The 60,948-nt window shown below is 43.6% G+C and overlaps 1 long non-coding RNA gene and 2 pseudogenes across 1 annotated transcript; 2 read left to right on the top strand and 1 right to left on the bottom strand.

The window, feature by feature from the left end:
* Positions 1-660: 660 nt before the first annotated feature.
* LOC134728880 (uncharacterized) lies at positions 661-32,898 on the top strand. The gene is made up of 3 exons (XR_010109739.1): positions 661-2,671; positions 16,813-16,942; positions 32,520-32,898. It is a non-coding gene; the product is annotated as an uncharacterized LOC134728880 (long non-coding RNA).
* Positions 17,381-26,258, bottom strand: LOC100984197 (nuclear ubiquitous casein and cyclin-dependent kinase substrate 1-like; annotated as a pseudogene).
* Positions 32,899-37,290: 4,392 nt separating the features above from the next.
* LOC100977117 (small ribosomal subunit protein uS13-like) lies at positions 37,291-38,271 on the top strand (annotated as a pseudogene).
* The last annotated feature ends 22,677 nt before the right edge of the window (positions 38,272-60,948 follow it).

Raw genomic sequence — 60,948 nt, 5'->3', positions numbered from 1 at the left:
GACCCGCCCCCCACCCCATCTCTCCAAAAACATTTTTAAAAAATTGACCAGGCATGCTAGTACATGCCTGTAGTTTCAGCTCCTTGGGAGACTGAGGCAGGCAGATTGCTTGAGCCTGGGAGTTCGAGGCTTCAGTGAGTTATGATGGCACCAGTGCACCCAGCCTGGGCAACAGAATGAGACTCCATCTCCAAAAATAATAAATAAATAAATAAATAAATAAATAAGTATTCTTTTTTATAGTGCAATGATCTGTGATTTTATAAATCTGTGGGTGCAATTGTATCTCTTTATGATTCCTAATATAGTTTATTTGTGCTCTTTTGTTTCTTTATCAGTCTTATTAAAGATTGGGTAATCAAACTGGATTTTTTTCTTAAAACTAACTTTCATTTGTATTTATTTACTCTATTTTATGACTTTGGTTTCTATTTCAGCCTTTTCTTCCCTTATTTTTACTGATGCCTCCTTCTGTTATGGGTCAAATTGTGCCCCCTGCCCAAAGATAGGTTTAAGTTTCAATCTCCAGTACTTCAGAATGTGACTTTATTTGGCAACAGGGTCATTGCAGATGCAATTAGCTAAGTTCAGATGAGGTCATAGTGGAGTAGGGTGGGCCTCTAATCCAACAAGACTGGTGTCCTTAAAAGAAGAGGGAAATATGGACACAGACACAGACACAGAGGAAGATGATGTGAAGACACACAGGGAAAACATCATGTAAAAACAGGCTTGGAGTGGTGCACCTACAAGGCGAGGAACATCTGAAGCTGCCAGAAGTTGTGAGAGAGGCATGGAGTAATTCCTTTCCTAGAACCTTCAGAGGGAGCATGGCCCTGCCTATACTGATAACGATGGTTCAACTTACAATTTTTCAACTATACAATGCTTTAAAAGCAATTCAGTAGAAACTATACTTCAAGTAACCATGCAACCATTCAATTTTTCACTTTCGGTACAGTATTCAATAAATTACACAAGATATTGAAAAATAGGCTTTGTATTACATGGTTTTGTCCAATGGTAGGCTAATGTATGTGTTCTGAGCACATTTAATTTAGGCTAGGCTAAGCTGTGATGTTTGGTAAGTTAGGTGTATTCAATGCATTTTTTTTTTTTTTTGAGGTGGCGTTTCACTCCTGTCTCCCAGGCTGGAGTGCAATGGCACAATCTCGGCTCACTGCAACCTCCGCCTCCTGGGTTCACGCGATTCTCATGCCTCAGCCTCCTGAGTAGCTGGGACCACAGGCATGTGCCACCACACCCAGCTGATTTTTGTATTTTTAGTAGAGACGGAGTTTCAACATGTTGACCAGGCTGGTCTCTGGTCTTGAACTCCTGACCTCTGGTGATCTGCCCACTTCGTCCTCCCAAAGTGTTGGGATTACAGGTGTTAGCCACCACGCCTGGACTGATTTGGGGTTTTAAAAAATTCATTCTCACTTGGGAGGCCAAGGCGGGTGAATCACTTGAGGTCAGGAGTTTGAGACCAGCCTGACCAACATAGTGAAACCCTGTCTGTACTGAAAATACAAAAATTAGCCAGGTGTGGTGGCGTGTGCCTGTAATCTCAGCTACTTGGGAGGCTGCGGCAGAAGAATCGCTTGATCCTGATGGACTGGAGGTTGCAGTGAGCCTAGATCATGCCATTGCACTCCAACCTGTGTGACAGAGTGAGACTCTGTCTGGAAAAAAAAAATCATTCTGATAATCTCTTTTTGAAAGTCAATGTTTAACACGTTTATGGTTGCTGAGGCTAATGATAATGTTTCAACTTATTTTTAATTTTCTTATTTTTTCATCTTATGTTTATCATTCTTTGCTTACTTTTTCCTTTTTCCTTCCTTCTCTTGTGTTGAAAACATTTTCTATAGTCCTTTTTTCTTCTGCTGTTACTTTAGGAGCCAGACATGGTAACTTATTTATTTTAGTAGTTGTCCTCATAGTGTTAACTTGCATACTTAACGATTCCATATTCTAAGAACATCTAAATTATTAAATATTCCTCTTCTTTTTCCTTTCTAGAGTAGGAGAAGCCTGCCTTGCCTCTGGCTTCAAGTAGTGATAATTCAATTAATATTCAATCAATATTCAATTAATATTTCAATTAATATTTTTGGGGGGACATAGTCTCACTCTGTTGCCAGGCTTGAGGGCAGTGGCGTGATCTTGAGTTTAAACAATTCTCCTGCCTCAGCCTCTTGAGTAGCTGAGATTACAGGCGTGCACCACCACGCCCAACTAATTTTTGTATTTTCAGTAGAGACGGTGTTTTGCCATGTTGGCAAGGCTGGTCTTGAACTCCTGGCCTCAAGTGATCCGCCTGCCTTGGCCTCCCAAAGTGCTGAGATTACAGGCATGAGCCACTGTGCCCAGCCACAGTTAATTTTTTATCTACTTTTTTTTTTTTTTTTATAAAATAGTAAACATTTTTCAAAAATAAAAAAGATGTGGAAAATATCATTTCTTAGCCCCTGGATTCTGGAATTTTCTAATGATTATTTTTACCAAGTAAATAAGCCCAGGAGTAAATGAAATGTGGTTTACTGCTTGTGCTTCCTGGAATTTCTTGCAGCCAACACAGAATCACAGCATCTCAGAGTTGGAAGGAATTCTTCATATGACCACATTGATTTTTTTTTTCCTGTTGGTCGGCATCAGATTTGTGAAGGTTAGTGACTAAAAGGCTAAGACTTTAGAGAGTCCAGTGGCAAAGGTAGAAGTCCACTTCAAAGGAAGTTCAGACACCCAGCTGGTTCCTCTGAGGATAATTTATTTTCATGAAAACTTTCTGATGAGACCAGAGAGCAGAGAAGGCCATTTCCCTTTTCAGCTTATTACAAATGGAGTCATATTGTCAGTGGCATGCTGTTACATGTTTACAACCAGCTCTCCAAAAACAAAACAAAACAAACAAACAAACAAACAAACAAAAAAAAACCATAGAAGTGGTTGCTAACTTCCATAGTGGAAATACTCCCACCATGGCTACCAATGTGTCATCACTAAACACAGAATTGGGAAAAGATGCCCACATAGATTCTCTGCACTGATGGGAGTCAGTTTCAGCACACTACTACAACAATACCAAATACAGTAGATACATTCCCAACCTCAACTTAACCTCTCAGAAGCATTAGACATAGTTGCTTGCACCGTTATTGAAACACTCTCCCCTTGGTCTTTTTGTCACCATGCTGTCCTCTCCTTTCTCCTATGTCCAGGCTAATCCAAGTCTCATAGCTAACCCTATCTCCTCTCCTCTGCCTCTATGTATTAGAGACCACTTGGCACTCCTTATGGACCCTGTTTCTTTCTTCTCTCTACACTTTCCCCCAAGTAATCTTATTCAGTCCTGTAGCTTTACTTTTATTTCATTTTATGTTATTTTATTTTTTGAGACAGAGTCTCGCTCTGTCACCCAGGCTGGAGTGCAGTGGTGTGATCTTGGCTCACTGCAAACTCCACCTCCTGGGTTCAAGCGATTCTCCTGCCTCAGTCTCCCGAGTAGCTGGGATTACAGGCACGAGCCACCATGCCCAGCTAATTTTTGTATTTTTAGTAGAGATGGAGTTTTTCCGTGTTGGCTAGGCTGGTCTTGAACTTCTGACCGCAAGTAATCCACCCATCTCCGCCTCCCAAAGTGTTGGGATTACAGGGGTGAGTCACTGTGCCCGGCCCAGTTCTGTGGGTTTAAATATCACCAAATGCTGATAACACCCACATTTTAATCTCCAGTCCAGGCCTTTTTTTCTGACCTCCAGGCTTGTGTAGCCAACTGCCTACTCACATATCTCAGAGGCAACTCAAATTTAACTTGTCCAAACCTGAACTCTTGATCTTCCTCCTCCCATCTTCCTTATCTAAATATATGTTACTACCATCTGTTCATTTGCTAAAGCCACAAACCTAGGAGTCATCTTTTCAAATGCCCTCTCCTTTGCTTATAACCGCCAGCCCATTACCAAATACTACTGATTCCACTTTCAAAATATTTCTCAAGTCTTTTCCTATTTCTCCATCTCCAAGTCCTTATTCCCTCTCAAATGGACTACTGCAACTCAATTGCTACGCACCATCCCACCCTCTTTTCCTGCCCCTCCCTCTTATGCTCACTATGGTGGCCAGAGAGATCTTTGAAACATAGTTCAAGCCTTGATAAGGATCCTTATATGGTTAGTGACTAAAAGGATCAGACTTCCAAGAGTCCTGTGGCAACGGTAAAATCCTACTTCAAAGGAAGTTCAGATACCCACCTGGTTCCTCTGAAGAGAATTTATTTTCGTGAAAAATGTTCTGAAAACTTTCTGGTGGGACCAGAGAGTGGAGAAGCCCATTTCCCTCCTCTCATATAAGGAGAAGTCCTTATATGGACTGCAAGCATCTGCATGATCAGATTTAAGTTTAAATCTCCATCCTCATCTCCTACCACGCTCCTCACTTACTACACTCTAGCCACATTAAGTTGTTTTCGGTTCTTAACCATGAAAACACCATCTTATCTTGGATCTTTCACATATGCAGTTCATTTTCCTGAAATGCTGCATGTGCCCCACCCTATAACCTTCCATCTAAACCTCGCCTTTCTGACACTCACTCATTCTGATGCTCTCGGCTCATCATTTTTTCAAAGAGGCCTTTCTTGGTCTCCCAATCAAAATCCAGTCCTCTCTTGTAGTCTCTCATGGTTTTCCATTTATTTTCCTCATAGCGCTTAATATGGCTTATAATTCTAAGTACTGATTCTGCTTGTTTAATGTCTATCTTCCTCCCTTAGACTACAGGCTCCATGGCTGCAAGGATCATGTCTGTTATATTCATTGTATACCCAAGGCCTATCTTACAATAAGTGCTCAATAAACATTTGCTGAATGAAGTAATACATAAACAAATGAATGAAACTTCAGATTTTCACATAAGTCCTTTTAGGTTATACATTTGGGACATGTATAAAGGGGAGGTTGGAGTGGCTGTTGGCATTGAAGCTTTAGAATGCTGTGATAGAAAAAAAATTATAGTTCCTTTAATGAGAGGACTGTTATAGCACTATAAAGTGGAATGATTTGTTCTGAAAAGGAATCCTAGAAAACAAACCAAAGAAAACATGAACTTTTCCGAGGACTAGAATTCAAAACAAATGATCAAGTAATAATATAATCACCAAGTAGATTCATTTTATGAAAAGAAGTGCTGAAGGAGAACTCTAGCATAGAAGTCAGACAATATGCTCTGGAGTTAGAGTTGATTCTGTCACCTAAATAGCTGTGTGAACTTGAACAAATTCCTTAGTCTCTCATTTCCTTCCTCTCTAAATCAGGGACATTAATATCACTGACTTCTTAAGGTTTTTGTGAGATAATGCATCAAAAACACATTTTACCCCTGAGGTCTCTCTACCTTTAGTTAATTTCTCTGAGCTCCAGTATTTTCATTTATAAAACAATGGATTTGTGCTTGACTTCTCTTAAGAGCCTCCAGTGCAAAGACCCTTTTTATTCTATGTAGTTGGATGCTCTCAAAGCCATCCCTACTCTCAGTTAACTAGATGAAGGGCACTGCACTGTAAGGGTCCCCTGTGGTACACCTGGGCAGGAACAGGGTGTATTGGGCACTGTTTTGTAAGGAGACTGCTTGTCTGGTGTGCCCTTACCCAGTACAATGAGTTTTAGAATCAACTTTTAAATATGTTTTAAAAATATTTATGGACTTTTTTTCTTTTCAAGAATAGTACATACTAGTAAGTATACTCCATTAGGGCAGGAGCTATACCATCTCCCTTTTCTCTTTCATTTAGTTAATTTTCTTAAATAGACTTTATTTTTTAGAGCAGTTTAGGTTCATAGCAAAAATAAGTGGAGGCCAGGCACGGTGGCTCATGCCTGTAATCCCAGCACTTTAGGAGGCTGGGGCAGGTGGATTGCTGGACCCTAGGAATTTGAGACTAGCCTAGGCAACATAGCAAGATCTTGTCTCTACTAAACATCAAAAAAATTAGCTGGGCATGGTGGCACTTTCCTGTAATCCCAGCTACTTGGGAGGCTGAGGTTGGAGGATCGCTTGAGCCCAGGAGGTCGAGGCTGCAATGAGCTGTGATTGAGCCACTGCACTTCAGCCTGAGTGACAGAGTGAGATCCTATCTCAAAAAAAAAAAAATACTGGAATAGATACAGAGTTCCCATATATCTTCTATCCCTGCACATGCATAGTCTTTCCTACTATCAACATCTTCCACCAGATTGGTACATTTCTTACAATTGATGAATCTACATTGACACATCACTATGACACAAAATCCAGAGTTTACATTAGGGTTCACTCTTGGTATCTTACGTTCTATGGGTTTGAAAAAAATGTATGATGACATCCACCATTATAGTGTCATACAGAGCAGTTTCACTGCCCTAAAAATCCTCCGCGTTCTGTGTCTTATCCCTCCCTCCCCGACAATGATTAATGATTTTTTACTGTCCCCATAGTTTTGCCTTTTCCAAAATGTCATGTCATTGGAATTATACAGCCTATAGCCATTCAGATTGGCTTCTTTCACTTAGTAACATGCACTTAACTTTCCTCCATGTCTTTTCCTGGTTTGTTAGCTCATTTCCTTCTAGTACTGAGTAATACCCCATTGTCCAGATGTACCAGTATATTTATCCATTCACCTACCAAATGACATTTGGTTGCCTCTGAATTTTGGCAACTATGAATAAATCAACACCTGTGTGCAGGTTTTGTGTGGACATAATTTTTTTAACTCACTTGGGTAAATACCAAGGAGTGTGAGTGCTGGACTGTACGTGAAGAATATGTTGTGTTTTGTAAGAAACTGCCAAACTGTCTTCCAAAGTGGCTGAAACATTTTGCATTCCCACCAGCAAAGAGTGAGCCTTTCTGTTGCTCCACATCCTCATCAACATTTGGTGTTGTCAGTGTTCTGGGTTTTGGCCATTCTAATAGGTGTGTAGTGGTGCCTCTTTGTTTAAATTTGCATTTCCCTGATGAGGTATAATGTTGAGCATCTTTTCATATGCTTATTTGCCATCTGTGTATCTTCTATGGTGAGGTGCCTGTTAAGATCTTTGGTTCATGGCTGGGCGTGGTGGCTGACGCCTGTAATCCCAGCACTTTGGGAGGCTGGGGCAGGCGGATCACAAAGTCAGGAGATCCAGACCATCCTGGCTAACACCGTGAAACCCTGTCTCTACTAAAAATACAAAAAAAAAAAAAAAAAAAAAAAAATTAGCCGGACGTGGCGGCGGGCTCCTGTAGTCCCAGCTATTTGGGAGGCTGAGGCAGGAGGATGGTGTGAACCTGGGAGGCGGAGCTTGCAGTGAGCCAAGATTGCGCCACTGCACTACAGCCTGGGTGACAGAGCGAGACTCTGTCTCAAAAAAAAAAAAAGATCTTTGGTTCTTTTTTTCTTTTTTTTGAGACGGAGTTTTGCTCTTGTTGCCCAGGATGGAATGCAATTGCATGATCTTGGCTCACTTCAACCTCCACCTCCCGGGTTCAAGTGATTCTCCTGCCTCAGCCTGCTGAGTAGCTGGGATTATAGGCATGTGCCACCATGCCCAGGTAATTTTTTTTTTTTTTTTTTTTTTAGTAGAGGCAGGGTTTCACCATGCTGGTAAGGCTGGTCTCAAACTCTTGACCTCCGGTGATCCACCTGCCTTGGCCTCCCAAACTGCTGGGATTACAGGCGTGAGCCACCACACCCAGGGCTTTGGCTCATTTTTTGATGGGGTTTAGCGTTTTCTTATTTTAAAAACATCAATTGTTTAATTTAATCGTTTTTGCTATATTCAGAGTTTTGCACCCATCGACCCCCTACAATCAATTTCATCATTTTTTTATCTCCAAAAGGAAACCCATACTCATCAGAAGAAACTCATCATTCTCCCCTCTCCCAGCCCCAGGCAACCATTAATCTACAGTTGACCCTGGAGCAACATGGGGCTTGAGGGCACTGACCCCCTGTGAAGCCACAAATCTATGTATAACTTTGGACTGCCCCTAAATTTAACTACTAATAGCCTACTGTTGACTGGAAGCCTTACTGATAACAAACAATCGATTAACATATACATATTATATACTATATTCTTACAGTAATTAGAGAAAATAAAATTTTATTAAGAAAATCATAAGGAAGATAAAATATATTTACTATTCATTAAGTGGAAGTGAATCAAAATAAAGGGATCATCATGGCAAGTGGGAGGCAGAACTAGATTGCAGCTCTGACTTGGATGGACAGAGCAGCATGCAGAGGCTAGCGTTGTGAATTTTAGCTCCAGAACAACTGCAGGAATAAACCAGGAATCCCAAGAGGACCCACAGACCCTCTGAAGGAAGTGGATTGCTCCTGCAGGACCCAGGAGACACCCCAAATATTGTGTGTCCAAAGTGTGAAAGTGGGAAAGGGAGATCTTCTGCCCCTGAGGCACATACCCCCACTGGGGAAACTGAAGGTCTTGTTTGCGGGAGAAGTTTCTGACCTCACCTGAAGCTGAGTCAATTTAGAGAGTCACGCAAAATACAGAGGTAGAGGAAGCAGCAGGAAAGGCCCTGGGAGCTTGCTGGGTCCCCAAGCAGCCCATTCCTGCCTGGCACCACAGGGATCTTTGGGAGGGTGGCCAGAGGCGGGGGGAAAACACCGCAGGGAGAAGAAAGTCTTCAGTTGAACTTTGTAACAATTTGAAGCAGGTGAGAAGCCTCCTGGCCAGAACTTTGGGTGGGGATGGGGGGCGTGAATCCAGCGTGCAGACTCCACAGGTAGGGGAAGAACTAAAGCCTTTTTCTTTCACAGCCAGGAGGCGGGTAGCCTGGGGCAAGTTCTCAGCCCTGCTTGCCCACTGCCTAGAAACAGACTTGGTGCTGTTAGCAGGGACACAGTAGGAGTGAGACCAGCCCTTCAGATTGTGTGGGAGCTGGGTGAGGCCTGTGACTGCCAGCTTTCCCTCACTTCCCTATCAACCTGCATGATTCAGAAGAGGCAGCCATAATCCTCCCAGGCACACAACTCCAGTGACCTGGGAACCTCACCCCCATCTCCCACAGCAGTCACAGCAAGACCCGCCCAAGGAGAGTCTGAACTCAGACACGCCTAGCCCCTTCCCCCACCTGATGGTCCTTCTCTACCCACCCTGGTAGCTGAAAACAAAGGGCATATACACTTGGGAGTTCTAGGGCCCTACCCACAACCAGTTCCTCTCCATACTACCACAGCTGACGCTCTCTGGAAAGCACCACCTCCTGGCAGGAGGCCAACCAGCACAATAATAGCGCATTAAACCACCAAAGCTAAGAACTGTCACAGAGTCCATTTCACTCCCTGGCACCCTCCACCTCCACAAGAACAGGCGCTGGTATCCGCAGCTGAGAGACCCATAGATGGCTCACATTACAGGACTCTGTGCAGACAAACTCCAGTACCAGCCCAAAGCCTGGTAGACTTGCTGGGTGGCTAGACCCAGAAGAGAGATAACAATCACTGCAGCTCCGCTCTCAGGAAGTCACATCCATAGGAAAAGGGGGAGAGTACTACATCAAGGGAACACCTCATGGGACAAAAGAATCTGAACGGGCCGGGCGCGGTGGCTCACGCCTGTAATCCCAGCACTTTGGGAGGCCGAGGTGGGCGGATCACAAGGTCAGGAGATCAAGACCATCTTGCCTAACATGGTGAAACCTCGTCTCTACTAAAAAATACAAAAAATTAGCTGGGCGTGGTGGCGGGCACCTGTAGTCCCAGCTACTCGGGAGGCTGAGGCAGGAGAATGGAGTGAACCCGGGAGGCAGAGCTTGCAGTGAGCAGAGATCGCACCACTGTACTCCAGCCTGGGAGACAGGGCGAGACTCCATCTCAAAAAAAAAAAAAAGAATCTGAATGACACCCTTCAGCCCTAGCCCTTCCCTCTGACAGAGCCTACCCAAATGAGAAGGAACCAGAAAACCAACTCCGGTAATATGACAAGATATTACCTAAATGCCCCACTTAAATGATACAGAACTGCAGAATGGATAAGAACTCACCAAACATCTGCTGCCTTCAAGAGACTCACCTAACACATAAAGACTCACATAAAGTAAAGAGGTGGAAAAAGGCATTTCATGCAAATGGACACCAAAAGTGAGCAGGGGTAGCTATTCTTATATAAGACAAAACAAACTTTAAAGCCACAGCAGTTAAAAAAGACAAAGAGGGACATTATACAACGGTAAAAGGCCTTGTCCAACAGGAAAATATCACAATCCTAAAAATATATGCACCTAACACTGGAGCTCCCAAATTTATAAAACAGTTACTACTAGACATAAGAAATGAGATAGACAGCAACACAATAATAGTGGGGGACTTCAATACTCCACTGACAGCACTAGACAGGTCATCAAGACAGAAAGTCAACAATGGATTTAAACTATACCTTGGAACAAATGGACTTCACAGATATATAGGAACATCTCATCCAACAACCACAGAACACACATTCTATTCAACAGCACATGGAACTTTCTCCAAGATACACCATATGATAGGCCACAAAATGAGCCTCAATAAATTTAAGAAAATTGAAATTATATCAAGCATTCTCTCAGACCACAGTGGAATAAAACTGGAAACCAATTTCAAAATGAACCTTCAAAACCATGCAAATATATGGAAATTAAATAAGCTGCTCCTGAATAAGCACTGGGTCAAAAACGAAATCAAGAGGGAAATTTTAAAAAGTCTTTGAACTGAACGACAAAAATGACACAACCTATCAAAACCCCTGGGATACAGCAAAGGTGGTGCTAAGAGGAAACTTCATAGCCCTAAACACTTATATCAAAAAGACTGAAAGAGCACAAACTGACATTCTAAGGTCATACCTCAAGGAACTAGAGAAACAAGAACAAAGCAAACCCAAACCCAGCAGAAGAAAGGAAATAACCAAGATCAGAGCAGAACCTAATGAAATTGAAACAAACAAAATGCAAACAAACAAACAAAAAAATGAAACAAAAAGCTGGTTCTTTGAAAAGATAAATAACATTGATAGACCATAGCAAGATTAACCAAGAAAAGAAGACAGAAAATCCAAATAAGCTCAATAAGAAATGAAATGGGAGATATTACAGCTGACACCACTTAAATACAAAAGATCATTCAAGGCTACTATGAACACCTTTATGCACATAAACTAGAAAACTTAGAAGAGGCTGGACGCGGTGGCTCACATCTGTAATCCCAGCACTTTGGGAGGCTGAGGTGGGTGGATCACGAGGTCAGGAGTTCAAGACCAGCCTGGCTAATATGGTGAAACCCCATCTCTACTAAAAATACAAAAGTTAGCCAGGTGTAGTGGTGCATGCCTGTAGTCCCAGCTATGCAGGGGGCTGAGGCAGGAGAATCGCTTGAACCCAGGAGGTGGAAGTTGCAGTGAGCTGAGGTTGTGCCACTGCACTCCAGTCTGGGTGACAGAATGAGACTCCATCTCGAAAAAAAGAAAGAAAGAAAGAAAGAAAATAAAAAGAATAAGAAATCCTAGAAGAGGTGGATGAATTTCTGGAAAAATACAACCCTCCTAGCTTAAATCAGGAAGAATTAGATACCCTGAACAGACCAATAACAAGCAGCAAGACTGAAATGGTAATTTAAAAATTACCAACAAAAAAAAGCCCAGGACCAGATGGATTTTCAATAGAATTCTACCAGACATTCAAAGAGGAATTGGTACCAATCCTTTTGACACTATTCCACAAGATAGGGAAAGAAGGAACCCTCCCTAATTCATTCTATGCAGCCAGCGTCACCCTAATTCCAAAACCAAGAAAGGACACAACCAAAAAAGAAAACTACAGACCGATACCCCTGATGAACATAGATGCTAGAATCCTTAACAAAATACTAGCTAATTGAATCCAGCAACATATCAAAAAGGTAATCCACCATGACCAAGTGGGTTTTATACCAGGGATGCAGGGCAGGGGTGGTTTAACATATGCAAGTCAATAAATGTGATATACCACATAAACAGAATTAAAAACAAAAATCACATGATCATCTCAATAGGTAGAGAAGAAGCATTCGACAAAATCCAAGCATCCCTTTATGATTAAAACTCTCAGCAAAATTGACGTACAAGGGACATACCTAAATTTAATAAAAGCTATCTATGACAAACCCACAGCCAACATAATACTGAATGGGGAAAAGTTGAAAGCATTCCTTCTGGGAACTGGAACAAGACAAGGATGCCCACTCTCACCACTCCTCTTCAACGTAGTACTGGAAGTCCTAGCCAGAGCAATCAGACAAGAAAGAAATAAAGGGCATCCAAATCAGTAAAGAGAGGAAGTCAAACTGTCACTGTTTGCTGATGCTATGATCACTTACCTCGGAAACCCTAAAGACTCCTTCAGAAAGCTCCTAGAACTGATAAAAGAATTCAACAAAGTTTCTGGATTGAAGATTAATGTACACAAATCAGTAGCTCTTCTATACACCAACAGTGACCAAACAGAGAATCAAATCAAGAACTCAACACCCTTTATAATAGCTGTGAAAAAATTAAAATACTTAGGAATATACCTAATCAAGGATGCAAAAGACCTCTGCAAGGAAAACTACAAAACACTGCTGAAAGAAATCATAGATGTCACAAACAAATACAAACACATCCCATGCTCATGGATGGGTATAATCAATATTGTGAAAATGACCATATTGCCAAAAGCAGTCTACAAATTCAACACAATCCCTATCAAAATACCACCATCATTCTTCATAGAATTAGAAAAAACAACTCTAAAATTCATATGGAACCAAAAAAGAACCTGCATAGCCAAAGCAAGACTAAACAAAAAGAACAAATCTAGAGGCATCATACTACCTGATTTCAAACTATACTGTAAGGCCATAATCACCAAAACAGCATGCTACTGGTATAAAAATAGGCACACAGATCAATGGAACAGAATAGAGAATCCAGAAATAAACCCAAATACCTACAGCCAACTGATCTTTGACAAAGCAAACAAAAACATAAAGTGAGGAGGCCAGGCGTGGTGGCTCACGCCTGTAATCCCAGAACTTTGGGAGGCCAAGGTGGGTGGATCATGAGGTCAGGAGATTGAGACCATCCTGGCTAACACGGTGAAACCCTCTCTCTACTAAATATACAAAAAATTATCCGGGAGTCGTGGCGGGCGCCTGTAGTCCCAGCTACTCAGGGGGCTGAGGCAGGAGAATGGCGCGAACCCAGGAGGTGGAGCTTGCAGTGAGCTGAGATCGTGCCACTGCACTCCAGCCTGGGTGACAGAGCGAGACTCCATCTCAAAACAAACAAAAACAACAACAACAACAACAAAAAGCCACCACCACCAACAACAACAAAAAACATAAAGGACACCCTTTTCAACAAATGGTGCTGGGATAATTGGCTAGCCACATGTAGGAGAATGAAACTGGATCCTCATCTCTCAGCTTATACAAAAATCAACTCAAGATGGATTAAGGACTTAAATCTAATACCTGAAACTATAAAAATTCTAGAAGATAACATTGGAAAAACCCTTCTAGATATTGGTTTAGGCAAGGACTTGATGACCAAGAACCCAAAAGCAAATGCAATAAAAACAAAGATAAATAGCTGAGACCTAATTAAACTAAAGAGGTTTTGTATGGCAAAAGGAACAGCCAGCAGAGTAAACAGACAACCCACAGAGTGGGGGAAAATCTTCACAATCTGTACATCTGACAAAGGACTAATATCCAGAATCTACAATGAACTCAATGAAATCAGCAAGAGAAAAATAATCCCATGAAAAAGTGGGCTAAGGACATGAATAGATAATTCTCAAAAGAAGATATATAAATGGCCAACAAACATATGAAAAAATGCTCAACATCACTAATGATCAGGGAAATGCAAATTAAAACCACAATGCAATACCACCTTACTCCTGCAAGAATGGCCATAATCAAAAAAATAAAAAAACAGTAGATGTTGGTGTGGATGCGGTGATCAGACAACACTTCTACTCTGCTGGTGGGAATGAAAACTAGTACAGCCACTATGGAAAACAGTGTGGAGATTCCTTAAAGAACTAAAAGTAGAACTACCATTTGATCCAGCAGTCCCACTACTGGATATCTACCCAGAGGAAAAGGATTCATTATATGAAAAAGATACTTGTACATGCATGTTTATAGCAGCACAATTCGCAATTGCAAAATCATGGAACCAACCCAAATGCCCATCAATTGAGTGGATAAAGAAACTGTGATATATATATATATATATATATATATATATATATATATTGGAATACTACTCAGCCATTAAAAGGAATGAATTAACAGCATTCACAGTGACCTGGATGATCTTGGAGACTATTAGTCTAAGTGAAGTAACTCAGAAATGGAAAACCAAACACCGTATGTTTTCACTGATATGTGGGAACTAAGATATGAGGATGCAAAGGCATAAGAATAATACAATAGACTTTGGGGACTTGTGGGGAAGGGTGGGATGGGGAAGAGGGATAAAAGACTACAAATAGGGTGCAGTGTATACTGCTTGGGTGATGGGTGCACCAAAATCTCACAAATCACCAGCAAAGAACTTGCTCATGTAACCAAACACCACCTGTACCCCAATAACCTATGGAAAAAAATAAACAAAATGCAAGTGAATAATCATAAAGGTATTCATCCTCATTGTCTTCTCATTGAGAAGGCTGAGGAGGAAAAGAAGGAGGAGGGGTTGAGTTTTATTGTCCCGGGGTGGTAGAGACAGAAGAAAATCCACATATAGGTGGACTCATGTAGTTCAAATCTATGTTGTTCAAGAGTCAACTGTTCTTTCTGTCTCTATGAATCTGTCTATTCTGGGCATTTCATATAAATAGAATAATGCCATTATGTTGTCTTTTGTGACTGGCTTCTTTCACTTAGCATAATGTTTTCAAGGTTCATACATATTGTAACATGAATCAGAACTTTTTTATTGCTGAACAGTATTCCATTGTATAGAATCAGCCTGTTGTGGGGCTTCTTAGTGTCCATAATCACGTGAGCCAATCTTCCTAATAAATCCCCTCTCATCTACCTATCTATCTACCCTATTTTCATTCATTCATTCATTCATTCATTCATTCATCTAACAGCTTTTTAACTAGACTTTCCTCTTATTTGCTAATCTTCACTCACCTTCAACCTCACTTTAAGAAGAACCTCGTTACCAGTTCCTAAGACTTTGGGAGTTCTTCAGTGTAAGTTGGACTCTTCACAGCTTCCCAACCACTGCTATACAATTTGACACCCTCAGGTCTTCTAATTCAGTTGTCACTGGTCTGAGTGCTTTCCACCATCCAAAATTTTGTTTTTGCTTTCTCCTCTCCTCTTTGTCCCTGTGGTTTATGTCTTTTTTGTGTTTCAAAATCTGTTTAATTACTCTTTAGAATAACTTGAGAATAAGAGTTAATGCATGCATTTTACCTGCATCTTTAACTAAAATTTCTAGTATCAATCTCTAATAATAAGAGATGGCTTTAACCTGATTTTATAAAATCAATACAAATAGTGTAAAATTACTGTGCCAACATCATAGAAAACCATAAACAGTTAACTTAGACAGATACATGCATACATGAAGCTATAAATGATACACAATGTGGCTCTGGTTTTCATTTTAGACAAGCATGATGGACAGAAATCTCTCTTGGTCCTTCTTGATCCTTCCATTGCCATTGGTTCATTGTCATCTACTGATCTTTTTCTGTCACACACATTGCCTATATCCCACACCTTCCTCTATCAGTAAGTCCTCTTTCTGGTATTAAGAATTTTATATAGGCATACTTCAGAGATATTTCAGGTTCGGTTCCGGACCACTGCAATGAGGCTAATATTGCAATAAAGTGATTCATATGAACGTTTTTGCTCCCCAGTGCATATAAAAGTTATGTTTATACTATACTGTAGTCTATTAAGTGTGCAATAGCATTATGTCTAAAAATTGTACATACTTTAAAAACACTTTATTGCTAAAAAATGTTAATGATAGGCTGGGTGCGGTGGCTCACGCCTGTAATCCCAGCACTTTGGGAGGCCAAGGCAGGCAGATCATGAGGTCAGGAGATCAAGACCATCCCGTCTAACACTAAAATACAAAAAATTAGCCGGGTGTGGTGGCACTCACCTATAGTCCCAGCTACTTGGAGGCCAAGGGAGGGGAATCGCTTGAACCTGGGAGGCGGAGGTTGCAGTGAGCTGAGATTGTGCCACTGCACTCCAGCCTGGGCGACAGAGTGAGACTCTCTCTCAAAAAGAAAAATTGCTAATGATAATCAAGTCTTCAACAAGTTATAATCTTGCTGGTGAAGGGTCTTGACATTGATGGCTGCTGATTGATCAGGGTGGTTGTTGCTGGGGGTTAGCATGTATATTCGTTGGAGTTCTTCAAAGAGATAGAACCAATAGGGTAGATAGATAGGTAGATGAGAGGGGATTTATTAGGAAGATTGACTCAGTGATTATGGACGCTAAGAAGCCCCACAACAGGCTGACTGCAAGCTGGAGACTCTGAGATGCTGGTAGCATGGCTCAGTCCAAGTCTAAAGACCTCAGAACCAGGGAAGCGGGTGGTGTCACTCTCAGTGTGAAGTCAGAGGCCTGAGAACAGGGGAAGCCATTGGTTTTAGTCCTGGAGTCCAAAGACTGGAGAGCCTGAAGTCGTTGTCCAAGGATAGGAGAGGAAGAGTGTATTCCAGCTCCAACAGACAGCACAACATAACTGCCTTTTTCTGTTTTGTTTTCTCCAGGCCCCTGGAAGATTGGATGGTGCCTGCCTATACGGAGGGCGGATCTTCCCCTCCTCGTCCACTCAGACTCACATGCAAGTCTCCTCTAGAAACACCCTTGCAGACACACCCCAAAATAACACTTTTAGAGGTTAGTATGTTTCCTTAAACTAGTCAAGTTGACACTTGAAATTAACCATCATCACAGGGTGGCTGTGACCATTTCTTTTTTTTTAACCAGTTCAGAATTCATCTTTATCTTCTACTTGCCTCATCAGTGTAAGTTTAAAGTCATGTTTTTTTAGACATTTATACTTGTGTACATAGACAAATAAACTCATATTGGATGACAACTGATTTTTTTAAAGTCCAGGTAGAGAAAGAAGCAATCATTTTGAACTAAAATCTGTCTACATTTTTTTAGTTACTATTCAACTTGCTATTGTTTAGCAAGAAGCAAAGTTTCCATAGTGTTCATCTCAAATCTTACTGCTTTACAACTGCGGTACACCTTCCATTAAAAATAAAAAGATGAAGCCATCAATCCAGTGATTAATTTGACATAGCTTTCATTGGGAAAGGGCAGCTGGGGGTGGGTGGGGGCATTGGCAAAGAGACCAATAGACAAAAAGGTAACTTAAACAATTAAACATACAATGGTTTTATTTTTAAAAGAGAGAGAAGTGTTACTTTCAACAATTGGAAAAAAGCACTGAAAGCCCATGGGTCAAGCCGTAGACAAAACCATGTTCTATCTTAAGTAGGTTCTTTTTTTCCTCCCTCTCTTTTCTTCTTTTCTTTTTCTTTTTTTTCCTTCTCTTCTCTCCTCCTCTCCTCCTTTCCTCCTCTTCTCTCCTTTTCTTAAAAGCTCTCCCCAAACCATCAACGCTTTTAAGCCTCCCCAGATGCCTTCATCACCAGATTTCTTGGGTGAGGGCTTGTAGATGTTTTCTTTTCTGGCGGGCTTTCTGGTACCTCATCTTCCTTGGGAGAAGTAATCTTTTCCTTCGATGGCTTTGAAGCTGTGGGGCGACCCACATTCCCTTTGCCTTTCACTGGACTTGGCGTCACTGTAGCCTTTAGCCTGGGTTTGGACATTTTCTTTTCTTTTCTCTCAGGTTTGGACTTCTTAACCATCTTTTTGTTTTTCTTTTTTGAATTGCCATAGTCACTACTGTCATCATCTTCCGTCAGGAAATCTTCATTGCTGCTGGAATTCTCCTGGAAGGGTGCCTCATCCTCTTCTTGTTCTTCCTCATGCCCACATCTCCCATGAGCTCTGTTTGGAAGCTGCTTTAGATGCTGCCTGCTGTGCTGGCGTACATTTTTATGAACTTCATTTTCATCTTCATTATCCTCTGCTCAGTGAAAATCATCCTTCTTTGTCTTCAGATCTTTTTCTTCTGAGTCCTCACTATCTTCCTGTGAATTCTTTCCAGATTGCCTTATTTTTAGCTTCTAGGGGAGATGATGAAATTTTCTTAGTGATAGGGCCCGAATCTCTTCCATAATCTTCATTTGCATCACCAGATTCCTGAAACTGTGAGTAATCAACAAACCTTCCTAGTTCTGAAGAGTCGCGACATGTTCTCTGTCGAAACAAGACAGAGTCGAGAAGCCAAAGACCAGGACACCCTCAACCCCGTGCACTTGGCGGCCACCCACCCCTCCTAACTTCAGCCGAACCCTGAGCTGCCGGCTTCTCAAACTCTGCTGCTTTTTGGTTTAGAGGAGCCCCCCGCTCCCCCTTCTCGTCAAAATGCAATCATTTCTTAAAGTAAGACAATGAAGTTTGCTGCATCGATTGACTCTTCTTTTCATGAAAGATTTCTCTGTAGCATGCAAAGCTATTTGATGGCATTTTACTCACAGTAGAACTTCTTTCAAAATTGAAGTCAATCTCTCAAACCCTGCTGCTGCTTTAACAACTAAGTTTATGTAATATTTTAAATCTTTGTTGTCATTTCAATAATATTCACAGTGTCCTCATCAGGAGTAGTTTCCACCTCAAGAAACCACTTTCTTTGCTCATCCATAAGAGGCAACTCCTCATCCATTAAACTTTTATCATGAGATTGCAGCAATTCAGTCACATCTTCAGGCTCCACTGCTAATTCTAGTTCTCTTACACTTTCTACCACATCTGCAGTGACTTCCTCCACTGAAGTCTTAAAGTTCTCAAAGTCATCTATGAGGGTTGGAATCAACTTCTTCCAAACTCCTGTTAACATGGATATGTTCTCCCATGAATCATGAATGTTCTCAATGGCATCTGGAATGGTGAATCCTTTCCAGAAGGTTTTCAACTGACTATGCCCAGATCTATGAGAGAAATCACTATCTATGGCCACTATAGCCTTACAAAATCTATTTATCGGCTGGGTGCAATGGCTCATGCCTGTAATCCCAGCACTGTGGGAGGCCGAGGTGGGTGGATCACCTGAGGTCAGGAGTTCGAGACCAGCCTGGCCAGCAAGGTGAAACCCTGTCTCTACTAAAAATACAAAAATTAGTCAGGCGTGGTGGTGGGTGCCTGTAATCCCAGCTACTCGGGAGACTGAGGCAGGAGGATTGCTTGAACCTGGGAGGCGGAGGTTGCAGTGAGCCAAGATCATGCCATTGTACTCCAGCCTGGGCAACAAGAGCGAAACTCCATCTCAAAAAAAAAAAAAAGTATTTTTTAAACAATAAGACTTGAAAGCCAAAATTACACCTTGATGCATGAGCTGCAGGATGGATGTTGTGTTTGCATTAAAACATTAATCTCCTGTATAGCTCCATCAGAGTTCTTGGATGACCAGGTGCATTATCAATGAGCAGGTAAATTTTGAAAGGAATCTTTTTTTTCTGAGCAGTAGTTCTCAATAGTGGGCTTAAACTGTTCAGTAAACCATGCTGTGAAGAGATGTTCTATCATCCTGGCTCTGCTGTTCCATTTGTAGAGCACAGGCAGAGTAGATTTCACATAATTCTTCAGGGCCCTGGAACTTGCAGAATGGCAAATGAGCATTGGCTTCAACTTAAAGTCACTGGCTGCATTAGCCCCTAGCAAAAAATTCAGACTGTCCTTTGAAGCTTTGAAGCCAGGCGTTGACTTCTCTCTAGCTACGAAAGTTCTAGATGGCATTATCTTCCAATAGAAAAGGTTTCATCTATGTAGAAAATCTGTTGTTCATTAATTATCTCAGCTAGATCTTCTGTGTCACTTGCTGCAGCTTCTCCATCAGTACTTGCTGCTTCACCTGGCATTTTCATGTTATTAAGACAGTTTTTTCCTTAAACCTGATGAACCAACATCTGCTAGCTTCAGACACTTTTCTGTAGCTTCCTCACCTCTCTCAGCCTTCAGAGAACTGAGGTGCATTAGAGCCTTGCTCTGGATTGGGTTTTGGCCTAAGGAAATGTTATGGCTGGTTTGATCTACCCAGACCACTAAAACTTTCTCTGTTTCAGCAACAAGACTGTTTCATTTTCTTATTCATGTGTCCCATGGAGAGGTGCTTTTAATTTCCTTCAAGAACTTTTCCTTTGCATTCACAGCTTTCCTAGCTGTTGGGAACAAGAGGACTAGCTTTCGGCCTATCTCAGCTTTCAACGTGCCTTCCTTACTAAGCATAATCATTGCTAGCTTTTTATTTAAAGTGGGAGATGTGCCTGTAATCCCAGCACTTTGGGAAGCTGAGGCAGGCAGATTGCTTGAGCCCAGGAGTTCGAGACCAGCCTGGGCAACATGGCAAAACCCTGTCTCTACCAAAAAATATAAATATTAGCCAGGCATGGTGGTGCTTGCCCGTAATCCCAGCTACTCAGGAGGCTGAGGCAGGAGAATCACTTGAACCGGGAGGCGGAAGTTGCAAGGAGCCAAGATGGCGCCACTGCACTCCAGCCTGGGCAACAGAGTGAGGCTCCGTCTCAAAAGAAATTAAATAAATAAATAAAGTGAGAGATGTGCAACTCTTTTACTTGAACACTTAAGAGGCCACTGTAGGGTTATTAATTGACCTAATTTTAATACTGTTGTATCTCAGGGAATAGGGAGGACCCTGAGGAGAGGGAGAGAAATGGGGGAACAGCCAGTCAGTGGGAAGAGCCGGTTGGTGGAGCAATCAGAGCACACACATTTATTGATCAAGTTCACCTTCTTATGTGGGTGCTGCCCATGACTCCCCAAAACAATTACAACAGTAACATTGAAGATCACTGATCACAGATCAGTATAACAGAAATAATAATGATGAAAAAGTTTGAAATATTGTGAGAATTACAGAAACGTGACACAGAGACCATGAAATGAGCACATGCTGTCAGAAAAATGTCAAAGATAGGCTGGGGCATGGTGGCTCATACCTGTCACCCCAGCACTTTGGGAGGCCAAGGTAAGAGAATCACTTGAGCCCAGGAGTTCAAGACAGTCTGGGCAACATAGTGACAGCCTCATCTCTTAAAAAAAAAAAAAAGTGAAACCAGGTATGCCTTTAATCGCAGAGCATTCCCAATCGCTCAGCCCACCACTGCTCCTTTAAGAAGGCTCTTTGTGATGTTCTGTGGTTCTAGCCCTGCACATTCCCAGTTTCCTCTTGCATGATTCTACCTTCCACTGAAACAGAGCAAGATCTGCTTAAGATCCTATAAAAATGACTTTGGCATGTGCCCTTTGCCTGGGAACAGCTTTTTCAGTTGCTGCTGCTGCTGTGTAATATGTTAGGTTACATGGACTACCGTTTTTTGTTAAAGAGAATGACTTCCAAGTTCAGTAGGTGCTTCTTGAAAATATAGTTCCCCGTGATGCAATAATAATTGATTCTGTTATTTCCTAATTCTTGTTCTTATGTCTGTGACATATGACATGTAACTGAGACACAGTTCCTATATTTAATATTTGTTGTTTGTTCCACAATCTTTTCATAGTTGGGATTAGGTTGAACATTACCCTGTTCTATCTGAATTATATGTAATATGCTATAAATTTGAATAATCCACGGTAAGATGATTTTAAGCTTAACTCTGCCCCAGCAGGTGATAATTATTTTATTAGAGCATTCTGCATCTAGTCACTCCGCATAGTGTTGACTCTTGGTTTGAAGTCACACCTCATGCCTGTGGTTCAGCATGCATCTTTGGGCCTCAATGTCTTAGAAAAACTTAGCTTAGTGGACTGGATTTACAGACCTGGGGAGGACATGGAAATTTCAAGTTTCTCATCCAGAGTCTTCTTCCAACTTGCTGTGTGGCCTTCTACGCGTCATTTCATTCTCGCTCGATCATTTCTTCATTTCAGCATGGAAACAGAGCCCATTAGCTTCTCAAGGGCATTGTAAGAAAGGGGAGAGCAGTGGTCAAAAAGGAAACAAACTGAAAAATATCAAGATCCCTTCAATAGTTCTGACCTCTAGTGAAAAAAGGAACAAGGCGGTACCGGAAAACCCAGCATGTATATAGCCAAAACCAAAGACTTGTTGTTGTAAAGAAAAGGGAACAATGTCTGATTTTAACATTCACATATTCCAAACCACAGTCTTCCAGGTCTCACTCCCGCAGCCAAGGCTGATGGTAGCAGCCAGGTCTAGAGGAAAGTTTCCAGAAAGCAGATTTTGGCAAAGGTTGCCTTTAAACCTGCAGAGAATACAATTCCAGTTTTTGGGGGTTTTTTTCTTAAGCACATTTTCATTCCTTTTTGCCACAGAATTTCATGGACTATGTTTATCTTTCCTTTTCAGGTCATGGTATATAGACTTTTCACAGTCAGACGTGAGGAGTAGACATATTTCTTGAGTGTTTTTTTCTTTCTTTCCTTACAAAATTCTTTCAACTTGGAGGTGGAGCCAAATTCTAAGATTATATTTTCAGAGAATCATTTTTCTTATGTGATCATTAAATTACTTCAGAGAAAGAATGAGATATTAAAGTCCACTCTCTGACTGCTTTGAGAAGAGGCTCACATGTGCCAGGTGAAAGGAATAATTATTGATTTTAATTCTATTCCCTGGACAAATGGCCCCTGTGGCCCAGAGTCCTGGCACCCGGAGATGGCAGTGAGCCCTGGGTTTGTTTAGGATAGTTTTGTAAACAACAACAACAACAAAAAAAGCCACTGCAAGTGCACTGGTTTTAGAGGAATGCCCAAGAAAATTGCCCTCCGTCTCACAACATGTCATTACAGAAAAACAGAAGTCCCTGCATTCCAATCTGATTTTTATTTAACTCTGCAAGCCTGTAAATTTTGCCATGAGGTAAGGGGTCGATTCAGAGCTCCAGAATCCTTTTGGTGCCACAGACACTATTTCAAAATGGATATGCTTTTGGGTTTCTTAGTGTTATTCTGCTAGGGTCATGGAATAAATGGGGCTCTGTCTGAGGAGAACTCCCAGTCCTGGTAAACAAGAACCAGGATGCCTGGTGGTCAAAGTAGCTGCCTTGCGTTTTAAAGGTTAGGAGTTCAAATCTTGTGGGTTTGAGCTTGGGTTAAAGTATCCACGTATCTAGGTTGAAGAAGCAATAACGTTGCACAACGGAATCTGGCTTACCCATATCTAATTTCTGGCTACAATTAATTAAATACATACTTCCTATGGAATTCTTTACCTTGTAGATCGTGGACAAAGGGTCCACATTCCAGAGGGCACAGGAAAGCTTTACTTTCCAAGCTTCCTGGGCTGTACAGTGTATATAGATTTGAATTCTACCACATAGGCATGCGGTTCATATTTGTCACATTCCTTAAATTCTGATAGACCTATAGCCCTAGGCCTCCTTTCTCCTCTTAATTTTCTTTTCTCCTGATTTCCCAGGGAGATAATAATTTACAGGTTTTCTTTTTAATTTTTTAATTTCTATTTTTAAAAACAGAGTCTTGCTCTGTCATCCAGGCTGGAGTGCAGGGGCGCCATCTTGGTTCACTGCAACCTCCACCTCCCTGGTTCAAGCTATTCTCCTGCCGCAGCCTCCCAAGTAGCTGGGATTACAGGCATGTCCACCTAATTTTTGTATTTTTAGTAGAGACAGGGTTTCACCATGTTGGCCAGGCTGGTCTTCAACTCCTGGCCTCAAGTGATATGCCCACCTTGGCCTCCCAAAGTACTGGGATTATAGACATGAGCCACCGTGCTCAGCCTAATTTACAGTTTTAAAGACATATTTTTTTGCACAGATGACCCATTGGAAATAGGCCCCATTGATAGAAAATATAACCTGTATTAGGGCCTGCAATTGTAGTGGTCTAATCTTTGTAATGCTTTGTTTTTCTATAGCATTTCAATGTTTATGAAACATATATATGTTCTCTTTTTACCCTTAGTGTCTTCGAAGAAGGTAAATATTGTTCCCATTTTGTGGATAAGAAAAATGAGAACCAGAGCGATTAAGGGCTTGTTCAAAAGTACTCAACCAGTTAATGTCAGAGCTGGTACTTGAACTCAGGCCTCTACAACTCTAAATGTTTTCAATGATAGTAGAATTGCCTCTAATGGCAAAACATTGTAGAATCATATTGATGTTTCAGATTATATTGCCAGTCGTACTTCGTTGAGCTATGCTTGGTAATGCCACTGCCATCTTGGAAAGAAAATAGATGCTGAAGTTCCCCATAGATGCTGAACACTCAGAAAGTGCCAATAGTTGCATCGATTTGATTGTATCTGCTACCTCATTCCCTCTGAAACACCTGCAAATAAAGGAAAATAACTAACCCATTGTGCCCCCATCTAAGAATGCCTGAAATCAGAAATATCCCAGCATTGTGACCTGAAGTTGCCTCAGCAGGAAGTTCTGTTTTTTAAATTAGGACTCTAGCCATTTTTTTTTCTAGTAGCTCTTATTGCCAGTGGGGCTTTGAGCAAACAGTTCCCAGGAAAGCTGTCTATACCTACATGATATGAAGACAATAATGATACCTGCTTCCTGTCTACCTGGCAAGTGTGTTGGGAAAAGCAATAAGATAATGTCTGTCATGTGCTTTGAATGCCTAGAAAGAAAGATAGGGTTTATGAGCAAGGGTGTAATTATATTGAGTCAGCCATGATATCATTGTCTATATTATACATATGTGGTTGTTGCCTAAGACACTGCTGAGTATAATTTGGCTCTCATATTTGATGTTTTAAGGACATGATGATGTTACAATAAGTTAGCAGAAGAGCCTAAGTTGGGAAAGGAAGGTGTCCTTTCCTTTCAAAAATTCCTGTATGACTGAAATTTATTTTAGGCTATCTTCTCCAGCTGGTCCTGCAATTAGGACGGCCTCCAGTGTTCACAAAGCACTCCTTCCATTTCTTCATCAGTCAAGTGATTCCTCCTCTAGCTGGTCCAGGATTTACGGCAGGAGGGTGACCTGGAGAAGAGAGAAAATGTGTCCAACTCTACTGAGGGACCACTACAATTTAAAAGCCCAAATAGAGGATTTCTATGACCATGCTTCTAGCAAACCCATGCCTACCTGTCAGGCCAGTTCCCATAGAGCAATGTCCTGTCCCACACCTAACAGGGCCAGAGCAGATGACTTGCCCCCAACCACCATTTGAATTTGTTTAAAAGAATAATTCTAGGCCGGGAGCGGTGGCTCATGCCTCTAACTCCAGCACTTTGGGAGGCCGAGGCAGGTGGATCACCTGACGTCAGGAGTTCGAGACCAGCCTGGCCAACATGGTGAAACCCTGTCTCTACTAAAAATTCAAAAATTAGCTGGGCATGGTGGTGGGCACCTGTAATCCCAGCTACTCGGGAGGCTGAGGCAGGAGAATTGCTTGAACCTGGGAGGGGGAGGTTGCAGTGAGCCAAGATCACGCCACTGCACTCCAGCTTGGATGACACAGCGAGACTCCATCTCAAAACAAAAACAAAAATAAAAACCAAAACCAAACAAACAAACAAAAAGTAATTCTAAAACCACAACTCATAACCATTCAAGCACCTTTTGGAATGCCAGGCACTGCCTAGGGCACTAGAGATACAGATGTTAAAACATTATTCCTGGGCCAGGCGCTGTGGCTCTTTCCTGTAATCCCAGCACTTTGGGAGGCCAAGGCAAGAGGATCTCTTGAGTCCAGGAGTTCAAGACCAGCCTGGGCAACATAGGGAGACCCTGTCTCTATAAAAAATTAAAAAATTAGCCAGGCATGGTGGTGTGCGCCTGTCGTCCCAGCTACTTCGGTAGTAGGGCTGAGGTGGGAGGATTGCTTGAGCCCGGGAGGTCAAGGCTGGAGTAAGCCATGTTCATGCCACTGCACTCCAGCCTGGGTGACAGAACGAGACCCCATCTCAGAAAACAAACAAACAAACAACCCAACAACAATAAAAACTTATTCCTTAGGGAAATGGCTGTCCAAGGAGGAGACACTTGGAAAGGACTAGCACCCAGTAAAGTGCCTGAGACACAGTAGGACCAGAAGCACACTCACCGAATGAATGGCCAATAATGTATTACAAGGTGATGAGGACCATAATAACAAAAGCACAAGGTGCCATGGGAGCATGTTAGCGGCCACCTAAGAGTGGTAAGAGGAGGAAGGAGAGTGCATGGAAGACCATGTGTAACGGCTTCACAAAGGAAAGAGTGGGCAAGCCCTTGATTTGTGATGACAACAGCACAGAGTGTCAGGCTTTTTATTCTATTCTAGTTCACTTAAAAAACAAACAAACAAACAAACAACATGCAAGTCTCAGCCCACTAAAGGTTTCAAGACACAGTGTGAAAGTTCTATATTATTAGAAAGGATTTTCTCTTCTTCACACCTGTCAGCCTAGGAGCCAAGGTCTAGACAACAGAATTAAAATGTTTGCTCAGGAGTTCCTAAATTTCTGCCACTGAGCACAATCATTTCCACTCCATCTTAACATTATTTATTTCAGTCATGAGCAAACATCGGTATTAGTTTCCTATGGCTGCTGTAAAACATTGCCATAAATGTGGAAACCTAAAACAAATATATTCTTTCATGGTTCTGGGGGCCAGAAGCCTGAAGTCAGTGTCACGGAGCTGAAATCAAGGTGCCGGCAGGGCTGAGCCCCTCCCAAGGCTCTAGGGGAGAATTCGCTCTTTTTCTTTTCTCCCAGCTTCTGGTGGCTGCTCCTTTCTTCGGCTTGTGGCCACATCACTCCAGTCTCTGAGTCCCTGGCCATGTTGCCTTCTACTCTTCTGTCTGTGTTGAATCTTCCTCTTCCTCCCTCTTATTTAGGGCTCACTGGCAATCCCTCTGTCGAAAGATCTATAATTTAATCACACCTGCAACATTCTTTTTTTGCCATATAACTTTCACAGGTTCCAGTGATTAGGAGGTAAACATCTTCAGGAGTTGAGGGCGCTATTCAGTCTACCACAACATCTCTGTCTGAATCACCGAGTCTCCAGTACAAACCTGTTGAATATCTCAGTTGAGTTTCTCTTTGCTTTCATTCAAGAAGGCAGAATAACTCCTCTCCTCTTTCTTTACGGGAGAAGAACATGGGCGAGAGGATGGGAGGTAACTTTTGCTGAGCCCCTACATTTGCATGCACTCTTCATAGCAAGATTGTGCGTAGCTATTATCACCATTTTCCAGATGACAAAGTCGAGGCTCAGTGGGGCTGAGTGACTCGCCCAGGTTCTCCCAGGGAGAAGAGTCAGAATTTGACTATGGATCTGTCTGATTTCAAAGCCCATGTCCTTTCTGTTATATCAACATTCCTCAAATTTCAGGAATGCACCAGCACCTCATAAAGGAAAAAAAAATATCTACAAGCTCCAGTTTGAGAAAAAAACTAATTTAAGGAACTAAGTTTTATCCTATAAAAACATAAATTTTACTTATTTATTTCTTTATCTTTTATGAGACAGGGTTTTGCTCTGTTACCCAGACTGGAGTGCAGGGGCACCATCATAGCTCACTGCAGCCTTGAACTCCTGGGCTCAAGCAATCCTCCAGCCTCAGCCTCCTGAGTAGCTGGGACTGCAGGGAGCACACCACCATGCCCAGCTAATTTTTTAAAACAAATTCTTGCAGAGACAGGGTCTCACTGTGTTGCCCAGGCTGGTGTCAAACTCCTGGGATCAAGGAATCCTCCCACCTCAGCCTCCCAAAGTGCTGGGACTTGTAGGCATGAGCCACCACACTTGGCCTGAAACATACATTTTAAAATGCTCAAATTGTCTCCAAATCCCAGTGACGGACACACCTGTGTGAGAAATGCTGCAAGACGCTGAAGTCCCCCTCATTTCTGAGGACTCTGTTTTCAAGGATCTTTTTTTTTTTTTTTTTTTGGAGACAGGATCTCGCTTTGTCACCCAGGCTGGAGCACAGTGGCATGGTCATGGCTCTGTGTAGCCTCAAACTTCTTGTCTTAAGCAATCCTCTCTCCTCAGCCTCCCAAAGCACTGGGATTACCGGCATCAGCCACCGTGCCCGGCCTCAAGGCTCTTAAAACTAAGACCCAGGATGGCCACATTTCAACCATGTTGCGCCACTGCTTAGGAAATGCTTCGGTGAAACAAAGCATTTGCCACTAATAAGACTTTAACACCAGCAATCTGTTAATATTACAGATGTAAGTTAAATATTTCCACCACAGAGATGCTTCATCACCTTCAGTCAGATTAATGTAATGGCCGTGGCATTTTCTGACCTTAATCTGAATGAAAGTTTACCTGGATGTCCCACGCAAGCCTTGTAGGTGAAAAATGTTATCCTTGTTCTGGCATATTCTAACCACCTGGAATAACATTGAAGCCTAATGCTTATTGAGCAGTTACTTGGTTACAGTTATTATGTGCTAAGCACTTTACATGAATTAATGTATTTAATATTCATGAAAACTTTATGAGGCAGGTCATATCCTTATTGCCCTTTACAAGTGATAAACAGAGGCACAGAAAGGTTAGGTAATTTCTCCAGAGTCCTACTGCTAGTAAGAGGTGTAGAGCTAGGATTAAAGACAGTCATCTGGTTACAGACACCATCTTTTTTTTTTTTTTTTTTTTTTTTTTTAAAGACAGGGTCTTACTTTGTTGCCTAGGCTAGATTCGAACTCCCAGGCCCAAACAATCCTCCCACCTCAGCCTCCCAAGTAGCTTGGACTGTAGGCGTGCAGCACTGTGCCCAGCCAGACACCATGTTTTAATATAACTGACAACAAAGATGTTTATTCTGTGTCCAGACTCATCTCTTGGGCCCAGGCCTGAGACCTCAAGTGTTGCACAGAGCTCCAGCCCTGTCTGCCTCCAACCTCCCTGGCCTATAGCAGTTTTGCTATATCAGGCTCTTCCGTGAGGGCTTATGCTTCCCTTTCACTGTCTATTCACCCTGGGACACAGCAAAAGGTGAAATGCACTATCCCTATATTGGATACTAGAAATTCCAATCTACTTCCTACCTCCTGTTCCAATCTACCACCGTAGAGGCGGTGAAAAGAAAAATGGAATATCCCCCCCACCATGTCTCTCTGTCTTCACTCTATTCGCTTAGTCTACCTTTTTGTTACCTTTTTCCTTCAAAGATTTCCCTGGAAAAATGCTGGGGTTACAGGAGAGACACCATGTGGTTTGTCTCAAATTTCCTAGGAATGGATAGGCTTCCAATTTCAAGAGATCCTTTGAGTCCTTAATCATTTCTTCCTTCATCATGACTCAGATATTCTTGCACACTGATCACTAACTTTGTCTATGTCAGTGAAATTTGGTTCTAGTTGAGATTCAGTTCCAGGTGACTGAGTACTTGCACATAGCTGCACTCTCTAAGGTATAGTACATTCTCATGTTCCTAAAGATTTGCTCTTCTCTTTCTAGCATGTGTTCCCAGGAAGAATACGATCCACTGTGTAAGAATGCATTCTACAATGCATTCTACCAAAGACTTGTGCTTGGTTTGTTGTCTTGGTTGCATTTCTGGGAGGCGTATTCCTGATCCTCGTCCAACTGAAGAATCTAAGTACCCAAGCTTGGAAACCCTTTCTCTAAGAATATACAGTAGTCCCCCACTTATCTGAAAGGGATACATTCCAAGACTGCCAGTGGATGCCCGAAGCCACAGATAGAACCAAGCCTCACATATACTATGTTTTTTTGATCTGATAATCAAGATGGCTAAATGATTTTGTGCAGATAAAAAGGTAGGATTCGCATCCTGGGCAGGAATGGAGTAGGACAGCCTGAGATTTCATCATGCTACTCAGAATAGCACAAAATTTAAAACTTATGAATTGTTCATTTCTAGAGTTTTCCATTTAATCTTTTTGGGTTTTTCATTTGTTTGTTTGTTGAGACAGGGTCTTGCTCTGTTGCCCAGGCTGGAGTGCAGTGGCGTGATCATGGATCACTACAGCCTTGAACTCCCAGGCTCAAGTGTTTCTCTCGCCTCAGCCTCCTGAGTAGCTGAGACTACAGGCATGCACCACCACAACTGGCTATTTTTAATTTTTATTTGTAGAGACAGGGTCTCACTATATTGCCTAGGCTGGTCTTGAACTCCTGAGCTTAAGCAATGCTCCTGCCTCTGCCTCTCAAAGTGCTGGGATTATAGGTGTGAGGCACCATGCCCTGCCATTTAATATTTTTGGACTGCAGTTGACCAGAGGTAACTGTAACTGTGGAAAGTGAAACCGTCAATAAGGGGGGACTATGGTATAGACAGTCCTCAAAAGGCCCCAGTCAATGATGAAAGCTGTGCAGATGTCCTGACAACCAAGAAGCAACTCACTGTAGAATATTATAATAATATAAAGATTACATAAGGTTAGCTTTGTGGGGTTCTCAAATTATACCTCACTTACTCTGAGGTGAGCAGATCCATATTAGTTCTACTGTTCTTTTTTGTTTAAGAAGCAGTCTTACTCTGTTGCCCAGGCTGGAATGCAGGGGCATGATCTCAGTTCACTGCAACCTCCACTGTGAAACCTCTGGGTTCAAGTAATTCTTCTGTTTCAGCCTCCCAAGTAGCTGGGATTACAGGCATCCACCACCATGCCTGGCTATTTTTTTTGTATTTTTTAGTAGAGATGGGGTTTCACCATATTGGCCAGGCTGGTCTTGAACTCCTGACCTCAAGTTATCCACCCGCCTTGGCCTCCCAAAGTGCTAGGATTACAGGCATGAGCCACTGCGCCTGGCCTCTCATTTCTTAATCATTGATTTCCAGTTCTACCTGAAAGACTCCAAACTCTGAAGTAGTTAACCCGACAGGTTTTCTCCTACGTAGTCCAGATTAGGGTCTGTGTCTGGCGTCTAAGAATCCCACAGCACCAACAGCCACCCTGACTCTCTCCTTGGATTTCATCTTTTAGTCTCTGGACTCAGCCCCAACATTTGGACATTTGCAAGCAGAAAGATATGTTCCCGAATAAGGAAGTCAATAAAAAAATCCATGTTTACATTTTTCACTCCTTTCTCATTCCCTGCACTTATAGGGCCCTTCTCTAAGATAATATCAATCTATTTAATCTGCTTCCCTAAACTGTAAAGTTCTTCAGAGAAAAAACAATCCATCAAGTGCTCTGTTTCCCCTTCACTTCCCCTGGTCAGGGTCCATCAGACAATCCGTGTGGCTGACAGAGTGAGTGAGAAACCCCAGCCCTTCCGGCCAGGTAGGCATACTTCCTCTGCCCCCAGGTTCCTTAAAAAATGGTCATTCTTATTTTGTTATTTAGTGCGGTTTTTATCCAGAGAGGTCAGTTGTTCTGAGGGGCAGACTTTCAACCAACTGATCAAGAAATCTGGCAGAACCTTTCCCATCTCAGGATTCCCGGTAGAAAGAAAACCATGCTGCATGTGGCTCTGGGAGAGGAGACCACTTCTGAGCATGGTTGGCTGCTTTATCCCCTGCCCCTCCGAGATCCTGGCAGCCGCTTTACAGAGTCCCTAAATGTTATGCTTATTGGTCATTCTGGCTACCCAGACTTTAAACATCCTTTCCCTTTGGAAAGAAGCATCCAAAAGAAGGGAGGCAAGACTCCACTTCCTACTTCAGAAGCCAAAGAGGGCAGAGAGTTTCTTTCTTTGGCGCAGCAGCTAGGGAACCAGCATATTACCCTGGGTTCAGCTGATCAGTGGCCCCAGTAGGACAGGAAGCCTGTGGGGAGGCAGAACGTTTTGGCGGTGGCTGTGCTGGAGTTGAATGTCCAGCAGCGCAGCAATGAGTGTTCAGGGGTGCCAGAGCCCAGCAGCATGATGACAAGTGCCCAGCATTGACAACACCAGTGGCAGCATGCAAAGTAGACTATCTTTGTGCCTTGCCACCTTGTTTTTTTTTTTAAACAGTCTCGCTTTGTCACCCAAGCTGGAGTGCAGTGGTGTGATCATGGCTCACTACAGCCTCGACCTGGGGCTTAAACGATCCTCCTGCCTCAGCCACCTAAGTAGCTGGGACTACAGGCACGCACCATCATGCCTGGCCAATTTTTAATTTTTTTTTTTTAATTGATGAGGACTCTCTATGTTGCCAGGCTGGTCTTCAATTCCTGAGCTCCTGCCTTGGCCTCCCACAGTGCTAGGTCATCAGGCCTCCCTAGATTTTTATCCAATTTCATCATCTGGTTCTCTAGCCTTGCACTGATTCTTTGAACCATATGATACATTTCCAATAAATCCACTTTCCAACTGAGATTTCCATTGGTGGCAACCAAGAATTCTGTCTGATAGACCATCTGTTTCTTCTTGAACACACAATCCAGGAACAACTGAGTTTGGTGGACTTGATGAGGCCATTTCCTGCACTCTTACCGATCCTCCCACTATGTGCTAATTGCTTTACTTTCTCTTAAAACTGAAGAAGCTGTGTGTGCTCCAGAAACAGCCATGCAGGACCTCAGTAGATGTGTGCCATAGAACCACAAGCAAGCTCAGATAAATGACTAGGAAGCAGGAAGATGCATCTGATGGCTTCTCTGCATGAAGACCAAATAACAGGAACCTTGTACGTGGACTCTTTTTAAAAATTAAAATTTATTTTGTTTCTTGCATCTAATATAGAAATAATTCATATTCATTGTGGAAGATCTGTGGGAAAAAAAATAGAAAGAAAAAAAGACTCACCTGTCATCTACCAAACACCAATAGACACAATTGAAATGATGATGTGTTTCTAATGTTTTTTTCTATAAAGATCTTTTCATAGCTATGTTCATCCTGAAAATTCTGAAAAGAGCAGCAACATTTCCAGTACATTATTGATATGCACACACATACAGTATATACACATTGTATTAGACTGTTCTGGCATTGCTATAAAGAAATACCTGAGATTGAGTAATTTATAAAGAAAAGAAGGTTTAAGTAGCCACAATTCTGCAGGCTGTAAAGGAAGCATGATGTTGGCATCTGCTCGACTTCTGGAGAGGCTTCAGGAAACTAACAATCATGGCAGAAGGTGAAGAGGAAGCAGGCACTTCACATGGCCAGAGCAGGAGCAAGAGAGAGAGGGGGGAGGTGCTACACACCTTTAAATGACGAGATCTCATAAAGAAGTCACTCACTATTGCAAGGACAGTACCAAGGGGATGGTACTAAATCATTCATGAGAAATCTGCCCCCATGATTTAAACACTTCCCACCAGGTCCACCTCCCATATGGGGAATTACAACTGAACATGAGATTTGGGTGGGGACACAGATCCAAACCATATCAGATATAAAGTATGTATATATGAAAATGTAATGGGAATGTTTATCATGTTATATATATTCCTCCACTTTATATATAATATAAATATTGAGATATAAACATTATGAATATAAATTATATATGTAAATATAAATTATAATTATAGGCTGGGCATGGTTGCTCACGCCTGTAATCCCAGCATTTTGGGAGGCTGAGGCAGGCAGATCACTTGAGGTCAGGAGTTTGAGACCAGCCTGGGCAGCATGGTGAAACCCCATCTTTACCAAAAACACAAAAAATTAGCTGGGTGTGGTGGCAAGAAACTGTAGTCCCAGCTACTCAGGAGGCTGAGGCAGAAGGATTGCCTGAACCCCAGAGGTGGAGGTTACAGTGAACAGAGGTCCTGCCAGTGCACACCAGCCTGGGTGACGGAGTGAGACTCCATCTCAAAAATAAATAAATAAATAAATAAATAAATAAACAAATAAAATTATAATTATACATATTATATTTATATTATATAATATAATACATAATATAATTATATGTAATGTAATATAGAATTATATTATATATTATAATTATGTTAATGTTATAATATAAATATAAATTATAAACATTTATATAATATCATATATAATATTTATATTATCACTATAAATATATTTATATTTATGTTATATAATATATACTATAATATAAGGATTCATATAATATATAACATATATTATAAATATTCATATTATATACTATAACATAAATACGTATATTTATCCCCAGTACTAAATATAAGACAGTGAACTCTATTTTTCAGCAGGAAGCATTTCTCAAAGTGTCACATAGAACACTTATTCCTCCATTTGTTAATATCTGCTATACACATAATATAAAAAGATATTTTCTTGATCAGATAAGTTTGGGAAATGCTGAGCTAAAGTCAAACATGTTTCTTTATTGCATGAATTTTCAGAGCTTTTAACACAGCAGAGTGCAAACATGCATTTCCCAACCCCTGTGTGACCACAGGACTCCCTTTTAAAGCACATTTCTCAGGATTAGTGTTTTAAGGAGCACGGACCCAGAAAGCTTAGAACTTCCTATCATGTTCCTTCTTCTTCCACCTACTTCATTATTGAAGAAACAGCTCAGAGTTGGTGGGAGGAAAAGAAGAATGTATTTCAGACACACAAAAGCAAAATTTGGAAAAGAAATAACAGAATGGGACCTTGGAAGTGATTTTCCTTTGTGGATGTGTTTATCTGTAAGGACATGTTTGAGGGTATGAGGTTCACAGACAAATGCCACGATTCGCACCCGAGAGAACTGAGGATAGAGCCATGCTGAATTCTAAGGGGGCAATCTTGTCTTGAGAAATATTGCTTCATAAGTGGGTCTACCCCTGCTTAAGTAAAATATCCAATTAATTTACTAGAACGCTGCATTGTCTGACTACAAGCAATTAATTTAATGTTACTCAATATCATTTCATTATTTGCCTTCCAAAAAAGTTCTATATAACACATTTTCTAAATGATGCAAACAAGGATAAATGAGAAAATAAGGTAACACAAGAGGCATCGTTGAAGATGATGAGCATGTTCTTACTGGAACAAAGCTTGGGTTGACACAGGAAATCTCCATAAGAAATCCCGTTTTTGCCCCATGACTTTCCCAACTGACCTAAAGTCTGGTCAATTCCAAGTGGAGTCTGCGCAGAATCTGAATTCATCCACAGATTAAGAATGAAAACATGCCTCTTCCATTAAACCAACAAGTGTGAATGCCAAACTGCAATTTGACATATGCAGAAATTGAGGGAAACTGGAAGTAAAAAAAGAAACCTGAAATGGGTGATGTCTCCTAATAAACACCTTATTCACCGCCAGCTCTGCAAACTTGCTTTGTGCCAAAACCCATCCACGAGACTCCACAATACTCCTGACCCTGGTAGCTGTCATTTTTGGGATACGCTAAGCGTCTAGGAAAGTCTGGGAAATACCAGAGTTCAGAAGCACCTTCTTTCTGTGAAGGAGCCTAAAGGATATTCCAAGGCAACTTTCTAATTTTTTGGTTGAAATTTTCTTCATGCTTCTGTTTGGTGAGCTGCTCAGCTGACTCCCATGCCTGAGCTTCACAGTGCCAGCTCCCGCTGACCCTTGAGAGGGAAATGGAACCTGAGATTGTCAAAGCTGGAGGGGACCTGAATGATCATCCCCTCTAGCCCAACCTCCTCTGTTTACAGATCTGAAGGCAGGGAGCCTGAAACCCACCCAGCATCCTGGGAGTAAATGTGCTTTCCTCCCTTCTTCTATTTCTGTGCGATTTTCCCATGGCATCCGGCCAGAGCATCTACACCAGTAATGTCTAGAGGATTTATGAGGCCAAGCGATCCTTTGGGTTTCTACGCAGACCTAAACAGGAAACCCACACAAGGAAATGCCCTTTCTGTTTGCAGGCCAAATTCCCAGGATGCCTTCGCCAGAGTGCCCTGGCTGGAACAAAACAAAGGCCTGGCACAATAAATGCCCTTAGCTCCAAAGGCAGAGGTGCCCTCCCCACCTCTCCCCACCTCTCCCCATCCCCTCCCTAGTCCAGGAGGCCGTCTATTAGTTTAATGAGAACGAAACTTCCTTCTCTCAGAACTCAGCTTCACTTAATCCAACTGGTTGAGATGCTGGAGGGGGTCCCCCTGGATCTCCAGGTGGATTTCAGGGTATTACTTCTCCTTACCTGTGCAAAGTCAACCTGGGCAAGTCCTCCAGGTTAATTAACCAGACACCCTACTCACACCCCTCTTATTCTTTCTCCATGTTTAGCCCCTAGAAGATGCCTTAGAGATGAAAAAAAAAACACACGCATTTCCTAATGAAGAGGCAGCCAGATGCAGCCTCTGAGCCCTGACTGCACAGTGTGACAGTCACTCAACCCAACACAGCTCTCTTGCCTTTGCTGCAACCTCAACACCCTGCGTCCTGCCAAATCTCCTCTTCCCATTTCATCAGTCCATCTACGCTGGTGTCCAGCCATTCCAGCCCACCATGGCATTTAAAAATCTTTCCAGCTCTCTGTGGAAGATCTGAGACTTAAGAAAGAGACTGTTGCTCAGGGCTGGACAGGAAGGAAGTATGCATTCCTGGCTCCCAGAACAGAACAGCAATGTGGGTGACCCTTCGTCCCCTCCCCAAGGCGTCCCCTTGGGCCGACACAAAAATAGATTCTGTCCTCCTTGGTTCGTCTCCACCTCCCTCGGGAAAGAAGACACAGGCTTCTAGTGAGTCAACAGTATTATCGGGACTTGACTGTCTTTCAGGAATGACCAGATGTTGGGAAGAGGATAATGTGTCATTTCCTTTAACAAATAGTCCGGGCATCTGTGCATTTCCTTTTGAGCCAGCTCTTCAGGAGACTGTGCCGCAGTGACAGGGAAGGATGAATCACCCTGGCTTCTACTCTCACGGGTACTAGGGGGCTCCTCGAACCCTTTGGATTCCAGCCCTCCATTAAGAAAATATTTCTGTCCTTTGTATGCATGAGTGACACCACGAGAAGACAGCATAGGGAGTGGTTACAAGCAAAGAATTTAGAGACAAAATAAGTGCTCTAAGGGAAAAAGACAAGTAGCCAAGGAACGCTGGGAGAGGGCTTGGAGGAAGCAAATTGTTCATCCATTCCCCCAAATCAGTGGTTCTCAGTAGAAAACCAACATGAGTAACATTTGCTTGGGAACTTGTCTACCACCCCAGCTCTACTGAAACTCCAGGGGTGAAGCCCAGCAATCTCCTTTGACAAGCCTTCCAGGAGATTCTGATGTGAGCTCAAGATTGAGAACTACTGATCCAGATAGATCTTAGCTGGTCCTAGGGCTTCCCAGAAAGCATTTTAAAAAAAGCAGAGATTCTCCTCCACAGGAGGCCTACATGCTGCCGCCTCTGTGGCCACCATGTCTCTAGTGATCCCTGAAGAGTTCCAGCATATTTTGCGAGTACTCAACACCAGCATCAGTGGGCGGTGGAAGAAAAGCCTTTGCCATCACTGCCATTTAGGCTGTGGGTCGAAGATATGCTCATGCGGTGTTGAGGAAAGCAGACTTTGACCACACCAAGAGGGCAGGAGAACTCACTGAGGATGAGGCGGAACGTGTGATCACCATTATGCGGGATCCATGCCAGTACAAGATCCCGGACTGGTTCTTGAACAGACAGAAGGATGTAAAGTTTGGAAAATACAGCCAGATCCCAGCCAATGGACAACAAGTTCTGTGACGACCTGGAGCGATTGAAGAAGTTTCAGGCCCATAGAGGGCTGCGCCACCTCTGGGGCCTTCATATCTGAGGCCAGCACAGCAAGACCACTGGCTGCCATGGCTGTACTATGGGTGTGTCCAAGAAGGAATAAGTCTGTAGGCCTTGTCTGTTAATAAATAGTTTATATACAAAAAAAAAAAAAAAATGCAGAGATAGTGTGGGATGATTACCTGAGAAAATGCTTTAGCTCCCTTGCAGGGGTGGAAGGAAGGGACAGGACTTGTAAATGAGGCTATTCTGGCAAGAGGAATATCCTACAAATAGAAATGAACTGACAGCAAATAAAACAATCCAAGATGCATCTTATCTCTCTGCTCATACTGCATTAATTTGCAGCACTTCTAGAATATGGCTCAATGACGTAAGAGTATATTCACAGCATATTTTTCAGTTTAAATAAAATGCTCAATGTGGGCCCAATTATGTAAAACGTACGTGCATATCAGTCCATATTTAGAAAAAATATTAGAAGATTATATATCAAAATGTGATCATCTCTGGGTGGTGGAATACGAATAACCTTTACTTCATCCTTTATGATGTTTTGTTTTTTCCCCAATGTTTCCATAATAAATAGGTATTTTTTAATAACAAAACAACTGTAATAAAGTGACAAGCTTGTTGGGTCAAAATAGTCATTTAAAAAAATCTATATAGCCCTCTCCAGAGGCTACCTCTCCAAGAATTTATGTCACACTGATAATTAGCACCACCTGTTACACTTGTGCTAAAATGGGCACAAAGAACGTTGGATTCAGAACTTATAAAGAGATTGTTAAACTCATCAGCTCCAGTTGAAACCAGCACAGCAGGGAGAGCTGCAGAAAAATGTCAGTCAGAGCCCACCCTGGGGCTCCGGGGCCCCGCTGGGGCTGGCCCAGGGCCCTCGTGTGCTTCCAGCATGTGAATCTGGGTTGCTGAGTGTCCTCAGCAGCCTGCAGGGATCCACTGTCCTTCTGTACAGCTTTGTTCGGGAGCCCCAGCACCCTCTCAGTTTTTACACCCTGATTTCCTACCAGGGAGAGGCCCTGGGCAAAAACAAAACAAAATGAAAACACTGAAAGGGCTCTCAAAGCCTAGAAAGGAAGAAAGGACAATGGAACGTGATGTAAGGGTCGCTAAACAGCCAGTGACTCAGCGCTTCTGCACCATCAACACCAGCTGCAGCCTGCAGTGGTGGCCGTGGCAGCTCACAGAACACACACACACACACACACACACACACACACACACACACACAGTACAAACATTACACTGCCTGGAGAATGACAAAAATTCAGACTCTTAGACTGTGCTATAGCCAAGAAGACACAGAATCAAAGACTTCTGGAGCTTCAAGGAGCCTGGAAGAATATATAAGTATGTTAGATCTTAATCCAGTTTTCCATTAATATCTTTTATCAAGATCCCTAAGGAGGGCTGGGCATGGTGGCTCATGCCTGTAATCCCAGCACTTTGGGAGCCCAAGGTGGGAGGATCATTTGATGCCAGGAGTTTGAGATCAGCCTGGACAACATAGTGAGACCCCATCTCTACAAAAAACTAAAAATTAAAAATTAAAAAAAAAAATCCCTGAGGAGCTGGACTTGTCACTGGGGTCAGATTCTCCAAACTGGACCCACTGTCTGCCTGCAAGCATGGATATAACTCATTCTAATTTCTTGTGAAACATCACACGATGAAATTTGGTTAGTGTGGTAGATTCTAGCGTGGGCTTCTGGAGGAGACTTTAGGGGAAAATTCTCACCCTTCATGAGTCATGTGAGGGGCTGGCAGAAGATTCTGCACAAATCACAAATAGGAGTGGGGGTCGGGCATGGTGGCTCACACCTATAATCCCAACACTTTGGGAGGCTGAGATGAGCAGATCACTTGAGTCCAGGAGTTCAAGACCAGCCTGGACAACATGGCAAAACCCTGTCTCTACAAAAAATACAAAAACTAGCTGAGTGTGGTGGTGCAGGCCTATAGTTCCAGCTACTCAAGAGGCTGAGGCAGGAGGATCACCTAAACCTGGGGTGGTCAAGGCTGCAGTGAGCAGTAACTGTGCCACTGAATTCCAGCCTGAGCAACAGGAGTGAGACCCTGTCTCAAAACGAAACCAAACAACAACAATGACAACAAAAACCAAGTAGGAGTAGGAATCTGTCCCACAAAGTTTTGACATGGGCAATAACTCTGTCTGCAAATGTATCACCTTATTAAAAGATATATTTTTAAATTCAGCCTTTACCTCAATCCAAGTCTGTTGAAGCAACTCCTCCCACAGAATGAGCTGGGCTCACCCACTCTTCCCAGATTGCTGTGCTCCCACTGGGCCCACAGCAAGGAACCCTGCAGATTAGGTTGGTCTTAGGAGGCCTGACGCTCACCATTAACCACCAAATCCATTTGTTGGACCAGCACTGCTCATGGGACGTGATCAAAAAGCAACTTTTGTTACCCACTGCTCCTTCAAAATTTATTCCATGAGGAAAGCTCTTTCCTGCCATTAGATAAAAATTATGAGGACTCCAGAATTTTTCTGCTCGCTCTAAGGTATAAGATCATTCTATGGGCATTTTAAATCACAAAATACAGTCTCATTCGAGCAATTGTCTGAGTCTGGCATGGTGGAGCACACCTATAATCTCAGCGATTTGGGAGGCTGAGGAGAGAGGATCACTAGAGACCAGGAGTTCAAGACTAGCCTGGGTAACAAAGTGAGACCCCTTTTCTAAAAAAAAAGTTTAAAAACAGCAGGGCATGGTGGTGCATGCCTGTAGTCCCAGCTGAGGCGGGAGGATTGCTTGAGCCCAGGAGTTCAAGGTTGCAGTGAGCTATGATCATGCCAGTGCACTCCAGCCTGGGTAACAGAGCGAGAAAAAGGAAAGGGAAGTGAAGGGGAGGGGAGAGGACGGGAGGGGAGTGGGGAAAGAGAGAGAGGAGAGAGGGGGAAAGAGAGAGAGGAGAGAGGAGAGACAGAGAGAGAGAGAGAGAGACAGAGAGAGAGAAAAAGAAAGGCTTTAGCTGCCATCTTGCATCACCACGTGTGTGCACCTAGTCTCAGCTGGTCCACCCAAGAGCCCCTGAGCACCAAGCCTAGTCCCCCGCGTGGCCCCTTATCCACTCTGACAAGATGAAAGAAACAATCATGAACCAGGAAAAACTCCAAAGAACAATGATCCACTTTAACAACCCTGAAGTTCAGGTATCTCTGGCAGTGAACACTTTCACCATTACAGGCCATGGTGAGACAAAGCAGCTGACAGAGATGCTACGCAGCGTCTTAAACCAGCTTGCTGCAGTCAGTCTGACTAGTTTAAGGAGACTGGCTGAAGCTCTGCCCAAACAATCGTGGATGGAAAAGCACCACTTGCTAGTGGAGAGGATGATGACGATGATGAAGTTCCAGGTATCGTGGAGAATTTTGATGAGGCTTCCAAGAATGAGGCAAACTGAATTGAATCAACTTCTGAAGATAAAACTTGAAGAAGTTACCGGGAGCTGCCATTTTATATTATGACTGCTTTTCAAGAATTTTTTGTTTATGAATCTGATAAAATCTAGATCTCTAATGTTTTTAAGCCCAAGCCCCTTGGACACTGCAGCTCTTTTCAGTTTGTGCTTATACACAGTTCATTCTTTACAGTTAATTAGGCCGAAGAAGCCTGGGAATAAAGTTTGAAACAAAGGTTAATAAAGTTCTTTGCCTAGAGGAAAAAAAACAAGAAAGGAAGGAAGGCTAGATTAGGGGCTAGGTGTGGTAGCTTATGCCTGCAATCTCAGCACTTTGGGAGGCTGAGGTGGGAGGATCACTTGAGCCCAGGAGCTTGAGACCAGCCTGGGCAACATGGCAAAACCCCATCTCTACTAAAAATACAAAATATTAACTGGGCATGGTGGTGAGCACCTGTAGTCCCAGCTACTCGGGACGCTGAGGTGGGAGAATCACTTAAGCCCAGGAGGTCGAGGCTGCAAATGACCCATGATTGCACCACTGCATGCCAATGGAGGTGACAGAGCAAGAACCTGTCAAAAAAAAAAAAAAAAAAAAGGAAAAGAAAAGAAATTCAATGTCTGGGCCAAGAATCCAGAATATTAACACTTTAATATTCATTTAAAGAAGAGGCTTTCCAGCACTTCACATGCCCATCCTGTAGGAAAGAGCAGAGCTCAGGAGACACAGTTCTTACCAGGCTCTCCCTGTTACAATTGTCCCGTCCATCTCAGCTCCCCAGGCTTGGATTGAATTTAGAATGTCTCCCAGCCTGCTCTCTCTGCCATGAGGCTTCCATCTGTTGGTCCCAGCTCTCTGTGGAAGTGTAATTCTTTCCTAAATGCAGCTCTGTTTTCTCCTTCACCTACCTCCTCTGCCAAGGCTGCTTTCACAGGAGTTCCCCAAATGCAGATCCCAGAGTATTTACACATCGAAATAAGCAAATGCTACAAGTTAGAGTTTTCTCCTCTCCCTTCCCCAGCCAACTCTGGTTACTAACATTTACCAGCATAGCACTGCATGCAGTTATAAATGTAGTAAATCATACTGCTATATATTTCTATATCCAGATCCTTCATATGGCATGGCTGGAAGATAAGGTTCCCAGTCAGAGCCACGATAGAAAGAGGGTGGATGGGTGGAGGCTTCGTTTCACCTAGGAATTTCCCCACGGGTAGTCAGCAAAAGTATGCTGAAGGAAAAGACAACAGACTTCCCAGGGCCTGGAGGAAGCACCTGTTTTCTAGGAAAAGTAATTTTCTTTTTTCTTTTTCTTTTTTAAAATTTTTTTTAGTAGAGATGGGGTTTCACCATTTTGGCCAGGCTGGTCTCAAACTCCTGACCTCAGGTGATCTGCCCGCTTCAGCCTCCTGAACTGCTGGGATTATAGGTATGAGCCACTGCAACTGGCCTCAGGAAAAGTAATTTTCTTTCTTTATTTTTTTTTTGAGACGGAGTTTGCTCTTGTTGCCCAGGCTGGAGTGCAGTGGCACAGTCTTGGCTCACTGCAACCTCTGCATCCCAGGTTCAAACAATTCTCCTGCCTCATCCTCCCAAGTAGCTGGGATTACAGGTGCCCGCCACCACGCCCAGCTAATTTTTCTATTTTTAGTAGAGATGGGGTTTCACTATATTGGCCAGGCTGGTCGCGAACTCCTGACCTCAGGAGATCCACCCACCTTGGCCTCCCAAAGTGCTGGGATTATAGGCGTGAGCCACCGTGACCGGCCAGTAAAAGTAATTTTCTAACAGGTGAAGGAGATGAGTGGGTCTGTGTTCCTCAGAATGGGGACACAGGCTGGGTGGCTAGAGAGTGGCCCACTGAGGCAGGGCTGCCCCCAATAGGCAGTCTAGGTCCTTGCTCATCTGGCTGGCAACTCTCCCTGCAGTAGTGGGGATGTACCCAGACTAGGAGGATTGGTGAGAGCCCCAGACTCGGGATGTGGAGGGCTGGTTTCTGACTGTGACAGTTATGATGGTCCCCGGAGAGGGTAGGGGAAGAGGGAGAAGGCTGTGAGTTAACAGTGAAACACCCTGTAGCAATGGCCCAATGAATGAGGGATTGGCAGTGCCAAGTTCCTAAAGGAGCATTAACTGTGCTGGGGGCACGGATGCAGACTCCCACAGAGGTGGAATGAACTGCCCTGGCAAGTCTAGGACCCGTGGAGCCCCACTGAGACTCCATCACCTTAATTCCAAAAACAGGAAAATGTTTGTAAATCAAATCCGCTCTGTTTTCTCTATTTCTCCAAATTTGTTTTCTTCTTGGACTCATTATCTTTATGGAAACTAGGTCGAATTGGATTCTTTTCTATTTCTATCAGCCATGTATAGCCCCATTAGCTTTCTAATACTGTTAGAGAGTCTTTCAATTATGTTAAAAATGGAGCCAAATTTGCCATTCTTAAAAACGTTTAAGCTTCCATGCAAGTTCCCTGGACCTGGTTTTCTTTTGTCCCCTTGGGACACAGAATTCCTGTTAATGATACCTTATGACACTGCAGAAGACAGGAAGACATTGATGTCAAAGGGCAGCTGACCCTTGAAACCAACAGACTGGAGAAGAGCCATTTTTCCCTTTCCCAGGTCACAAATGATGTGGGAGAGAAGTTGCCAAACACTGCCCTTGCGTGTTTTTTAAACATCAATTTAGGAAAGTATAGACACAAGGAAGAGAAAATTCAATACTAATTCAAAGAAATGTATTTAATTTGAATGTTGGATAAACAATAGCTATGTCATGAGGTAATAATAAATTATATATTTCGACATCCAAATTTCGAAAACTTAGCCAGGTGTGAGGATGTGTGCCCATTGTCCCAGCTACTCCAAGGCTGAGGTGGGAGGATCGCTTGAGCCCAGGAGTTTGAGGCTGCAGTAAGCTGTGATCACACCACTGCACTCCAGCCTGAGTGACAGAGCAAGACTCTGTTGAAAGAAGGAAACAGAGAGCGAGAGAAGGAGGAGAAAGAAAAGAAAGAAAAGAAAGGAAGAAAGAAAGAGAAGAAAGAAAAGAAAGAAAAGAAAGAAAGGAAAGAAAGAAAGAAAGAAAGAGAGAGAAAGAGGAGGGGGGGGAGGGGGGAGGGGAGAAAAAGAGAAGCCAAAAGCTGTGCTAAGGAGTCTCAGAACAACACCCCCAACCCATCCAAGCATTCTTAGGCTTAAATGATAATTATCCCAGATCTGGAGGTAACAGGGCAACCTGAAACCAATGCTCCTGTTTATAACATTCACCCCCAATCTGACTTGCCACAGTCTTAGGACTAAGGTCCTAGACCCAAATCTACGGTGTTGGGGTTGACAAAGACCATCTGATGGTTCTATTAAACCAACTTAGACCTTTCTGATCTTATTTAAAATGGGGGACGAGACCGTGCCTCTACCCCTAAATCGTTATGTCTATTACTGTGCTACCATCTAATGGCGAAGTGTGTTAAAACACAAATGAAACCTAGTCCAAGGAACCCTGACTACCGTTAATTTTTTTTTTCCTATGGCCAATAGTTATATCTCTCTATCTCTCCAGATAAGGCACCAAATTTTCTCCATCATTCATAAAAAATGCCCCCAGATTAAGATTTCTGGTAGGGAAAAAGTAATAAAGTATAATTTACGCAGAAAAAAATTATGTAACATTAGGGAGGACAGAGGGATTTTTCTAAAACACTCTCAAAGTGTACAACATAAGACAAAACATTATTTTAAGATAGATATTGTTTAACTTTCTCATATATGAGAAGTTACTAATGGCAGAAATATTAACGCAGTATAGTTTGTGCAGAATGTATTACCGTCTTACAGAGAGGATAAAAATGAAGCCATCACCCTCTACAGAGACTATTCACCACCCTAAAAATAAAGTCTCATAGCAAAAATAAAGTTTGACTGTTACGTGATAAAAAAGATAGCAGATTACCAACATTTTTCCCTCTGCTCCTGCTGGCTAAGATTTCAGATTCCTATTACAACTTATTTGGGAATTTTCCTCCCAGGGCTAAATGTTAGAAGTGGGGATCATTTTGGGAAATGTAGTAGGCAATGAAAACAAAGAATTCTCCTCCCCACCCCTAAGCTCTTCCTTTTCTCTAAAAGGCCACAGAACATATATATCGGGGATTTTCTACTTCCTGAGCAGTTGCATTAATGTCACCAATAACTCAAACTTTAAATCACATCAGGAGACAGCCAGGTCCCCAAGAACTCCTGGGACACAGCCAGCTGCTCCACAGTGCATCGAGGCCTGCTGCAGAGCCCCCAGAGAGTGGTCCTGTATGGGCTGGGAGGGTGACATGGACAGGTGACAACCAGACACTCAATCAGTTGGTAGGGCACAGCTGCCATGGGAACAGAGAGTGAGATGGGTAGGCAGAATTAGGACACCCCAAAACATGGCTTCGAACACCAGTTGTGCTGTGAAATTTTGAGACACGTATTAGTACACTTAAAAAAAATCTAGAGATGCAAATTTCAAGTTGATTTCCAACCAGGGCGTGGACAGGGTCACTATAAGAGCAGAGAATATAGCTTCTGGGTTGGGATACACACTGATGTGCCCCTTCCCAAACAGTGCCTCTCTTTCCCACAACTATTGGAGCACGGAGTAATGGAAATCGTGTACTGCTAAGTTATAAGCATATGTAAAAACACAAAACTGGGCCGGGCACAGTGGCTGGTGCCTGTAATTTCAGCACTTTGGGAGGCTGAGGTGGGAGGATTGCTTGAGCCCAAGGGTTTGAGACCAGTCGCTACTGAGGCAGCTGAGGCAGGAGGATCCCTTGAGCCCAGGAATTCTAGGCTGCAGTGAGTTATGATCAAGCCACTGCACTCCAGCCTGGGTGACAGACAGCAAACTTGTCTTCGAAAAACAAACTAACAAAAAAAAAGCAACTCACAGAACTGTACAAAACACCACATCTGTTCCCCTCTTGACCTTTATTTTCACCCCAGCCCACAGGTAAGATACAACCACCAGTCCTGTCTCCTAAATCAGTGGTTCTTAAACTGTTGTTCCCAATCAGCAGCATCAGCGTCCCCTGGGAGCTTGTTAGAAATGCAAAGCCTGAGCCAGGTGCGGTGGCTCACACCTGTAATCCCAGCACTTTAGGAGGCCGAGGTGCATGCATCACCTAAGGTCAGGAGTTTGAGACCAGCCTGACCAACATGGTGAAACCCTGTCTCTACTAAAAATACAAAAATTAGCTGGGCGTGGTGGCACAGCTTGTAATCCCAGCTACTTGGGAGCTGAGGGAGGAGAATTGCTTGAACCTGGAAGGCAGGGGTTGCAGTGAGCCGAAATCGTGCCACTACACTCCAGCCTGGGCAACAAGAGTGAAACTCCATCTCAAAAAAAAAAAAAAAAAAAGAAAAGAAAAAAGAAATGGAAAGCCTCAGGCCTCATCCCATTATTACTGAATCAGAAACTCTGGGGGTGGGTTCCACAAATTTGCATTTTAACAAGTTCTCTGGGTGATTCTGATACACACACGAGCTTGAGAACTGTTCCAAATGCAGATGCTGAAAGCGCATACAAGGATGCAGTTTGTTGGCTAAAAGATGTCAAACAAGGGTGTAACCAAGTCTAGCTAAAATGTGAAGCTCTGGAATCAACACCTTCCTCCTGTACCTTCAACTCCCTCAAATGTCATATGATGTGGCGTTTTGGTCCAGACCACCCCAGCAGCTTTAGTGGGGTCAGCCCACCTCAAGAGCCTGGTTATTTTCTCTGGGAACTGAAGCAAAGTTGTTGGAACAAAGCTAGTAATCCGAGGTAGAGTTAAATAGAGAAGTCCTTGGGGACCCTATATCTCCCTATTTTGTTTTCTAATCTTTAGGATCAGTGGTTCATTTCCTAATCCAGCAAGAATGGTTGGCAAGTCTGGGCTGTTAGGTGGGAGAAACACCGCCCTGGAACACTGAGATCTTGTTGTACACAAAGGAAACAGCGTGGTCCTGCTAACAGCTTGGGAACGGAGATAGCAACAGAACCACCAACAGAACCCCGTGAAAAGAGGACAAAAAGCCATTTATTGTATGGTTGTTCTTTTCTGATAAATATAAAAGTTACAGAAAAGTCTAAATAATACTGTAACTAAAACCTATATTCCCACCACCTTGATTAATAACTGTTAACACTGTGTCAAATTAAACAGCAGTTTTGCAAAGCTGTGAAAAACTGCATCTGGCAGTGAGCTGGGAAACAAAGAGGAAAACAGCTAGAATAGGGAGAAATGAGCTAAGTATTTCTGAAATAATTTTTTAACAAAGAATGTCCCCGTTCTTTTATCAGAAAACATTTCAAATATGAAGTTTCCACAGAGCCACTAATAATAGTTTGTAAATTTGCGTAGCTGGAGGCTGGAGAGTTGAAATTTACAAGTAATGAAGAGCAGAAAAATAGCTGTAGAGGAAGCCAGCTCGTTTCCTTGGGGAAAACAGAATATGCTTTAGGACAACCCCCTACCCTCTGAAGAGAGCAGGAAAGAAATCAGGCTGGTTCAACAGAAATCCGGCTGCAGATCAAGAAAGTGTGAGGCTTTCCCATCGCTGTTTATGGAGTTGAGGCCAAACGCTGGAAGACCCACAAGAAAGAACTGTTACCCAGGGCATTCCCTCGCTGGCTGACCTTGGACTATCTGCTTGGTGTTACCCATCAAAGCAGAGGGGCAGTAAGAACATGCACTGAAGTAAGAATCATGAGCTATTAGTGCTTCTACCCAGGGTGGGGAAAACATGGAAGTGTGGAGGCTGGAGGGCTGCTTTCCAGAGGACAAGGTCACAGGGAGCTGAGCTGGCCAAGGAGCAGGCAGGAAGGGCTGTCATCTTTGCTCTGATTCAACCAGTTTTACAGTCACCATGGCAGCCCCTGTGGCAACATCCAGAACTTCTGAAATGATAACTCCTGCAGCTCTGAGGGTGTGTCTTCTGTTCTTTGACAAGTGCATTCCATTGCTGAAGGGGAACAAAATTTAAAATATTTATCCTGGCTGGGCGCGGTGGCTCATGCCTGTAATCCCAGCACTTTGGGAGGCCGAGGCAGGCGGATCACGAGGTCAGGAGATCGAGACCATCCTGGCTAACACAGTGAAACCCCATCTCTACTAAAAATACAAAAAATTAGCCGGGCGTGGTGGTGGGCGCCTGTTGTCCCAGCTACTCGGGAGGCTGAGGCAGGAGAATGGCGTGAATCTGGGAGGCGGAGCTTGCAGTGAGCCAAGATTGTGCCACTGCACTCCGGCCTGGGCAAAACAGCGAGACTCCGCCTCAAAAAAGAAAAGGAAAAAAAAAAAAAAAAATATATATATATATATATATATATATATATATATATATATATATATATATATTTATCCTTCCCTCTTAACCCTGCTGGAAAACCTCTTCCTTGCTTAGACAAACCCATTTCCCCTGCAGGCAGGACAAACATGGAAAGGGACAGAGAAGTTTTTTTTGTTTGCTGTTTTTTGCTGTATAAGAGGGCTAGAGGAGAGGAAGTCTAGACTAGACATCCCCTGGGTATCTCTTGTTTGTGTACATATTGGTAAATTTAATATATTCATTGGAGAATTTAATAAAGTGAAGCATAGAGTTCAGCTGGGCAGCCTCAGCTAAACTTCCCACATTCCCAAGCTCCAGGTGCAAAGCTGTGTTGTCTATCAACCAGCACCTGCCCTTTCAAAGAAATGCTATGTGTCATCACAGTCACAGGCTTTATGAGACCAAGGGCACCAAGCCCCCAACTGATGTGCTTCCTCCCAGATCCTTTGGAACCCAATTGATGCAATGAGAGTCTGTTTGCCATAGCCAGAGGAAACTGTGGAGGATGGCTGCAGAAACATTCAGGCCCATTAAAAACCAATAACAAGAAATTGATTTTTCACCTGGTTTCCTATGTAAAAAAAAAAAACAAAAAAAAATTGCAGGAAAAAGAGAATGTAAAATACTTGTATGTGTGGCTGTGTATGCATTGCTCTTACCTCTATTAGAAATTCATTCTTTCAGCATAAACATTTTTGACACTTACTATGTACAAAACTCTGTGCTAGATTCTGTTAACAAACATGAGTAAGGTGTAGTTCCTGGCTTCCAAGAGCTCATGATGTGGAGGAGAAAATCACACATATAAACTAAAAAATCGTATTATAAGTTCTATAATTAAGGCTCATTCATCTGGTCAACAAAGATTTATTGTACACAATGTGCCAGCCTCAAGTATGAACAAATAATTTTGAAAGCACAGAGGCCAAATATAACTACCATTCTCCTTTCAACCATGAAAGGTGTGATAAAAGAACTCCCATGAATATGCTCTTTAAGGAGGGGGTCCCTATCTTTTTGTACACCGGTCGTACCTGGTGTGTGCCTGGCAAACGTTCAATAAATACTGCTCGTTAAATAATGGATTTTTTGTCCTGTTATTCATTAAGCATTTTCAACCCCATCTTTCTTTGCCATCTACTCCCTAATTTCATAAGCACTTACGGAACATCTACACATATGCTGGGAGCAAGGGCTATAGAAACAAGAAGCTGTTCAGTGAGGGAAACAGGAGCGAAACTAAACTGAGCCTCAAAGAATGTGTAAGAATAAAACAAATTGTGGCCAGGTGCAGTGGCTCATGCCTGTAATCTCAGTACTCTGGGAGGCCAAGGCGGGAGGATTGCTTAAGCCCAAGAGTTCAAGGCTAGCCCGGACAACATAGGAAGACCCCGTCTCTACAAAAAAATTTTAAAAATAAAATAAAACAAGTTGTGTGTTTCTGAGGGATGACATTTCATGGAGGGAGGATGGTTTAAGAAAGACATAGAAGAGAGGTGCAGTGTGGGCATGTGGGGATCTCCAAACAGTTCAATGTCTTGAGCTTTGCATTTTCAAAAACTTGATCTTGTCAGATCTAACCTTGAGCTAACCAAACTTTTGAGGGAAAGTGTATCAACTAGAATGCCGATTCCTCAAGTCATTACTCTGTCGGTGGGCTAGGTGTTCATATGGGCATTGGAATCTGTGTATGTCCAAAAGGATGCTTGAGTGAGCATGACCTTGGGGCAAGTTGCAAAGCTAGTGATCTTGTCATCAACGTAGGATAGCCGGCTGCATCTGTCTTTATCACCATCTTCCCTCTCCCTCTCCCTCAGTCATAAACAAGCTTTCAGGATGCTGCATTCTTTTCCTACTTCCTCAGCTCACACACTCCTCACCCCATTGCAATCTGGATTCTACCCCACCTCTCCCCTGAAGCTGCCCCCACCTAGGTCATAAACGCTCTCTCTGTCGCTAAATACAGGATTCCCCTTAGTCCTTCTTTCTTGATGTGTCTGTAGCTTCTGACCCTACGATGAGCTCTCTTTCATCCATTTTGACGCTACCACTCCTTCCTGTTTTCCCTCTGATGTTACAGGCCCTCTTGCATCTTCCTTTTACTCTGCCAACCCTACAACTAGTAGTTTCCTCTACTGTTCTCTCTCTCGGTGAGATCATGACTTTAGTTGTCACCTATATAGTCTAAAGATTCCCAAATTACGACCGGTGGCTCTAATGGCTTTTTCAAGAAATTGAGGTAAAATACACACAACATGAAGTTTACCACCTGCTCTGGTTTGAATATTTGTGCCCTCCAAAATTCATGTCAGAATTTATTCCCCAGTATGGCAGTATTGAGAAGCGGGGCCTTTAAGAGGTGATTAGTCTCAGTTATCACTCCAGCTAGGTGGCAATGCCTTGTGATGCCAGGGCAAGGCTATTCAGGAGGCTATACGTGCTCTGAATCAGCATCCAATATATGGTGCTGTTTCTCCGAGGGCCAAGATTCAAGGGTCCAGGAATCAAGGGGTGGAAATAGAAACAGCACCACTTGCCCTTACCCCTAGTGACCCACTAGCAAAATTTTTGTTTCCTGTTCCTGCAATTTTATGCTCTGCTGGCCTAGAGGTCTTAGTTCTGGAGGGAGGAATGCTTCCATTAAGAAACACAACAATGATTCAATTGAACTGGAAGCTAAGACTACCACCCAGCCTCTTTGGGCTCTTTATGCTTCTGAGTCAATAGGCCAAGAAGGGAGTTACTGTGTTGGTTGGGGTGACTGATCCAGACTTCCAAAGGGGAAATTGGACCTCCATTCCACAATGGAGGTAAGGAAGAGTATGTCTGGAATATAGGAGGCCTCTTAGGGCATCTCTTAGTATTACCACACCCTGTGATTAAGGTCAACGGAAAACTACAACAGTGCAATCCAGGCAGGACTATGAATGACCCAGATCCTTCAGGTATGAAGGTTTGTGTCACTCCACCAGGTAACAAACCTCGACCAGCTGAAGTGCTTGCTGAAGGCAAATGGAATACAGAATGGGTAGTAGAAGAAGGTAGTGATCAATACCAGCTGTGACCACATGACCAGTTATGGAAATGAGGACTGTAACTGACATGAGTATATCCTCCTCATTTTGTTATATGTTTGTGTATATGTACACATGTTTTAAGCAAATATCTTCATTTTCTTTCTTCTCTTACTCCCTTATTATGTAACATAAGATGTATTCACTTTATATCGGTATTTAAGTTAATTTTACGTCATAGTGTTTACCTGGAGAACAGTAAACATCACTCAAGAGCTTCATCTCCTCTTCTGGGGAAGGCATTAGTATGAGATAAATATGTCATGTTAGAATTAGGATCTTGTTATTCTTTTTATTTGGGGATTAAGTATGGTTTAAGGAGATGCAATGCATATGGGTGCCACATTGACAAGGAGTGAATTTGTGATGGTAGTTTTATGTGTCAATTAGATGTGCAGATAGGTGATAAAACATTTCTGGATGTGTCTGCGAGGGTGTTTCTGGAAGAGATTAGCTCATCAGTAGACTGAGTAAAGAAGGTCTGTGCTCATCCATGTAGGTGGGCATCATCCCTTGAGGTCCTAAATAGAACAGAAGGGTGGAAGGAGGGCAAATTTGCTCTCTCTATTTGAGCTGTGATATCCATATTCTCCTACCCTCGGACATTGGCACTCCTGGTTTTCAGGCCTTTGGACTCAGATTGAACTACACCACCAGTTTCCTGGTTCTCCAGCTTGCAAACAGCAGACTGTGAGACTGATTAGCCTCCTCACATGAGGCAATTTCTATAATTACAAAAAAATACAGGGCTGGGCACAGTGGCTCACATCTGTAATCCTGCATTTTGGGAGGCCAAGGTAGGTGGACTGCATGACCCCAGGAGTTCAAGACCAACCTGGACAACATGATGAAATTCCAACTCCACCAAAAAAAAAAAAAAAAAAAAGTAGCTGGGCATGGTGGCACATGCCTGTAGTCCCAGCTACTCAGGAGGCTTAGGTTGGGGGATTGCTTGAGCCCAAGAGGTGGAGGTTGCAGTGAGTCAAGATCACACCACTGCACCACTGCACTTCAGCCTGGGTGACAGAGCAAGACCTTGTCTCAATAAATACACACACACGCACACACACAGACTATAAGTTCTGCTTCTTTGGGGAATCCTGACTAATACAACAGGTGAAGAAATACCTCAGGCAATAGAGGCAACAAGCAAAGATGCAGGTGTGTGATACAGAATGATGCATCAGAGAACTGCAGGTTATGCAAGGTGGCTGGAGCAGTTGAACTACAAGGCAAGGAGTGGTCAAGGACAAGGCCAGGTAATGTCTGCCAATAGACTCAGAGGACGGACACTATCGGGCAGTCCTGACCAGGAGACCAAAGTATGGATCTATTACACAAGACCAGATAGAGGTGACACATGGAAACCAGGAATCAAAATTAAGGAGGAAATGACTGATAACAGGTAAACGTATTATCCTTCCAGAGTATGTGCGATGGAATGTTTGTTGAAAACATGTTTGTTGAAAAAAAAATTAATCAAATATGTAATATACACTAAAATATGAGCATAAACCTAGATTAATACAGCTATGAAATTAAATTATGGCACTTCAGGTATGAGTCAGGTTGAGGGAGATATACGTGTCGTCAGTGTACTGAAGTTCCTGAAACTGGGAACCACTAGTTCTGCCTACTCTTTAATGAGCAAGAGGCCAGAAAGTAGAAGGAGTAGAAGCAGGAGGGGTGAGGAAGAAAAGAGACTGGGCAATTTACAAAAGAAAGAAGATTAATGGACTCACAGTTCCACATGGCTGGGGAGGCCTCACAATCATGAGGGAAGGTGAAAGGCAGGTCTCACATGGTGGCAAACAAGAGAAGAGAGCTTCTGTAGGGAAACTTCCCTTTATAAAACCATCAGATCTCGTGAGACTTATTCACTATGACGAGAATAGCACCGGAAAGATCCACCACCATGATTCACTTATCTTCCACTGGGTCTCTCCCACAACACGTGGGAATTATGGGAGCTACAATTCAAGATGAGATTTGGGTGGGGACACAGCCAAACCATATCACCAACATTAGGTGAGATGACTCTGGATTCTGATTTCCGCTCCTCATGGCAATGTGTCCCCTTACGCGCCCTTCAGCTTTCTGTGTTCCTCACTCGGTCCTTGTTCTCTATTCTTTCATCTGCCCCCAGCCTTCTGTTTGCTCTTTCCTCACTCAGAGAGCTGTATTTCCTTGGTAAATTCCAGTCTTTTTTTTTTTTTTAGACGGAGTCTCACTTTCACCCAGGCTAGAGTGCAGTGGTGCGATCTCGGCTCACTGCAACCCGTGACTCCCGGGTTTAAGCTATTGTCTTGCCCCAGCCTCCCGAGTAGCTGGGATTACAGGCGCCCGGCTAATTTTTGTATTTTTAATAAAAAGGAGGTTTCACCATGTTGGCCAGGCTGGTCTCAAACTCCTGACCTCAAGTGATCTGCCCACCTCGGCCTCCCAAAGTGTTAGGATTACAGGCGTGAGCCACCGCGCCCAGCCGGTAAATCCCAGTCCTTTACCTACATCCTCCAGAGGTATTTTGAGCCTGTTGCCCCTGGCCTTTCAGAACCGGTCTCCCCCTCCCGGGCCATGCCCGTCTCTTTCTCATATTCTAACCCAGCTTTCCCACGTCTAAACCTATTTTTTGATTCCTGGTGAGGCATTCTCTGGGCTCCCCGCAACCTCCCCGGGACTTGACTGGGAAGGGCTCCCTTAGGCTCTCTGTCTCTTTGGTGCCTGGGCTGCAGCCACAGAGCAGGGAGAAAGGCCCCGGTGGCCCTGTCGGCTCCGCGCGGCGCCCTGCGAAAGGCCGGCCATGCGACACGGAAGCTCCTGCAGAACTGTCGCCGCCGAAAAGAAAGAGGCCCTCGCCGCAAAATGACTCAGTCAGTTCAGGCCTCGGCCCCAAGAGAAGTTCCCTGGTCATGTCACACCCTCCACTGAAGCAGTTCCAAAAGGCTGGGGAAAGAGCTGTTTTCTGGGAATTTGGAATGTGGGAAAAATTTCCCCAGGGAGTCAAAGTCGCCCGCGGCAGGAAGCGGGGTTCCGGCCACTGGACGGCTGGTTTTCCTGCTCTGCCACCTCCCGGGGGATGTGAGACCTGCAGGCCTTCTCCCGGGTGGAGGAGAGCAGCTGTTCATGCACCGAGGATGGATTCATTTACTGTGCACCTAGAACAGAGAGGACTAGACAACGTCCCCGACCATAATGAGGCTACACTCGGGACGGGAGGTGTCTGTAACGGGTCGTTGTTGTAAATGCGAAAGAGAGAAGTGTGCAAGTCAGAATCCCGGGAATCCTCGGCCTCCAATCCATTATCAAGTCCTCTCAATTCCAAATCCAGCACGTCCCTTAGACCCATCTACTTCCCTTTCTCCAGGTCCAAACCACTCCTCTGTCTCCTCTCTGAATGCTTTCTCCTCCCTCAATCCATTCTCCACTTAGCAGCCTGCTTAAATCCGTTTAGCTTAAATCCCCACCACAGTCCCAGCCCCGCCAGGTCCAGCAGGCCCTTCATCCAGAGCCCTTCTCCCCGACCCTCTCTCACATCAGCACCCAGGTCTTTCCGTACTCCAAACACCACAAGCTCTTCTCGCCTTCGGGACTTTGCTTCTTCACAGCTCCTTCTACCAAGCGTACTCTTCCTTATCTCCCCCCTATTCATTTCATTCTATTGACCCTTGGATAGCGGCTCAGCATCAGTTCTTCAGGGAAAGCTTCCCTGACCTGCAGGTAACAGATCCTCCAGTCATTATTCTAAAACTTCTCATGCTCTTCCCTCATAGCAAACATCACAGTTTAATTACATCTGTGTGCATTCGTTTAATTAATGTCTCCTTCCCCCGAAGCTGTAGATGCAATATCACTAGTACCTAGCATGGTACCTGACATATGGTAGATGCTGAATAAGTATTTGTGGAATAAATTTGAAAGGACCTGTGGACTTCTTACAAGCAAGAGGAGAACAATCTGGTTTGCTGAGTGGGTGTAGAAGCAAAGTTTCCACCACAGAAGTAGAACAGGACCAGGATTTCCCAGCCACTTTTATGGGATGCTTTAAGCACAGTGGCATCTCCTCTTGAGCCTTCCTGGACTGTATCACTAGAAGTCCAACATCTGTTCCATCCTTGGACCCTGGGGGCAAGGGGCTATCACTGCTAGAGGGAGGGGAAGGTAATGGCCCAGTGAGCTGAATGAAGCAGAGAATGGGGAAAGATAGTGGAGGGAGATCATTCAAATCAGAAGGCCATTGGATTGATGACCTCTGAAATCTTGACGCCCCCAGGTACTTTCTCCAGGTTCCTGAGCGGATGATGCTGTCTGTACAATGGGGAAGATCAGACACCTACTTGAGTGTCATATCCTGAGACTCAGCCTGGTTGGATTCGTTCATTCAGTAACCTTTACATTAAAGTTCCTGTCCTCTAAGAGGTTATACATGCTCTTGACCCCCAGAGGGCACCCTGGAGACTCTTCTAGCAGCCTGTTAAGCACCATTACTGGTCAGCTTCCAGGGTCAGTGGAACTTGATGTAAAAGCAGCTGGGGTTGTTACCGGTGTTGGGTATCCGAGTTACTGGCGACAAATTCATACAGGTCTGCAGCAACTTCAATTCTTGCCTCCTCAGAAGAAAGAATTTGACTGACGGGCAGAAGGCAGAAGGAGAGACTGAGGCAAGTTTTAGAGCAGGAGTGAAAGTTTATTAAAAAGCTCTAGAGCAAAGGCCAGGAGCAGTGGCTTACGCCTGTAATCCCAGCACTTTGGGAGGCCAAGGTGGGTAGATCGCCTGAGGTCAGGGGTTCGTAGACCAGCCTGGCCAACATGGTGAAACCCTGTCTCTACTAAAAATACAAAAATTAGCTGGGCATGGTTGTGGGTGCCTGTAATTCCAGCTACTCAGGAGGCTGAAGCAGGAGAATCGCTTGAACCCGGGAGGCAGAGGTTGCAGTGAGCTGAGATCGTGCCACTGCACTCCAGCCTGGGTGACAGAGGGAGACTCTGGCTCAAAAAAACAAAGCTCTAAAGCAGAAACAAAAAGAAGGAAAGTACACTTGGAAGAGGGCCAAGTGGGCAATCTGAAAGACAAGTGTGTGGTTTGACCTTTTGACTTGGGGTTTTACACGTTCGCATGCTTCTGGCGTCTTGTGTCCCTTCTCCACTGATTCCTCCCTTGGGGTGGGCTGTCCACAGGCACAGTGGCCTGCTAGCACTTGGGAGGGGAGCATGTACAGTGTGTTTACTGGAGTTGTCTGCATGCTCACTTGAAGCATTCTTCCCTTACCAGTGGAATGTCTCTAGGAGAACATATACCAGTTAAACTCTGCCATTTTGCCTCAGTTCACATGCATGAGCCCACTCGTACAACTCCTGAGATGTTATCGGGAAGCTGCTGATTACCAGCTTCAGGCGTTTCTATATATCGGGAAACTGCCTTTCTCTGGCACCAGCTGCAACCAGTTATTATTTTAGCGAGACAGTGTGACAACTGCCTGATCATCATCTGATGGTCACCTGATATTCCTGGTGGGGTCGATGGGGGAGTTCTCATCTGCCGGGCTCATGCCTGACTAGCTACCTACTGTAACGGGGTCAAAGCCATATGATTATGGAGCAGGCCAGGCAGGATATGTGGGAGAGCTTTCCTGTGTGGTCTCTGCAGCGGTGAGGTGAGCTGATGGAACGTACAGCAACATAGGTACTTGTAGTGGCCATTTTTTTAATTGCTCAGACTCCATTTCCCTTTTATTGGATACAGCATCCCAATTTCTGATTTGTGGACTTAACCCTCTCTCCTTGTGTGGACTCTTGGTAGGACAGTAAATCAAGGGGCTTTTCCTCATAGCCAAGAGATGGGCACATGACCTAGGCTGGAGCACTCAGACTGTCTCCTGAGACAGGATCTTGCATCATCAGAAATGAACACTTGGATGACACTTGTCTCCTCAGCAACTCTCAGACAAAATAGTTCGCCAGTTTCTGTTGGTTCCAGTTCTATTTCAAGACTGGCTCTCCAGCCTGTCTCCTCTGTGAGCTACCTGATAACCTTTCAACAAGTTATCCTTTTGTTTGATTAGCTGAAGTTGGTTTCCGTTGCTTGCAACCAAGGAACCATGATAAATTATCATCTGGTTCATAATTTCCATTTCATGAACCTCAGATGGTGAGCAATACTACAAAGACTTGGATAGCAGCTGCTAAAAGAGGAGGTGGCTGGAAGCATCTGAAATGTAGTGCAGAATAGTCCTGGGAGGCTAAACAGGTAAGCACTAATTGGTGAGGATATGGGAAATAGCTGGAAGAATTAAGTGCACCAACTTGCTGAAATTTGCTCTTACCAGTAGGAATGAGCCAGGGATATATAAGCAAGGAATGTAAGAGGTGAAGCATAGAAAATTCATATTCCATGGAAATTTAGGACTGAAGATTGTGCAATGATCCTCAGATTACCCAAGGCACAGATGTCAGAGGTGATGTCACAATACAAGAAAGCAAGTGAGAAAAATGCCCCTTTCTAAAAGGGCTCTCTGACCTCTGCTGCAGCCGGATTCTGAGAAAAATAGGCACCGGGGAGGCCCCTTCCTCTGCTGAAGTCTTCTGTTCTCAACAATGTGAGGCTGGGCTTGGTCAAGATGAGTTGGGATGACTGCAGAGGTGGTGGGTACTTGGTAGTGCTGGAGATGGGAGTCTTAAGTGTGGTGAGAAGTCTGGACATGGCTCGAGGACATGGCTGCCCCTCAATAGGAAGCTGAGGCAGTGGATGACAATGCTAAGCTCTTGACATGTTCCTCCATGAGCAGCTGGTTGGGGAAGAGCTTGTGAGTCACACCTCTTCTGCAGAGGATATGTGTTGGCTGTGTCCATCTTCACCTGAGCAATCCTGGATCATGCTGGAAGCTTGCTCTGATAGACCAAGGCTTGCTCCACAGCCTCCCCATGTTCTGAATCCATAGTGCTTTGATCTAAAGGCAGAACCCTGCCCTTCCTTTCCCCCAACCTGCCCTCAGAGCTCCAGAAGACTGAGGAGCCCTCCACTGTGGTTGCAGCCTGGTGGCTGGGGTCAGGAAAAATGCGGCTGGCATTTGGCCCATCCTATCCTCTGCAGTCAGCAGGTGGAGGGGAGCCGAGGGTTGTGTAGCAGGGGCCCGGATAAGGCATACTACAGGGATCTTAGTTGTAAGCAACAGAAACTAATTATAGTAATTTAGAATGGAAAACAAGTACACCAAAAAGACATTGGGTACCTCACAGAATTGCTAGAAGGACTGGAAAAACAAGATCTGGAGGAGACACAAACAGAAACAAAGACCCAGCCCACTGCAGGAAGGGTTCAGTGCAGACATCATTGCTTGTATGCTGGACAGCAGACATCACAGCCACCCTGCTAATGCTTGCAGCACTGGAAGTGGGATGTTGCTGTAATCCTTTTATAATCTGACAGGATCCCCTTGCTTGTTTGTTTCACTGACTTCCATTTCTGACTTTGGTGCAGTGCTTCTGATTGGCTGGGAAAAAAGAAGGAAAGATGTCCAGTAGAACTCCCCTCTACCTTCATTTAATCTTATTCTTTAACTTACCTTCTTTTATCATCAGAATTCTCCCCCCGCCCTTTTTTTTTTAAAGAGACAGGGTCATGCTCTGCCACCCAAGCTAGAGTGCAGTGGTGCAATCATAGCTCACTGCAGCCTTGCACTCCCGGACTCACATGATCCTCCTGCCTCAGCCTCCCCAGAGGCTAGAAGTATAGGCAAGTCATTATACCCCGCTAATTTTTTGTAGAGATGAGCATCTTATTACACTGCTGAGGCTGGTCTGGAACTCCTGGCCTCAAGTGATCCTCCCTACTTGGCCTCCCAAAGCACTGGGATTACAGGTGTAAGCCACTGCACCTGGCCTTTACATATTTTATTTATTTTATTTTATATATACGTTTTGAGATAGGTCTTGCTCTGTCACCTAGGCTGTAGCGCAATTGTGCAATCGCAACTCACAGCAGCCTCAACCTTCTGGGCTTAAGCAATCTCCCACCTTAGCCTCTGGAGTAGCTTGGACTACAGGCATGGGCTACTACACACAATCCTCCCACCTCAGTCTCTGGAGTAGCTGGGACTACAGGCATGGGCCACTACACCCCGTTAATTTTTGTATTTTTTGTAGAGATAAGTCTCGCTATATTGCGTAGGCTGGTCTCTAACTCCTGGGCTCAAGCGATCCTCCATTTAAGACTCCCGAAGTGCTGGGATTACAGGCATAAACCACCACACCCAGCCTACCATATGTATTTTTAAAAGAAGAACCCTTAGCTGGGCACAGTGGCTCATGCCTGTAATCCCAGAACTTTGGGAGGTCGAGGTGGGAGAACTGATTGAGCCCAGGAGTTCAAGACCAGCCTGGTGAACATGGTGAAACCCTGTCTCAACAAAAAATTAGCCAGGTGTGGTGGTGCACACCTATGGTCCCAGCTACTCAAGAGGCTGAAGTGGGAGGATCGTTTGAGTGCAGGAGGTGGAGGCTGCCATAAGCCATGATGGTGCCACTGCACTTCAGCCTGGGTGACAGAGCAAGACCATGTCTCAAAAATAATAATAATAGGCCAGGATGGTAGCTCACACCTGTAATCCCAGCACTTTGGGAGGCCAAGGTGGGCAAATCACTTGAGGTCAGGAGTTCAAGACTAGCCTGGCCAACATGGTGAAACCCCATCTCTACTAAAAATACAAAAATTAGCCAGGTGTGGTGGTATGCACCTCTAACCCCAGCTACTTGGGAGGCTGAGGCAGGAGAATCACTTGAACTCGGGAGGCAGAGGTTGCAGTGAGCTGAGATCATGCCATTGCACACAAGCCTGGGCAACAGAGCGAGACTCTGTCTCAAAAATATATATATACACATATATATGTGTGTGTCTCGGTATGTGTATGTGTGTGTATATGTATATATATATATATATATATATAAAGAACTCTTAGCTACCATCCTGTAGCAGATGCGGTGGTGCCTTGCCCAGATCCCCATACCCAGCTGCTGTGAGTGTGAGCCACTAACACATCACGGCTGCTCTCCTTTTCCTGTGTTTCAGGAGAATTGCTCTTGGCTGAGAAGAGCTGCCCTGCTGGGAAGTTATGGAAATTATGAGCCCATTTCCCCCAGGAAGAGTGGGGGCAGCTCCGGCCAATGACTGGCTGATACCGGGGTACAAAAGCTGGCCCCTTGTCTCCAGGTAGGTTGGGGTCCAGAGCCCTCCACTGCACTTCCCTTCCTCCCTCACAGGTCTTTCCTGAGAACAGCGCTACAGTGATCAGAAGCAGCTGGGCTCCCTGGTCTCGGGCTCTGCTTCTAGACAACCAGGTCTCAGGCACAGCTTTGCTGTCAGGATCATCATCGTACTCTCTCTGCCTTCTCTTCTGAGCCTGATCATCTAATGTGTCTCATCTTCTGCTTCCTGG

This window comes from Pan paniscus, chromosome 1 (genome assembly GCF_029289425.2).
Source record: "Pan paniscus chromosome 1, NHGRI_mPanPan1-v2.0_pri, whole genome shotgun sequence".
Classification (NCBI taxonomy): domain Eukaryota; kingdom Metazoa; phylum Chordata; class Mammalia; order Primates; family Hominidae; genus Pan; species Pan paniscus.
Note: the sequence above shows the minus strand (reverse complement) of the source record. Positions and strands in the feature narration are given on the sequence as shown.